The following is a 72,089-nucleotide window of genomic DNA, read 5'->3' as shown; positions in this document are numbered from 1 at the left end:
GGTTTTTCTTTTATTTTTTGGCACAGAATCGAATTTTTTCTTCAAGTGCCCCCTATAAAAGGGGAGGGGGACACTAAAAGCACTGGCAATTAAATCAAATTAACTTAACAACATAAAATGAAATTAAAATTTGGTTGCCGGGCATGACGATGCACTCCAGTCCCTCCGGTGCCCACCTCTCGCGGAAGGCCTCGAGCCTACTGGTGGACACCGCATGCTCCATCTCCAAGGACACCCTGGCGCGGATGTACGCGTGGAAGAGAGGCAGGCAGTCAGGTTGAACGATCCACTCAACCGCCTGCTGCCTGGACCGGCTGATGGCACCCTTGGCCATGCCCACGATCAGTCCGACGAGAAGGCCCTCGAACCTACCCGCTCCCCTTCGCTAAGGTTGCCCAAAGATCAGGAGTGTGGGACTGAAGTGCAGACAGAATTTCAGGAGCAGTCCCTTTAATTAATAAAACAAGGGCTGCAACCTCGTGCATTCCATAAAAACATGGAACACGGACTCTTCCAGACCGCAGAAATTGCTTAAAACATTTATTGCACGGCAATGCTCCGTGCAGCACCCTCCAGGCCAAATCCCCGATAAATACTGAGAGGACTCCCATGTAGAGTGCCCTCCATCGGGGACCCCCGCCTCCTCCGGACGGCAAGATGGTACGTCATGGCGTGTCCGGACGGCAGGCGAGGATGGCAAAGTTGAGAGTGTGCAGGAGCAGCCCGTACAGGAAACCCCTCCGCGCAGAACTGAAAGGCACGGAGGGGATTTCCCCGAGGCGACTCAAGTTGTGAGGCGCCGGCCCCCGAGGGAGGTTCCGGGATTTGGCACCGATGAGGAATTCCGTCCGGATGGGGGTCAGTTCGGACGGGATCCCCCCACATGCTTGAGCCTTCTCGATGCACCTAACGGAGTCGGGGCCCAGAGCTATTTTTAGCGACTCGATGGCATCGGCCGCGTGGCGGACTTTGGCAGAATTCAGGCGCCGCGCCAGCAGGTCTGGCGCCATCCAGCCCGCTCCTCTGCCATCCAGCAGGTCCCTGACCCTGGTCACCTCACCAGGCACAGCACTCTCATCCGACCGCCACCTAAAAACTTGATCGTGGAGGTACGAATTCCCGAGCAGCGGCTCCTGCAGGACGGCCACCACTCCAGCCGGTGGGGAGCTGCGCTTGGTGGAGACTTTGTTCCAGACTCTGATGAGTTCCTTGTAAAAGACAGGCAGCTCCCGAAGGGCGGTCCTGACGCCGCCCACACTCACAAACAGGAGCTGCGTGTCGTAATTGAGGCCGTGCTGCTGGCAGAAGAAATACGTCGCCAGAGCACGCCACCTAGGAGGGGGCTCGACGTAAACGTATCTCTGTAGGCTCTGAGAACGGAAAGTCGCGAGCTGGGTTCTGACGCACACCGACGACTGACCGCCCTCCCCAAGCGGAAGTCTCAAGACATCCGCAGAGAACCAATGCTTCCTGTTGTTCCAGAAGAAGTCCACCAGCTTCTTCTGCATCCTGGCGACAAACGCAGATGGAAGGGTCAAAGTGACCAGCCGGTACCGGAACATGGCGGCCACCAGCAGGTTTATGACTCGCGCTCGGCCCCTGTAGGACAGCAGTCGGAGCAGTCCTGTCCAGCGCCCTAGGCGAGCGACGACCATGGCATCCAGCTCCTGCCAGTTCGCCGGCCAGGCTTCCTCGTCGGGGCTAAGGTAGACTCCCAGATAGAGAAGATGGGTCGTGCTCCAGGCAAAAGGCCTGAGCTCCTCCGGCAGGGAGTCCACCCGCCACTGACCCACCAGGAGTCCGGAACATTTTTCCCAGTTGATTGTGGCGGAGGATGCGGCCGAGTAAATCTCCTGGCACTCACGCATCCTCCGCAGTTCAGCGGGGTCCTCTACCGCGAGGAGCACGTCATCGGCATAAGCCGAGAGGACGAAATCCACGCCCGGCCCTTGCAGAGCCAGTCCCGTCAAACTCGTCTGCAGGAGGCGCAGGAAAGGCTTCACGCAGACGGCGTATAACTGGCCGGACATGGGGCATCCCTGGCGCACCCCTCTCCCAAAGCGAAGGGGCGCCATCAAGGACCCGTTAACCTTAATCAGACACTCCGCGGCGGCGTATAAAAGTCGTATCCAGGCGAAGAAATGCGTCCCGATCCCGAAAGCGCGCAGAGTTCCGAGCAGATAGTCGTGATCCACCCTGTCGAACGCCTTCTCTTGGTCGACGGATAGGAAGGCGACCGACAGACCAGCCTCCTGGGAATAATGGATGAGGTCCCGGACCAGATGGATGTTATCGTGGATTGTCAGGCCCGGGACCGTGTAGGACTTGTCGGGGTGGATCATGTGGTCCAGCACGGCACCAAGGCGAGCAGACATCGCCCTGGCGAAGATCTTGAAGTCCGTGCTGAGGAGGGAGACCGGGTGCCAATTCTAAAGGAGGCGGAGATCACCCTTCTTAGGCAGCAGGACGATGACTGCCCTGCGCCAAGAGAGGGCCATCTCACCGGTCGCCAGACTTTCCCCCAGGACCGGCGCGTAGTCGCCCCCCAGCAAATCCCAGAATGCCCTGTGGAACTCCATGGTCAGCCCGTCCAGCCCCGGGGATTTTTCCATCGAGAGCCGGTCGAGGGCACCGGTCAGCTCTGCCAGGCTCAGTGGAGCTTCTAGATCTTCGGCGCCCTCCGGGCTGACCTTCGGCCGGTCCTCGCACAAAACTCTACGCGCTTCCTCGCTGGACGGCTCCGGAGAGAACAGGGTCCCGTAATATTCACGAGCCCTGTTGTTGACGCTCTCCGGATCCGAGACGAGAGAGCCGTCGTCGGCCAGCAGCGTCAAGAGCTGCTTACAGACACTCTGTCTTTTTTCCAGTGAGTAGAAGAAGGGGGAGCCATGGTCCAGATCCCGCAGGAACCGGATCCGCGACCTCACGTACGCGCCTTGGGACGCGACGAGCTGCAAGTCCTTCAGCGCGGCCTTCTTCGCTTCGTACACCGTCCGTAAGGGCGGGGTCCCCAACGATTTGACCGAGACGGGACTCCAGGTCGAGCACCTCTTTTTCTAGGCGCCCGACCCTGGACGCCCACCTCTTGGTCGACCTCCTCGCATACTCTTGACAGAAGACGTGGACGTGAGCCTTGCCGACGTCCCACCATAGCCTCAAGAAGGGGAAGCCCCCCATGCTTCCTTCTCCAGCCGGCCCAGAAACGACGGAACGAGTCCTGGAACCGCACGTTCTCCAGCAACTGGTTGTTAAAATGCCAGTACGCGGACCTGTCCTCGCGCGGAGCGAAGCGATCTCCGCCCACACCAGCTGGTGGTCCGAACACGCCGGGACGCAGGAAACGTACGCCCGAGACATGTAAAGGCGGTCGACTCTGGATCATCCTACTCCAGGCCTCACCCAAGTAAAGGGGCTGGAGTCAGGATGGAGATTTCGCCAGACGTCTACCAAGTCGAAGGACCCGAACAGGTCCCTCAACTTCTCCATCGCCGTCATGCACAGCGGGGCACCGGAGCGGTCCCTCGCCGCGAGGGTGCAGTTATAATCCCCCCCGAGGAAAATGCAGTCGCCGAAGTCGACGGAGCCAAGAAGAGCGGACACCTCTTCGAAGAAGCGCGTTTGCTGCGGGCCGGGCTGAGGGTCGTACACGTTCACGAGATGGAGCGGCACGTCCCCCAGGCGAACCATTACGTGCAGCAAGCGGCCTGGCACAGGCTCTTCGACCCCCAAGATCTCCGGCTGAAAATGCGGGCCCAGCAAGATGGCCACCCCACTAGAAATGGTGGTGAGGTGGCTCAGGCGGACCTCTCCTTGCCATTCCAAGAGCCACATGGCTTTGTCTCCCGGAACGGTGTGGGTTTCTTGCAGGAAGCACACCGCATATTTCCCCTCCCGCAGGAGCGAAAAATTGTTAAATCTACGGCGTGCCTCTCTGCTGCCGTTGATGTTGAGGCTGCTGTGTTTATCTTCATGACTAGAGCATTGTGCAACCTCTACCTAACCCATTGTGTTGGGGGGAGTGGAGTCGTTTGTTGACCTCCACTCCTTCAGCAGCCCAGCGAGGAGCTTTTTGAGCCGGCACAGCTCAAGGCTATGCGCCTTTGATAAGGGCCCGCCCGCGGCCATGGTTTTAGGGTCAACGCGGACGGAAGTGACGAGTAACACCGGCTCAGACCATCTTTCCAGGGCCAGATGGGCTTCGTCGCGGCGACCCCGGCACTGGACCAAAAAGTCCCGGAGTTCCTTTGAAGGAATGAGGAGGGTCTCAGCGGCGGACGCGAGCAGATCCACTGGATCACTGGCGATGGACTCGAGATCTTCTCACGCGTCCTCCACCTAGTTCCCGTCCCACTCCCGGAGGTTGCCGCTAGCAGCCAGCCCGTCGAGCGCACGAGTTACGGCAAACGGCCCGGCCGCTCCATCCGGCCCTGGCTCTGCCCCGATCCACCCCCAGGATCGTCGGCAGAGGAATCCCCACTGGGCTCTTTTAAAATTGGTGCTGGTTCGGGAAGCGACAGCGGAAGGGGTTCCTCTTCCGCCCCAGGAGCCGGGGAACACGGAGAGACCTGGTTTAGGAAATTCTCCAGGTCCACCAAGTCCCTCAGCTCCAAAGTAGGGGCGAGGGTTGTTGTTCTTCCCCTCCCCGCCGCCACCCACCGGCCCAGAGTGTGGATGTATATTACAATTGACTGCAGTGTCAGCTTCTGCCGAGTCGAGCAAGTCTCGGGGGAAGTTCGGTATTGGCTGGGCGGGCTCAGGTGCGGCCTTTTCGGCCCCGCCCGCCTCAGTCCCCGGGACGCTCGGCGTGGCGGCAATGCATTCCTCCGCTGGCCCCACGCCGCCAACGACAGGCAGATCTTACACACCATTCCCGGGATGCAGCGACTGGGCAGCCTCGACTGCCTCTCCCTCCCCGGGGACAGATTCCTCTCGCCTACAACGCAGCTTGCGGGCGCGGGTGGGGGACGCGGGACACCCGGCGGGCACCACCTCCTCCGCGGAGGGATGTTGTTCCCCCTCCGCCTCATTGGGGCGATGCATCCTGTTGTTCCTGGGGGTGCGCGGAGGCAGGGAGGCCTCCATGTCTGTCGAGGCCTCGCGGTCCGCCCCCCCCCTTTTTCTTTTCTTGCCCGCGCCCGAGCCCCTCTGCGGTATTGGTCAAGGGCTCGTGCACGGGCTCATGGCACCCCGCGCTCGCCGGTGACTGGGTTGGGCTGAGCGCGGTGGTCAAACTTTCTGGCGCACTGATGGGACCCGCCTCTAGATGTCTCGTCTTCTTGCGCGCCTTCTTTTCGATCGGACGCTCTCCCTCCCCCCCGCCGGAGGCCGTGAAAACAAAGGACCCCGACGATGCCCGCTCACCTATGGCTCCCGGCACGCGGAAGCAACTAGTGGGAGGGGTGGCGGTGTCGCCAGCCTTGGCCGCCTTCGGTGGTTTGGCGGCCTTGGAGGCGGGGCAGTTCTTACAAACGTGCCCCACCTCTCTGCAGGCATGGCACCGCACGCCATCCGACGTCCAGAACACGCGGCAGGCAGTCCCCTCGTGCACCACATTAAAATAGCCCTCCGTCGTCTCCTGCTGCGCCAGCCGGACAAAGAGCTGGCGGCGGAAGGAGAACACATGACACAGGCTGCTCTCCGTGAGGCCGAGCAGTATGGGGTTGATCCCCGATCTTACCTCCCCCAGTTGTTGTCGGTGAGGGAGGAGGAGCTCAGTGGGAACAAAGGGCGGGACGTTAGATATGATGACCCTCTGCGCGGTGGCCTCGAGAGGGTCCACCGGCAGGAAACTCCCGCCCACCGTGAGCCCCATTTCAAGGGCCAGGGACACCGCCCGCTCCGACCCCAGGAAGAACACGGCCTTCCCAGACATCTTGGAGGCTGCGACAATGGCTGAGGAGCCGACTACCCCAGCCATCGCCCGCATGCACTCCTCGATGCTCATTGTGGGGTGAATGTTGCACTTGACCCCGTGTTTTCTCGGAATCAATCTGAAAGGTGGCAGGGCAGCAGGAGGCATAGGACGTGCCGTAGATCTCCTGGCACTCACGCATCCTCCGCAGGTCAGTGGGATCCTCTACCGCGAGGAGCACGTCATCGGCGTAAGCCGAGAGGACGACCTCCACGCACGCCCTTGCAGACCCAGTCCCGTCAACCTCGTCCACAGGAGGCGCAGGAAAGGCTCCACGCAGATGGCGTATAACTGGCCGGACAAGGGGCATCCCTGGCGCACCCCTCTCCATAAGCGAAGGGGCGCCGTCAAGGACCCGTTAACCTTAATCAGACACTCCGCGGCGGCATACAAAAGTCGGATCCGGGCGACGAATTGCGTCCCGAACCGGAAAGCGCACAGAGTTCCGAGCAGATAGTCGTGATCCACACTGTCGAACGCATTCTCTTGGTCGAGGGATAGGAAGGCGACTGACAGACCAGCCTCCTGGGAATAATGGATGAGTTCCCAGATCAGATGGATGTTATCGTGGATTGTCCGGCCCGGGACCGTGTAGGACTGGTCGGGGTGGATCATGTGGTCCAGCACGGCACCAAGGCGAGCAGGCATCGTCCTAGCGAAGATTTTGTAGTCCGTGCTAAGGAGGGAGACCGGGCGCCAGTTCTTAAGGAGGCAGAGATCGCCCTTCTTAGGCAGCAGGACGATGACTGCCCTGCGCCAAGAGAGGGGCATCTCCCCGTTCGCCAGACTTTCCCCAGGACCCGCGCCTTGTCGCCCGCCAGTACATCCCAGAACGCCCTGTGGAACTCCACGGTCAGCCCGTCCAGCCCCGGGGATTTTCTCCTCGAGAGCTGGTCGAGGGCGCCGGTTAGCTCAGCCAGGCTTAGCGGAGCTTCCAGATTTTAGGCGCTCTCCGGGCCGACCTACGACAGGTCCTCCCACAAAACTCTACGGGCTTCCTCGCTAGATGGCTCCGGACAGAACAGGGCCCCGTAATATTCACGGGCCCTGTTGTTGACGCCCTCCGGATCCGAGACAAGAGCCGAGGTCGGCCAGCAGCGTCAAGAGCTGCTTACGGACACCCTGTCTTTTTTCCAGCGAGTAGAAGAAGTGGGAGCCGCGGTCCAGATCCCGCAGGAACCGAATCCGCGACCTCACGAACGCGCCTCGGGACCCGACGAGCTGCAGGTCCTTCAGCACAGCCATCTTCGCTTCGTACACCGTCCGTAAGGGCTGGGTCCCCAACGACTTGACCGAGACGGAACTCTAGGTCGAGCACATCTTTTTCTAGGCGCCCGACCCTGGCCGCCCGCCTCTTTGTCGACCCCCTCGCGTACTCTTGTCAGAAGACGCAGACGTAAGCCTTGCCCACGTCCCACCATAGCCTCAAGAAGGGGAAGACCCCCTGCTTCCTTCTCCAGTCGGCCCAGAAACGACGGAACGAGTCCTGGAACCGCACGTCCTCCAGCAGCTGGTTGTTAAAATGCCAGTACGCGGACGCCGTCCTCGCACGGATCGAAGCGAGCTCCGCCCTCACCAGGTGGTGGTCCGAACACGCCGGGACGCAGGAAACGTACGCCCGAGACACAAAAAGGCGGTCGACTCTGGACCATCCTACTCCAGGCCTCACCCAAGTAAAGGCGCTGGAGTCGGGATGGCGATTTTGCCAGACGTCCACCAAGTCGAAGGACCCGACCAGTTCCCTCAACTTCTCCATCGCCGTCATGCACTGCGGGGCACCGGAGCAGTCCCTCGCCTCGAGAGTGCAGTTAAAATCCCCCCCCCGAGGACAATGCAGTCGCCGACGTATACAGAGCCAAGTGCGGACACCTCTTCGAAGAAGCAAATTTGCTGCATGCCGGGCTGAGTCGCGTACACGGCCACGAGATGGAGCGGCACGTCCCGCTGGCGAACCGTTACGTACAGCAAGCGGCCTGGCACGGGCTCCTCCACCCCTAAGATCTCCGGCTGAAAATACGGGGCCAGCAATATAGCCACCCCACGAGAAGTGGTGGTGAGGTGGCTCATGCGGTGCTCACCTTGCCATTCCATGGGCCACGTGGCTTCGTCTCCCGGAACATTGTGGGTTTCTTGCAGGAAGCACACCGCATATTTCCCCTCCCGCAGGAGCGGAAAATTGTTAAATCAAAGGCGTGCCTCTATGCTGCCGTTGATGTTGAGGCTGGCTATGGTTATCTTCATGACAAAAGCATACTGAAACCTCTACCTTGATAAGGGCACGCCCGCGGCCATGGTTTTAGCGGCGGCGTGGACGGATGCGACGAGCAGCCCCGGCTCAGACCATCTTTCCAGGGCCAGACGGGCTCGGTCGCGGCGACCCCGGCACTGGACCAAAAAGTCCATGAGTTCCTTTGCAGGAATAAGGAGGGTCTCAGCGGCGGACGCGAGCAGATCCACCGCCTCACTGGCGATGGACTCGAGATCTTCTCACGCGTCCTCCACCGAGTCCCCGTCCCCCTCTGGGAGGTTGCCACTAGCAGCCAGCCCGTCGACCGCACGAGTTACGGCAAACGGCCCGGCCGCTCCATCCGGCCCTGGCTCCGACACGATACCACCCTCAGGATCGTCGGCAGAGGAGTCCCCACTGGGCTCTTTTAAAATTGGTGCTGGGTCGGGAAGCGACAGCGGAAGGGGTTCCTCCTCTGCCCCAGGAGCCGGGGAACACGGAGAGACCCGGTTTAGGAAATTCTCCTGGTCCTCCAAGTCCCTCAGCTCCAAAGTAAGGGGCGAGGTTTGTTGTTCTTCCCCCTCCTCGCCGCCACCCCCCGGCCCAGCGTGTACAGAATCATTAAAATTCAAAATTTCCGTTTGTGCCGAGTCGAGCAAGTCCCTGGGGAAGTCGGTTATTGGCTGGGCGGGCTCAGGTGCGGCCTTTTCGGCTCCGCCCGCCTCAGTCCCCGGGACGCTCGGCCCGGCGCCAATGCATTCCTCCGCTGGCCCCACGCCGCCAACGACAGGCAGATCTTTCACGCCATCCCTGGGAGGCAGAGGCTGGGCAGCTTCGACTGCCTCACGCTCCCCGGGGACAGATTCCTTGTGCCTACGGCGCAGTATGGGGGCGCCGGTGGTGCACGTGGGACACGCGGCCGGCTTCGACTCCTCCGCGGAGGGAGGTTGTTCCCCCTCAACCTCATTGGAGCGGCGCCTCCTTTTTTTTCCTGGGGGTGCGCGGAGGCAGGTAGACCCCCATGTCTGCCGAGGTTTCCCGCTCCACCCCCCCTTTACCTTTTCCTGCCCGCGCCCGGGCCCCTCTGGTATTGTTCAAGGGCTCGGGCACGGGCTCAGGGCTATCCCCCCGCACGCCGATGACCGGGTTAACCCGAGCGCGCTAAACATGTTGTTTCGCGCACAGATGGGACGCACCTCTCGATGTTTCGTCTTGTTCCGCGCCCTCTTTCGGGTAGGACGCTCTCCCTCCCCCCCGCTGGAGGCCGTGAAAACAAAGGCCTACGACAATGCCCGCGCCCCGAATGCTCCCGGCAAGCGGACGCAACTAGGGGGAGGGGTGGCGGCGGCGCCAGCCTTGGCCGCCTTCGGTGGTTTGGCGGCCTTGGAGGCGGGGCAGTTCTTACGAACATGCCCTACCTCCCTACAGGCATGGCACCGCACGCCGTCCGACGTCCAGAAGACGCGGTACTCAGTCCCCTCGTGCACGACATTAAAATGCCCTTCCGTCGTCTCCTCCCGCGCCAGCCGGACAAAGAGCTGTCGGCGGAAGGAGAACACGTGGCGCAGGCTGTTCTCCCTGAGGCCGAGCGGTATGGGGTTAATCCCCGACCTTACCTCCCGCAGCTGGTGTAGGTGAGGGATGAGTAGCTCAGCGGGAACAAAGGGCGGGACGTTCGATATGATGATCCTCTGCACGGTGGCCTCGAGAGGATCCACCGGCAGGAAGGTCCCGCCCACCGTGAGCCCCTTTTCGAGGGACAGGGACACCGCCCGCTCCGATCCCAGGAAGAACACGGCCTTCCCAGACATCTTGGAGGCTGCGACAATGGCCGAGGGGCCGACTACCCCAGCCATCGCCCGCACGCACTCCTCGATGCTCATTGTGGGGTGAGTGTAGCTCTTGACCCCGTGTTTCTTAGTTATAATTCTGAATGGTGGCAGGGCAGCAGGTGGCGCAGGAGGTGCCGTGGATGTGGATGCCACCTGCGCATAAGTCCTAGCTGGCCCTGACACCGGCATAGATGGGGTCGCAATCATGGGGTCCCTTTAAGGGCCGCACCCACCCCAAAGTCACAGGCCTTAATGGTCTTTAAATGGCCTCGTTTATCGACTGAGCAGAGGAGCTCTTAACGAGGCACACCTCTCCCCTAGTTGACACTTGGGGAGGGGCCTTGCTCGCTCTGCTCAGTTGTCTTAATTGTTTTATATTTTTCCAATCAATTTGGGAGTAATGGCTCTCAGAGAGAGGTGGGAGAAACAGAGAGTAACAGAGAAAGAGAGTGGGGGGTTGGAAGGGGGGAAAATGCGATGGCAGGTCTCCCCTCGCAGGTGTGGGTGGGTGCAATCCCCAGATGGCAAACAAAAAAAGTCTTTGGGGTGGTCTTCGGGTGAGGGGAGAAGATGTCTTCACCTGGTGCAGCTGGAGCCACACAGGCACACACTCCCAACGATGTTCAATAGGGTGATTAAAGCTTCTTCAGCCAGGTAGCTCCAGCTATCCCAGTCTAGGCAATGGGGGAGGGGTGCTTCAATTGTGTGTGGGGCTCAGTTGTAAGCAAGGCCCCCACACACACTTCCACACACACACAACACCCGCGATGTTCCGGCCCCCGACTTGTCTTCTTTCCTCCCCCCACCGATACAACAACGTCTTTTAGGGACTGCACCAATACACCCACCTGTAGAATGGTAGAGTCTCCCTCCTTCCACACTGGATGTTGTTGTTGGTCTTTCCCCCTCTCTCCAAACTCTTTGTAGAAATGTTAAAGTTGTTCAATTTTTCTGCTTTTTCCTCCTCTCCCTCTGGGTGAAAGTTGGTGGTGAAGCCCCTTCCTTCCTTCCTTCTCTTCCTGGACTGATTCACAGGCCCAGCCAGGAGCAACAACAGGAGCTGCTCTCCTCACTGCTCACTCAGCCAACTGAGCAGGATACGCCTCCAAAGCTCCACGATTGGTCGTTGTGCATGAATCCCAAAAAGTTAGTTTGCAGGTGCAGCAGATAATCAGGAAGGCGAATGAAATGTTCGCCTTCATTGCGAGAGTGATGGAGTGATGGAGGTCCTGTTGCAACTGTATAGGGTATTGGTGAGGCCGCACCTGGAGTACTGCGTGCAGTTTTGGTCAACTTACTTAAGGAAGGATATACTGGATTTGGAGGGGATACAGAGACGATTCACTCGGCTTATTCCGCAGATGAGGGGGTTAGTTTATGATGATAGATTGAGTAGACTGGGTCTTTACTCGTTGGAGTTCTGAATGATGAGGGGTGATTTCATAGAAACATTTAAAATAATGAAAGGACTAGACAAGATAGAGGCAGACAGGTTGTTTCCACTGGTACGGGAGTCATTATCGGAGCATTTGAAGGAATAACAAGGGAGCCCAAAGCCTCAAAAACTGGAACTTCTGCCAGAGCGTCGAAGTCATGCTGTAGGTGCCTGGGACAACACATTGCTCAAAGTTGTCCACACGTGAAGGCAGAGTGTTTCTTCTACAGAAAGACTGGGCATCTTGCGAAGGCATGCCGACTGAAGGGTAAACCTGTTTTTAAAACTATGAGTCCAGCGTTCAAAGCTATGAGTAGAAATCTCAAGAGACTACATAGTATGGAAGAACAACAACAGGACGAGGAGATGTTAGAGTTACACATCATCAGGAACAGGATGTTAACGGACAGCGATTCGGAAAGCATCAAAATCCACATAGATGTTGCGGGATTCAAGATACCAATGGAAATTGACACGGGTGGATCCGTGAGTGTAATACCGGATTCACTGTACTGCGACATATTGCGTGATTTCCAACTGGAGAAACCCAAGATAGTCTGCAAGGCTACTCGGGAGAGTAAATTCCTGTGGTCGGTCGTATCACTGTACCGGTGAAATATAAAGATCAATTTCAGAACTTGCCTCTAATAGTAGTGAAAGGAGACAAGTCTGCATTACAAGGAAGAAATTGATTAAGCTCACTGAAGCTGGATTGGAGTCAGCTTTTCTGTGTGGAAGCGAGATTTTCATCAATGGATGAGGTCATCAAGAAGTATCCAAAGTTGTTCTGCGAAACGGGCAGTCCGATCCAAGGCTTCAAGGCCAGTGTCAGGGTACAGAAGGACGCTAGATTGGTTTACTACAAGCCCCGTTCCGTACCATATGCACTCAAGGAGAAAGTTGAGCAAGAACTCAAAAAACTAGAAGGTGTTAACCGTTACACTGTGGAAACATCTCCACTTTCAGCACCAGATTACCAAAATTAAACCCAATGAGATCGCGAGAATAGTTCCACACATGATCAGGGCAAAATATATGATTGACGTTCCACAAAAGAATGAACAAACTTCAGCACCAGGTCAGACGGAAATGTGAAGCGAGCAGGTGGACTGCTGAATCGCACTTTTGAGGAGTTGGTGGTGACAAAACAAATGGGTTCTGCCGAATGATTAAATATAAGAAATGTCTGAAATAGGATTCAAAACCTATCTCGAGAGGAGATAGTGACCTGAGCACAGCACCTTAGACCACTCGGCCATCCTGACTATTCAGTGCTGTTTGTGGCCACCTGCAGGTTGATTTTGAACATTTGTGTCCTGTCACATTAAATAAATGAGGGCAGCAGGCGGATCTCTGCCTGACACCGGGGAAACAGTGAGACAGACCTTGGAGCAAGGGTCTGGTTATTGCTAAACAGCAAATTAAATATTAATTCTGGAAGAATACCATTGAAACGAAATGTGATCCTGACACCCAGAAAGAAGTGTAAAGGCAAAATGTTAAATGCTGCATTCCTTTCTGCAAAATATTCCTTGCACAAACATTTCTCTGAACAAAACGGCACAAAACAAAAATGTTCCTTTCAAAGTCATTAAACTCCCGAATTTCCGCGCCCCACGAATCTCCTGGATCAGATGCCTCTAGTTTTGCCGTATCAATCCATATCCCTTTGCTCCAAGGTCTGTCTCCCTATTTCCCCGGTGACCGGCAGAGATCCCCCTGCTGCCCTCATTTATTTCACTCTCTATGAATCTCTCTCATATTCCAACAGCAGCCATGGTTGTGTGAAGGTTTGTATTCTGTTACTCGTCGCCAATTGTTGTGAAAAGAAGAACTCCACGAGTCTGAGTACTGAGAGCTTATCTTAGTGTGATCTTAGTCTTCTTTATTACAATTCCAGAGTGCCTGAACAACATGGCAGCCAACCTTTTATACTGGCCCTGTACGTATGGGCAGGTGACCATTAGGACTCCAACAGTCGCGCCCTCTGGTGGCAAGTATTACATAGTTACATACATCACATAATTGTTACCGTTAAGAAGTTATAATTCCAATGAATGCCTGAATCGTGCAAAAGGAGCCTGTTTGTAGGACAAGGCTACATATCAGGAAGGAGTGTAGTTAGATGACAAGGGAAATGATAGTCTGATTATAAGTTTGGAGAATAAAAAGAGTAAATGCTGGAATCACTGAGCAGGCCAGGCAGCATCTGTGGAGAGAGAAACAGAGTTAACGTTTCAGGTTAATGACCTTCCATCAGAAGTTGGGTTGTTGTGTTAGGTAATACTATTAAAAGTTTCAATTGTCACGTAGCAGGGGTAAGGAAAAGATATAAAATGTTGCATTTGGAACAGATAGTTTTGAATCCGATTAATGTTTGATCAATTTGAAAAGCGAGCTGGGAACTGTAACGTGTTTGAGTTCTTCGGCTAACATTTGCAAGGTTTGGGTGTAAGTACTGTTGTTAAGTGTATGTTTAATTATTGTCTGCTTAATAAATCTGACATTTAATGTTGCGGACCCTATTCCTGCACTGCACGTATTCCAGCTCTGTTTGCAGCACCGATCCCTTCAATCTGTCGCTTACAGGGACAGTTGGATTCATCGTTTCTTTGTTTGGTGAAATTTCAAAGATTGAAAGCGGCGCACATCAACCTGGTCACCTACTCACTAACCGCTACTCACTGCTTCCGTGAGATGGAAGCCCATTTGCTGTTTCAAGCTTGAATGCAGGTACAAGCAGAACTCAATCATAGAAAGTCCAAGTCCCTGAGATACCTGATTCTTTGCACCGAACTCCTTCGCAAAGAGTTGCGGTTCGTGTGGGGTGATTTGGGCACATCTTTCCCCACACTACAACACTTCAAACATAACTCAACGGCTGTAAAGCGCTTTGGGGCGTCATGAGTTCCTGAAAGGTGTTGCAGAAATGCAAGTCCTTCTTTGCAAAAGTTCGATGCAATTTTAAAATTCATAGCTAAACTGAGGGATCGTCCGAGATTTGAACCCGGGACCAATCGCAGATTTGAAGTAACAACCCCAAAGCGAAAACCACACCCCTAGGCCAACACGCCAACTAATTGACAGATGTGGAGCTCAGGTGTAACCATTATTGAAGCATTTTTAGTGTGTTGCGATTCGTGATCGGAGGAGCACAAAGAAACATCGAAACATAGAACATAGGTGCAGGAGTAGGCCATTCGGCCCTTCTAGCCTGCAGCGCCATTCAATGAGTTCATGGCTGAACATGCAACTTCAGTACCCCATTCCTGCTTTCTCACCATACCCCTTGATTCCCCTAGTAGTAAGGACTTCATCTAACTCCTTTTTGAATATATTTAGTGAATTGGCCTCAACAACTTTCTGTGGTAGAGAATTCCACAGGTTCACCACTCTCTGGGTGAAGAAATTCCTCCTCATCTCAGTCCTAAATGGCTTCCCCCTTATCCTTAGACTGTGTCCCCTGGTTCTGGACTTCCCCAACATTGGGAACATTCTTCCTGCATCTAACCTGTCGAACCCCGTCAGAATTTTAAACGTTTCTATGAGGACCCCTCTCATTCATCTGAACTCCAGTGAATACAAGCCCAGTTGATCCAGTCTTTCTTGATAGGTCAGTCCCGCCATCCCGGGAATCAGTCTGGTGAACCTTCGCTGCACTCCCTCAATAGCAAGAATGTCCTTCCTCAAGTTAGGAGACCAAAACTGTACACAATACTCCAGGTGTGGCCTCACCAAGGCCCTGTACAATTGTAGCAACATCTCCCTGCCCTTGTACTCAAATCCCCTCGCTATGAAGGCCAACATGCCATTTGCTTTCTTAACCGCCTGCTGTACCTGCATGCCAACTTTCAATGACTGATGTACCATGACACCCAGGTCTCGTTGCACCTCTCCTTTTCCTAATCTGTCACCATTCAGATAATAGTCTGTCTCTCTGTTTTTACCACCAAAGTGGATAAACTCACATTTATCCACATTATACTTCATCTGCCATGCATTTGCCCACTCACCTAACCTATCCAAGTCGCTCTGCAGCCTCATAGAATCCTCCTTGCAGCTCACACTGCCACCCAAATTAGTGTCATCCGCAAATTTGGAGATACTACATTTAATCCCCTCGTCTAAATCATTAATGTACAGTGAAAACAGCTGGGGCCCCAGCACAGAAATTGCGGTACCCCACTAGTCACTGCCTGCCATTCTGAAAAGTCCCCATTTACTCCTACTCTTTGCTTCCTGTCTGACAACCAGTTCTCAATCCATGTCAGCACACTACCCCCAATCCCATGTGCTTTAACTTCGCACATTAATCTCTTGTGTGGGACCTTGTCGAAAGCCTTCTGAAAGTCCAAATATACCACATCGACTGGTTCTCCCTTGTCCACTCTACGGGAAACATCCTCAATAAATTCCAGAATATTTGTCAAGCATGATTTCCCTTTCACAAATCCATGCTGACTTGGACCTATCATATTACCCCTTACCAAATGCACTGCGATGACATCCTTAATAATTGATTCCATCATTTTACCCACTACCGATGTCAGGCTGACCGGTCTGTAATTCCCTGTTTTCTCTCTCCCTCCTTTTTTAAAAAGTGGGGTTACATTGGCTACCCTCCACTCCATAGGAACTGATCCAGAGTCAATGGAATGTTGGAAAATGACTGTCAATGCATCCACTATTTCCAAGGCCACCTCCTTAAATCCTCTGGAATGCAGTCCATCAGGCCCTGGGGATTTATCGGCCTTCAATCCCATCAATTTCCCTAACACAATTTCCCGACTAATAAGGATTTCCCTCAGTTCCTCCTCCTTACTAGACCCTCCGACCCCTTTTATATCCGGAAGGTTGTTTGTGTCCTCCTCAGTGAATACCGAACCAAAGTACTTGTTCAATTGGTCCGCCATTTCTTTGTTCCCCGTTTAAACTTCCCCTGATTCTGACTGCAGGGGACCTACGTTTGTCTTTACTAACCTTTTTCTCTTTACATATCTATAGAAACTTTTGCAATCCGTCTTAATGTTCCCTGCAAGCTTCTTCTCGTACTCCATTTTCCCTGCCCTAATCAAACCCTTTGTCCTCCTCTGCTGAGTTCTAAATTTCTCCCAGTCCCCGGGTTCTCTGCTATTTCTGGCCAATTTGTATGCCACTTCCTTGGCTTTCATGCTATCCCTGATTTCCCTTGATAGCCACGGTTGAGCCACCTTCCCTTTTTTATTTTTACGACAGACAGGAATGTACAATTGTTGTAGTTCATCCATGCGGTCTCTAAATGTCTGCCATTGCCCATCCACAGTCAACCCCTTCAGTATCATTCGCCAATCTATCCCAGCCAATTCACGCCTCATACCTTCAAAGTTACCCTTTTTAAGTTCTGGACCATGGTCTCTGAATTAAATGTTTCATTCTCCATCCTCATGCAGAATTCCACCATATTATGGTCACTCTTCCCCAAGGGGCCTCGCACAAAGAGATTGCTAATTAATCCTCTCTCATTACACAACACCCAGTCTAAGATGGCCTCCCCCCTAGTTGGTTCCTCGACATATTGGTCTAAAAAACCATCCCTTATGCACTCCAGGAAATCCTCCTCTACCGTATTGCTTCCAGTTTGGTTAACCCAATCTATGTGCATATTAAAATCACCCATTATAACTGCTGCACCTTTATTGCACGCACCCCTAATTTCATGTTTGTTGCCCTCCCCAACATCACTACTACTGTTTGGAGGTCTGTGCACAACTCCCACTAACGTTTTTTGTCCTTTGGTATTCTGCAGCTCTACCCATATAGATTCCACATCATCCAAGCTAATGTCCTTCCGAACTATTGCCTTAATTCGCTCCTTAACCAGCAATGCTACCCCACCTCCTTTTCCTTTTATTCTATCTTTCCTGAATGTTGAATACCCCTGGATGTTGAGTTCCCAGCCCTGATCATCCTGGAGCCACGTCTCCGTAATCCCAATCACATCATATTTGTTAACAGCTATTTGCACAGTTAATTCATCCACTTTATTGCGGATACTGCTTGCATTAAGACACAAAGCCTTCAGGCTTGTTCTTTTAACACCCTTTGTCCTTTTAGAATTTTGCTGCACAGTGGCCCTTTTTGTTCTTTGCCTTGGGTTTCTCTGCCCTCCACTTTTCCTCATCTCCTTTCTGTCTTTTGCTTTTGCCTCCTTTTTGTTTTCCTCTGTCTCCCTGCATTGGTTCCCAACCCCCTGCCATATCAGTTTAAATCCTCCCCAACAGCAATAGCAAACACTCCCCCTAAGACATTGGTTCCGGTCCTGCCCAGATGCCATGGGACGGAATCAGTGACTTTGCTTTTTCGACCTGTCTTCTGAAGCACCGCACGGTCCCACTCCGACAGTCAATGTGCTGTTGGGACGTTAGTGTATCCAGGCTGCGGGTGGCCCACAGGCGCCTGGCTGCAATGAGCGATTAAATCCAGCGTTCGCCAGAAGCCCGGAGTGCTCAGTCGGTTGAACATGAGAAACTTAATTACAGGGTCGTGGGTTTGCGCCCCATGTTGGGCGATTGCATTTCTTTTAATTTAATATTGCTTTCATCGAGAATCATCATTAATGAACCCACAATCTTCTTTTGCACAATTAAGGAAATGCTAATTTAGGAATTCCACAATTGAATCATTTCTTCTGTGCTCTGCAAGTGAACTCTGATACCATAAACCATTTTACACACTGTGCTTTCGGGGTCTGGGTCAAAATGTTAATTGCTGGTAACATCAACAGGAGACTGAGGAAACAGTGAGACCTACTTTAGAGCAAGTGTCTGGTTATTGTGAAACACCAAAGAAAATAGCAATTCTGGAAGAATAACATCGAAACGAAATGTGAGCTGACACCCAGAAAGAAATGTTAAGGCAGAAGGTTAAATGCTGCATCCCTTTCTGCAAAAAATTCCTTTCACAAATATTTCAATGACCGAAACGACACAAAACAAAAATGTTCCTTTCAAAGTCATTAAACACCCTATTTTCTGCACCCCGCGAATCTCCTGAATCAGATGCCTCTAGTTTTGCCGACTCAATCCATGTCCCTTTGCAATGTTGTGCTCCCACCCACACTATGAAATGTGCCACTAACTTATCGAATCATGGAATGATTACAGCACGGAAGGCCATTCGGCCCATCGAGCCCGTGCCGACTCTCAGCGAGTCACACTCCCCCGACCTTCCCCCGTAGCCCTGCAATTGTTTTTCCTTCAGACACTTATACAACTCCCGTCTGAAAGATAAGATTGAGTCTTCCTCCACCGCCCTTTCAAGCCGTGCATTCCAGATCCTAACCACTCGCTGCTAAATGGCCATCTCCTGTTCCTATGTGTAAAGTCTGGGAAACACGAGATCAATTCCTGCCACACTCACAGCCTTCCTAAATATCGCATCATCATTCTCTTCTCGTAAAACCAGCTCCTGAAGTATGCCAGCTGTGTAGGTTAAAGCTCTGGTTATATTCCTGAGATTACTTGAATCACACCGCGTTTCTGTAGTGTAGCGGTTATCACGTTCGCCTCACACGCGAAAAGTCCCCGGTTCGAGCCCGGGCAGATACATCATTTTGGAGACTATTTTTGGTGTGAAATAAATTGAACTAAAGTCGCCCCACGTTCCTTGTCGCATGAGCACTGAACATTTTAAATCATCTCCTAAATGCAGAGTGTGTAAAGTCAGATGGGTGAGAAAACGTCATCAATGATTTAAAATCCTTGAATGATTAAAGTTCAGTTATTGAAGTTTCCACTGACCCTCAGTAACAATTCTACAAAACAACGCTGTCGGTTAATGAATGGGGAATAAAACAAATAATCTTCACCCACCCCCATCCCCCGACACACAGTTTAATTCGTTGCATGTCATTATTTTAAAGATTTTGAATGAAAGAGTTACTTTCTGAATCCGTTCTCCCTCTGTGAGCGCCGCAACACTCAACGAGCAGGAAACACATTGAAGAGTTTACCACAATTGCTGACATTTCTTAGCTTTTTTCTTGTGTTTTTTCAGCTCTTCGTCCTTTTTAGCTCCTGACTGCGGATATTGCTGTGATTAAACCTGAACACTATGCAATGTCTCACAGCCCCTGCCTTGGTTAATACCTGCAGATCTAAGCCGCATTTTAAACCCACAAACAACTCATTAGTTATTCGCTCTTCCCAGTTCCAGAGCTCAGAGGGTTATTGTTCATCACTGGGATGCAAGCTCTCTCGGACCCGAGCCAAAGCTCTCCGTATACCGAGCACAGGCTGAGGAAAACCCTGGGGGGAGGATATTCTGGTGTGGGGGGCTACAGGACCCTCGGACCCTTTAATAATCTCTCACAGCTCATCTGAAAGCAGCCGAAATGTGCCTTCCCCAGCCGGGAGGCTACATTGTTTATTTATAAAAAGAGAAGCAACTATCCTCATTCAGCAGATATAAGGCAAGATATCATCAAAAGAGGTTTTTGGATATTTTAAGTGAGGTGTTTAATGCTTCAGTCCTTTTTGTGTTTAATTCCCACCCCATCTCTGGCTGTCCCTGCACTGAGCTTACCTCTAGGTAAGGTTGTTCTGAACTTAAAAAGTGGGCACTTACTCCAGCCTAAGTTAGTTTGTGGTAAGTTATCACTGCCTAAACTTGCAAAACAGTCCTGAGTGGCTGTACACACCCCCTTTTGGAAAAAAATACCTTACCTGAAGCCAATCTCGATTAATTCAGTAGAACTGGAGCAAAGTAATATCCGAGAATTGCAATTTCTAACATTCTCCAAACAAAACTAGTTGCTCCAAAAAATTAGGAGCAATTCCACCCGAAACTTGGGCCCTCAGTGTGGGATAGAAGTTGTTTAAGGTGAGCCAACACATTCCGGATCAGCACAGAGGGAGCTCACTGGTCAGCTCCCCTCTGTTGGGGCTGTTGTACCAGAAGTTTCTGTTAGGCAATAAACGCCAATGCTTCGGCGCGAATCCAACGGTGGGCACTCATGCTGGCGTCCTACGACTATACCATAAGGCACAGACCAGGTACAGACAACTGTGCCGACGCGCTCAGCTGGCTAGCCCTGGCGACCACGGAAGGGTCTGACGAACAGGACTGTGAGATAGTCATGGCAATCAATGCCTTTGAGTCCACAGTTTCGCCCATAACAGCTCACCAAATCATAGCCTGGACGGCCAGCGACCCCACGTTATCCTTAGTAAAAAGATGTGTCCTAACCGGTGACTGGGCAGGGGCTCGTGATGCCTGCCCCGAGGAATTAAAACCCGTTCACAGCAGCATGCATGAGCTATCACGACAAGCAGACTGCCTGATGTGGGGCAGCCGAGTAGTCGTGCCTCTGCGAAGCAGAGAGTCATTTGTCCCAGAGCTCCACCGCGAGCACCCGGGGATCATTCTCATGAAGGCCAGAGCCAGCTCCCACGTCTGGTGGCCTGGTATTGACGCGGACTTGGAGCTCTGCATCCGAAGATGCACTATTTGTGCCCAACTCAGCAATGCCCCCAGGGAGGCTCCACTGAGCCCCTGGCCCTGGCCTACCAAACTGTGGTTGCGGGTGCACGTCGACTATGCGGGCCGATTCATGGGCAAAATGTTCCTCGTAGTTGTAGATGCATTTTCAAAGTGGATCGAATGCACCATTTTAAACTCGAGCACAACCTCCACCACTGTGGAGAACCACACGTGAAAGGTCCCCGGTTTGAACCCGTGTAGAAACATTATTTTGGAGACTACTTTTGTCATAAAATAAATTGAACAAAAGTCGCCCCAGGTTCCTTGTCGCATGAGCAGTGAACATTTTAAACCAGTCTCCGAAATCCAGAGTGTGTAAAGTCAGATAGGGGAGAAAATGTCAACAATGATTCAAGCTCCTTAAATGATTAACATAAGAACATAAAAAATAGGAACAGGAGTCGGCCATTCGGCCTCTCGATCCTGCTCTGCCATTTAATAAGATCATGGCTGATCTGACCATGGACTTTGAGTTAAGGGACTCGGGGGCCTGTTCTCTCTCCCCTGAGAAGGTTCACGTTCTACAGTCCAGCCTCTAAAAGGCACCACTCTGTGTACAGTACTTGCCGGGTTTAAGTCCTGAGGATGAGTCATCCGCCGAGAGCCATAGGTCGAGGATATGAATGCTTGGCTCATGGAGATGGCCTTCTGCAGTGTGACTGTGGTATCCGCTGACAGTAGCTTATGAAGTAGGCCCTCGTGGCCGATTCCGATGACAAAGATATCCCGCAGTGCTTCGGTGAGGTGGTCACCAAAATCCCACGGTGCCGCCAGCCTCCTGAGGTCTGCAGGATATTTTGTGATCTCCTGGCCTTCGGGCCGTCGGTGTGTATAAAACTGCTCTCTGGCTGTGAGGATGCTCTCTTTGGGCTTGAGTTTTTCTTGGATCAGTGTTACAAGCTCCTCGTATGCCTTGGTCGTTGTCTTCATTGGTGCCAGCAAGTCCCTGACGAGGCCACAGACGGTGGGCCCACAACTTGTTAGCAGGATAGCTCTGCACTTTTCAGCCAGTGTGACCGGGTTGTCACCTGCCAGGTCGTTTGCTGTGAAGAAGTGGTCGAGCCTCTCCACAAAGGCTTCCCAATCATCACCATCAGCGAACTGCTGCAATGTACCAAGGTTAGCCATTTTCGTGTGAAGGTCCGTAATCTCGTCGCCAATTGTTATACCTTCAGATGCTCTGATGATGACTCCACGAGACAATGTGTCGTGCTTGAACTGTAGTGACCTTAGTCCTTTATTGATAACCACAGAGTGAGGATCACACCTGGTCGACTGCCTTTTATACTAGGCCAGGCACACCTGTACAGGTATGCTACAAGTCTCCCACTGCAGTGCCCTCTGGTGCACACCTTGTAATACTACAAGCAATAACCATGTAGGACACATGACAGGTGTCACTGTGGAAGCTTTTCTCACACTCAAAGTTAGAAACACTACCTTGGGCACCACGAGGTCTAGGTAGCTAACCATTGACATTCAGGTTCATATATAAATATATATAAATATATCGACATGTATCGTAACTGTTCCCCGGTTTTCGAGGGTTAAAGATCCAGCGCACTAACCTGGTTTCAATCCTCGATCAATTCATCGCATAAAAATAATTGAGGTCTGTGAGTCGATTAATAATTGCTGTAATCACCATCAATACCAATACTTTCTATGATAGACCGAGCTTACAGACGATCTGGCTTCTCCTGCCCTTTGCCAGGCACGTGTTTGGGGTTTAATTTTGTAAACTGGGTGAGTTCGCTGATCGCGGGGAGACGGTAGGAGCCTCTGTGGCCCCTCTGTGAGGATGTGGAAGTGAACACGATGGCTGGGTGATTGGTTACATTTCTGTAAAGGGCAGCAGAGGAGAAGGATTGAGAACTTTCAGTGTGGGACAGAAGTTGTTTAAGGTGAGCCAACACATTCCCAGTCAGCATAGAGGGAGCTCACTGGTCATTGTTCTTTTGGATATTGTTCTTCCAGAATTAATATCTCCTTTGCTGTGTCGAAATTACCAAACCCTTGCTCCAAGGCCTGTCTCACTGTTTCCCCGGTGTCAGGCAGAGATACGCCTGTTGCCCTCGTTTATTGCATGTGACAGGACACAAAAGTTCAAAATCAACCTGCAGGTGGCCACCCACAACACTGAATAGTCAGGATGGTCGATCGGTCTAAGGTTCTGTGGTCAGGTCATTGTCTCCTCTGGAGATGTGGGTTCATGTCCTAGTTCTGCCATTTCTTATATTTAAACAATAAGTGGAACCAATTTATTTTGTCACCACAAACTCCTTAAAAGTGCGATTCATCAGTCCACCTGCTCGCTGAACATTTCCGTCTGACCTGGTGCTGAGGTTTGTTCCTTCTTTTGTAGACCATCAATCATATATTTTATCCCGATCTCATTGGGTTTAATTTTGGTAATCTGGTGCTGAAAGTGGAGATGTTTCCGCAGTGTAATGGTTAACACGTTTGCCACACACGCGAAAGCACCTCAGGAAGAAATATTTTCTGGAGCTTTCTCATGCATGTTCAGAGGAGAGTTTGTTCTTCTGTGAAAGGTCAAGAGATCATCAGAACGTAAGAGTTACGAACAGGCGTCATGTATTCGGCCCATTTTCAAGTGTTCAAGATTATTCCGCCCGGTTTCGGACCGTGGACCTTTCGTGTGTGAGGCGAATGTGATAACTTCTACACTATGGAAACACTATGGTCGAATCTATCTTAGGATAAAACCACAGCTCTAACCTACATAGCTAGCCGAGAATTCAGGAACTTGTTTTAAGAGAATAGAATAAGGGTGCTATATTTAGGAATGCTGTAAGTGCCTCATCCACGTTTGTGGAACCTTTTTCACGCCTCGGGAACCTACTGACAACAAGGGCAGACATCGATGACAAGGTCCAACACCGTCTCCAGTGTGCCAGCTCAGCCTTCGCTCACCTGAGGAGGAGAGTGTTTGAAGACCAAGACCTCAAATCTGGCACCAGGCTTATGGTCTGCAGGGCGCTGGTGATAACTGCCCCGCGGTATGACTCCGAGGCATGGACTATATACAGCAGACATCTCAAATCACTGGAGAAATACCACCAGGGCTGTCTCCGCAATATCCTGCAAATTCCCTGGGAGGACAGACGCACCAACATCAGTGTTCTCGCTCAGGCCAACATCCCCAGCATTGAAGCACTGACCACACTCGACACGCTCCGCTGGGCAGGCCACATTGTCCATATGCCCAACATGAGACTCCCTAAGCATGCGCTCAACTCAGAACTCCGACACGGTAAGAGAGCCCGAGGTGGGCAGATGAAACGTTTCGGGCACACCCTCAAAGCCTCCCTGATAAAATGCAGCATCCCCACCGGCACCTGGGAGTCCTTGTTCCTCGGGGTGAGTTACCAGTGCTGCGTGATCCGTGCCGGATCGATCATCTTCAGCCACGTGGTATGTCACAGCACGTTTGCACATTCACTGGAGGTACCCCATCGTTGTGCAGTCTTTGCACAGGTCGTGCTTGAATCGACATTGATGGGCCCAAAGATTACCCCCGCAGCACCAACACGGTGCTAATAGATTCACATTCACCCCCGATGGCGCACTCTGAGTCATCACAGATCTTGCAGCCACAGACGTATAGACCCTGCCATATGCAGTTCGGCCAGCTAGCAACATCATTTTATGCACAGTACTTGACGGTGAGCATCGATGTTGAGAAGGTATCTGTTTGATGTTATCGTCCGTGGCCATGCATACCTGGGCGATCGCGATGGCCCTGCTCAGGTCTCGGGTTTCAGCAGCCAGCAGCTTTCGAATAATGACCTCGTGGCTGATGCCAAGCACGTAAAAGTCCCACAGCATTTGCCCCAACGCAGCTCCAAAATAGCAAGGTCCTGCGAGGTGTCTCAGGTCGGTGACATAATCTGCCAGGTTCTGGTCCCGGAGCGATGGTGCGTGTAAAAACGATATCTGGCCATGAGGATACTCTCCTTCGGCTTGGGGTCGTCCCAAACCAGTGTGCACAACTCTGAATATTCCTTCTCCGTTGGTTTTGTCGGTGTGAGCAGATTCTTGATGAGGCTGTATATTTTAGGCCCACAGACAGTGAGGAGAACCACCCTGTGCTTGGCCATGTTAGTGTATCCTTCCAGCTCATTGGCCACAAACTACTGGTCGAGCTGCTCGACGAAGGGTTCCCAAACATCATCCTCTATGGATCTCTCTAATATTCCAACAGCAGCCATGGTTGCGTGAAAGTTCGAATTCTGTTACTCGTCGCCAATTGTTGTGTGTAGAAGAACTCCCAAGAGGCTGAGTACTGTGAGCTAAACTTAGTGTGACCTTAGTCTTCTTTATTACAACACCAGTGTGCCTGAACAACATGGCAGCCAACCTTTTATACTGGCCGTGCACGTGTGGGCAGGTGGCCATTAGGAGTCCAACAGTCGCGCCCTCTGGTGGCAAGTATTACACAGTTACATACTTCATATAATTGTTATCATTAAGAAGTTATAATTCCAATGAATGACTGAATCATCCGAAAGGAGCCTGGTTTGTAGGACAAGGCTACATATCAGGAAGGAGTGTAGTTAGATGACAAGGGAAGTGATATCCTGATTATAAGTTTGGAGAATAAAAAGAGTAAATGCTGGCAACACTGAGCAGGTCAGGCAGCATCTGTGGAGAGAGAAACAGAGTTAACGTTTCAGGTTAATGAACTTCGATCAGAAGTTGGGCACTTGTGTTAGGTAATACTATTAAAAGTTTAAATTGTCACGTAGCAGGGGTAAGGAAAAGATATAAAATGTGGCATTTGGAACAGATAGTTTAGAATCCGATTAATGTTTGATCAATTTGTACACCGAGCTGGGAACTGTAACGTGTTTGAGTTCTTCGGCTAACATTCGCATTGTTTGGGTGTAAGTACTGTTAAGTGTATGTTTAATTATTGTCTGCTTAATAACTCTGATATTTAATGTTGCGGAACCTATTCCTGCACTGCGCATGTTCCAGCTCTGTTTGGAGCAACGATCCCTTCAATCCTTCGCTTACAGGGACAGTTGGATTCACCGTTTCTTTGTTTGGTGAAATTTCAAAGACTGAAAGCAGCGCACATCAACCTGGTCACCTACACACTAACCGCTGCACGCTGCTCCCGTGAGATGGAAGCCCAGTTACTGTTTCAAGCTTGAACGCAGGTACAAGCAGAACTCATTGATAAAAAGTCCAATTCCCTGAGGCACCGAACTCCTTCGCAAAGAGTTGCGGTTCGTGTGGGGTGATTTGGGCACATCTTTCCCCACATTACAACACTTCAAACACAACTCAACGGCTGTGAAGCGCTTTGGGGCATCATGAGTTCCTGAAACGTGTTGGAGAAATGCAAGTCCTTCTTTGCAAAAGTTCGATGCAACTTCAAAATTCTTGGATAAACTGAGGGTTCGCCCAGAATTTGAACCCGGACCTCTTGCAAATTTCCAGTATCAACCGCAAAGCAACAATCATACCACTAGACCAACGAGCCAACTGTTTAACAAATGTGAAGATAAGGTGTAACCAGTATTGAAACATTTTTAGTGTGTTGCTCTTCTTGATCGGAGGAGCACATGTGACGGAATCAGTGACATCGCTTTTTCGACCTGTCTTCTGAAGCACCGCACGGTCCCACTCCGACAGTCAATGAGCTGTTGGGACGTTAATGTATCCAGGCTGTGGATGGTCACCCCGAGCGCAGCAGAGGGGTTTCTGCATTAGTTCTGGGTGGGGACAGTGTCTATCCCCTTCTCTCTTCCTCTTGTCTATATCCCTGTGCTTTGGCTTCTCTATTTATTCCCCTGTCTCAGTTTCTAGTGTTTAAAAGGGAACAAAAGATGAAATGGGTGTCAATGTGGAACAATTTCAGTCACTCAAAGTTAGACACACTACCGTTCCACCACGAGGTCTCGGTAGGTAGACGTTGATATTCAGGTTCATATATAAATATATATAAATATATCGACATGTATCGTAATTGTTCCCTGGTTGTCGAGGGGTAAGATCTGGCGCACCAACCTGGTTTCAATTCTCGATCAATTCATCGCATTAAAATAATTGAGGTCTGTGAGACGATTATTAATTGCTGTAATCACCATAAATACCAATACTGTCATGTATCTCACACTACTGTACATAACTGTACCTTACCTTGCCATACATGACTGTAACCAGAGATGACCTGTAACCACAAGCTTACCTTACCACCAGGGGTGCATTTGCAGGAGACACTGTATACCTTTCCCAGACAGGTATATAAGGACAGGTCTCAGGCAAGTGCGGCATTCGAGAGCTGTGTAATAAAGGTGCAGGTCCTGAGTGACCTTGACTTCAGTATGTGCCTCGTGTGAGTCTGTACTACAGGGTCAGGACTTTACAGTGGCGACGAGTAATGGGATTACAGAATCCACAGAATGGTGACCAACGGCTCAGGTGAAAAATACAATGCTGGAGATAATTGGGAGGACTTTATAGAAAGGCTCCAGCAAAGCTTTGTAACCAAAGAATGGTTAGGCGACAATAAGGCAGACAAGTGAAGAGCCCATCTCTTGACCAGCTGTGGCTCGAAAACATAGGCTTTAATGAAGGACCTGCTGGCACCCGAGAATCCAGCCAGCAAGTCGTTTGAAGAATTGAGCACACTGGTAAGAGACCACCTGAAGATTGCAAGCAGCCTACACTGTAAGCTACCTCGGACCCGTGCCAAATGTCCCCGTACACCGAGCACAGGCTCAGGAAAACCCCGGGGAAGAGGATATCCCGGTCACTGGACCTTCTAGCAACACTGAAAAAGTTCCCGTTCTGAAACTTTCCAGTGTAATAACTTGCAACTGGAGCATCTAACAGTCAGGATGGGCGAGCGGTATAAGGCATTGCGTTCAGGTCGCAGTCTCCTCTGGAGGCGTGGTTTCAAATTCCACCCCCAACATTCAGTGTTTTTAATTACAAACTCATTTGTTTGGATACCACTCTGAAGTGCTTTGGGACATCCATCGATCTTAATAAAATGACCCCACTTCAATTGCAAACAGTGATATCAAAGTTACTTCCCAAGCCGGGAATCGTTCCCGGGTGGCTGTCACGAAAGAATGGTTTTGTGAAGCATTGAAAGGTGCCCTCTAAATATCTCGCACTGCTCATTTAAAAACATGGTTAAATTTGTATCAGTGCAAAAGAAGGCTGGCTCGAAGGGCCAAATGGCCGACTCCTGCTCCTGGTTCTTGTGTTCTTCTACAGAGAATAGAACAAATGATTAAATGATCAACTCTCCCTCAGTTCGCATTTCTTTCATTGTGCAAAATAATTTATGGGTTAATTAATGATGTTTTCCTGGAAAAGCAACATAAAAAATAAAGGAAATGAAATCGGCCAACTTGGGGCTTGAACTCACAACCCTGAGATTAAGAGTCTCATATTCTCCCCACTGAGCTTGCCAGTACTGCTTAAGTTGCATTTTCGTGTCGCTGATGGCTGCCAGGGGCCAGTTGGCTTCGCACCCTGGGTTTATCTCGAACTTCAAACCAAGAATCTGGTTCTCCTGATTTCCAAGCCCCTTGTATTGCAGAACTTTCATTTCGACGAACATCTCCAGCTCACTGTGTAGGCCTCGTGGCGCAACGGTAGTGTGTCTAACTCTCGATCCGTAGGTAGTGTGTTCAAATCAGGTCGAGATCACTGTTCTTTCAGACACTTTTATTCCAGAATTAATATTTCCTTTGCTGTTTGGCAATAACCACACCCTTGCTCCAAGGTCTCTCTCACTATTTCCCCGGTTTCAGGCACAGATACGCCTGCTGCCCTCATTTATTTCATGTGACAGGTCACAAAAGTTCAACATCAACCTGCAGGTGGCCACACACAGCACTGAATAGTCAGGATGGCCTGACTATTATCCCTACCACAGTGGATAACCTCATATTTCCCACATTATACTCCATCTGACAAATTACTGCCCAGTCACTGAACCTATCGATATCGCTTTGCAGATTGTTTGTGTTCTCCTCACAACTTGCTTTCCCACCGATCTTTGGATAACCTTGGCGACATTACCAACATGCAGAGCACAGAACCAATCATTGACCGACTGACTTTCCCTCAATTAGCATTTATTTCATTGTGCAAAAGAAGATCATCGATTCATCAACGATGTTATCCCATGAAAGCAAAATAAAAGTTAAACGAAAATAATTTGCACAATTGAAAGGAATATTTTTGTTTGGTGCAGTTCCGGTGAGAGAAATGTTGTGAAAGGAACTTTTTGCAGAGAGAGGGATTGAGTATTTCAGCTTGTTGCTGAACACTTCTCTCTGGGCATAGAACTAGTCACCAGTTTCTGTAGTGTAGCGGTTATCACATTTGCCTCACACGCGAAAGTTCCCCGGTTCAAACCCGGGCAGAAACATTATTTCTGAAACAAAAACTGGTTTTAAATGTTCATTGATCATGTGACAATGGCCTCCTTCCGTGCTGTAAACTTCTCTGATTCCATGATGAGCAACGAACATTTTAAACCAGTCTCCTAAAATACAGAGTGTGTATAATCAGAAAGGGAATAAAACTTCCTCAATGATTCAAGTTTCACAAATTATTAAAATTAAATTGTTGAAGTTTCGACTGTCCCTCAATGATCATGTTAGCATTTATTTAATTCTGCTAAACAATGCCATCGGTTAATACCAGCACGTAAAAGCCGCATTTCAAACCCGGGAACAACTCATTCATTATTCACCCTTCCCAGTTCCAGTGCACAGAGGGTTATTTATACTCCATCCCAGAAACTCAAATCCAACTTCTGACATTCCTTATTTCTATTTACCAAGTCATTTGTTTTGACACCACTCTGAAGTGCTTTGGGTCATCTGTGAATTTAATTAAATTACTTCACTTTAATTAAAAACGGTGGTAGCAAAATTACTTCTCTAACTGGGAATCGAACCCCGGCAGCTGTCGTGATCAGAATGTTTATGTGAAGCATTTAAATATGCTCTCTAAAAATCTCGCATTCCTAATTTTCAAATAGGGTTACCATTTGTTTCAGTGTGAAAGAAGGAGATTGAAAATGACAACAAAAACACCAGGCAGCGACTACATTAAGACAAATTCAAACTTTTCACAAAGTTGGTTTTACTAACTAACGGCTGAGCTAAAGTTGGCACTAACCAGTCCCATCAGAATATTAAATGTTTCTATGAGATCGCCGCTCATCCTTCTAAATTTCAATGTGTAAAGGCCCAGTTGATCCAGTTTCTCCTCATATGTCAGTCCGGCTTGCCCCTTATCCTTAGACTGTGTCCCCTGGTTCTGGACTTCCCCAACATCGGGAACATTCTTCCTGCATCTAACTTGTCCCGCCCATCCAAATTTTAAATGTTTCTGTGAGAACCCCTTTCATTCTTCTAAACTCCAATGAATACAGGCCCAGTTGATCCTGTCTCTCCTCATATGTCAGTCCTGCCATCCCGGGAATCAGTCTGGTGAACCTTCGTTGCACTCCCTCAATAGCAAGTACGTCCTTCCTGATTAGGAGACCAAAACTGAACACAATATTCCAGGTGGGGCCTCACCAAGGCCCTGTACAACTGCAGTAATACCTCCCTGCTCCTATACTCAAATCTCCTCGCCATGAATGCCAACATGCCATTTGCCTTCTTCATCGCCTGCTGTACCTGCATGCCAACTTTCAATGACTGATGAACCATGACAACCAGGTCTCGTTGCACCGTCCCTTTTCCTAATCTGCCGCCATTCAGATAATATTCTGCCCGAGTGTATTTGCCCCCAAACTGGATAACCTCACATTTATCCACATTATACTGCATCTGCCATGCATTTGCCCACTCGCCTAACCTGTCCAAGTCACCCTGCAGCCTCTTAGCGTCCCCCTCACAGCTCACACCGCCACCCAGTTTAGTGTCATCTGCAAACTTGGAGATATTACACTGTTACATGTTCATTACATGTTACAATGAACATTATGAATCAGACACCTCAAGTAAAGTGCGTGTAATGGGCAATGATTCAACAATTAACATAAGTACGTAAGGAGCAGGAGTCGGCCAATCGGCCACTATTGCCTGCTCCACCATCCAATAATATCGTGGCTGTTCTGATCCTGCACCCCTGCTCTTTTTATACTCCTCTCGATTTTCTGCAGTGTCGAGTTCTCGCTATCTGTCCTAAGCTTCCCTTTTTCCTTTATCTTACCCTGTGTGTCCCTTGAGGAATTTTTATCCCCGATCTGACTTTACTCACTCTGTGTATTAGGAGACTGGTTTAAAATGTTAATTGCTCATCATGGAATCAGAGAAATTTACAGCACGGAAGGAGGCCATTCGGCCCATCGTGTCCGTGCCAGCCGACAAAAAGCTCCCCAGCCCAGTCCCACTTTCCAGCTCTCGTTCCGTAGCCCTGTAGTTACGGCACTTCAGGTGCACATCCAAGTACTTTTTAAATGTACTGAGTGTTTCTGACTCGATCACCCTTTCAGGCAGTGAGTTCCAGTGATTTCCCCTCAATCCCCTCTAAATCTTCGATCAATTACTTTAAATCTGTGCCCCCTGGTTGTTGACCCCTCTTCTAAGGGAAACAGGTCCTTCCTGTCCACTTTATCCAGGCCCTTCATAATTTTATACACCTCAATCCTCTCCCCTCAGCATCTTCTGTTCCAAGGAAAACAAACCAGCCTATCCAATCTCTGCTCAGAGCTAAAATTCTCCAGTCCCGGCAACATCCTCATAAACCTATTCTGTACCCTCTCCAGTGCAATCACGTCCTTGCTGTAATATGATGACCAGAACTGCATGCAGTACTCTAGCTGTGGCCTAACAGTTCAAGAATAACCTCCCTGCTCTTGTATTCCAAGCCTCTTTATAATCGATCTGGACAGCAGACTGTCCTGTCGAGAGGTGATCGTGGGAGGCTGAGCCTTAGTTGAATCGGAGAGGAGGAAGTTCTCTGCTGATCAACATGCAGTCACCCACAATTCCTCATTCTTTAGGCGGGACTGTGTTACTGAAAGTTGGGGTGGATTAGTGAAAGAGTGCATGTCATTGCTGGCTTGCAACAAAAGCTATTTACCCAACGTGGGGCTCAAACCCCCAACCCTGAGATTAAGAGTTTATGTTTGATCAATTGAGCTGGCTGGTCTTGGCAAAGATATGGATCCTTGTTGTATCTCAAATGTTGTGGGTGGATTAATTATTGAAATAATCGTTGAGTATCTCACAGACTTTAATTATTTTTGCCAACTTGTCATCGGGAACATTCTTCCTGCATCCTCGTGAACATTGTCTGAACTGCCTACAATGTAAGTATATCCCTCCTTAAATAAGGAGACCAAAACAGTTAGCATTTCTTTCATTGTGCAAAAGAAGATTAATTCCCGTGAAAGCAACATAAAAGTGGTTAGCAGGTTTTGCAGAGCTTGCAGCTCATTCGCAAGCTCGTTCGAGATGCCCCATTGTTCCACAGCTCTTGCAAACATACCCTTTGAAGCGGCATGAATAGGCTGAATGGAAGCCTGCACAACACCAACAAGGTGTGAATTGCCTTGCACTCATCCTTTGTTGGGGACTCTGAGTCAGCTGGGTCACCTGAGGCCTGCTGGCAGTTGCAGACTCGTGGGTTCTGCCCTGTACAATTCTGCTGAATGGGACTCCTCCTGTTCCTGTGCAACAGTCTCGAGGGGCTGAATCGGCCTCCTCCTGTACCTGTGAGTAAGGTCTGGGAAACAAAGGGAGGTGACATGAGAAAACATAAACTAAATGGTATTGTCTTAAAAGGCAATCAGAAGGATTGATTGATTTACACACAGAAATATTTGAAGCTGGGTAGATAAGTTGCGAAGTTGTTTAAAAAGAATACAGGGCCCTTGGCTTTATATATAGTGAAATAGAGGACACCAGCGAGGAAGTTATACCAAACATTTTCAATCCCGTTTAGGCCTCAGTTGGAGAACAGTTTTCAGTTCTGAGCACCACAATTTAGGAAGGATATCAAGGCATTGGAGAGAAAGTCACAAATATATAAGAAGCATTTTCTGTTGTTGTTGAAGACACAAACACAGGCATTCATCGAGAATCAACCTGCAGGTGACTATACATCGATTAAAGAGAGCCAGAGAGACTGACAGAATCGGGAAACACCGGCAAATAGACAAGAGATATTGACAAGGACTGAAAGCACTTTGCGATCATAACATTGACGGCCCAGCTGTGGTTAATGACACGGCTTTTGATGATTGATCTCCGTACACACCTTGAAATACAGGAGAACCTGTTTCGTCGTTTGAAGCTCGAGATCAACCCACGGGGCGATGCCAACAGGCGCCTGGCAGCAATCAGCGACTGGAAGATGCAACTTAAGCAGGCCCGACTAGCTGCGTCGGTAGAGTATAAGACTCTTAATCTACAGGTCGTGGGTTAGAGCCCCATGTTAGGTGAACTATTTTTCTTAAACTTTTATGGTGCTTTCACAGGAAAACATCATTAATGAACCCATAATCTTCTTTTGCACAATGAAAGAAATGCGAACTGAGGGAGAGTTGATCATTTGATCATTTATTCTGTATAAGAACACAAGAACCAGGGGCAGGAGTCGGCCATTTGGCCCTTCGAGCCTGCCTTCTTTCGCACTGAAACAAATTATAACCGTGTTTTTAAATGAGCAGTGCGAGATATTTAGAGGGCACATTTCAATGCTGCAGTTACGAGTTATTACTCTGGAAAGTTTCAACAGGGCACTTGTTCAGTGTTACTGGAAGGCCCAGTGACCGGGCTATCCTCTACCCTCGGGTTTTCCTGAACATGTGATCGGTGCACGGGGAGCTTTGGTCCGGGTTGGAGGTAGCTTGCATCATGTGACAATGTACCCCGGACTGGTCTTGTTCCATTTTATCGCACATTAGTTTTTGGTTCAAAAATAATATCAGAAGTGGGACCTAAACCCACATCTCCAGAGGAGACAGTGACCTGAATACAAAACTGCAGACCGCTCGGCCATCCTGACTATTCAGTGCTCTGTGTGGCCACCTGCAGGTTGATTTTGAACATTTGTGTCCGGTCACATGAAATAAATGAATGCAGCAGGCGTATCTCTGCCTGACACCGGGGAATCAGTGAGACAGACATTGCATTGTGTTCAGGTTTACTCACAGCAATATCCGCAGTCAGCAGCTGAAAAGGACGAAGAGCTGAAAAAACACAAGAAAAAAGCTAAGAAATGTCAGCAATTGTGGTAAAGTGTTTAATGTGTTTCCTGCTCGTTTAGTGATGCGGTGCTCACAGAGGGAGCACGGATTCAGAAAGTAACTCTTTCATTCAAAATCTTTAAAATAATGACATGCAACGATTTAAAGTGTGTGTCGGGGAATGGGGATGGGTGAAGATTATTTGTTTTATTCCCCATTCATTAACTGACAGCGTTGCTTTGTAGAATTATTACTGAGGGACAGTGGAAACTTCATCAACTGAACTTTAGTTATTTAAGGATTTTGAATCATTGATGAAATTTTCTCCCTTATCTGACTTTGCACACTCTGTATTTCGGAGACGGGTTTAAGATGTTCAGTGCTCATGCGACAAGGAACCTGGGGCGACTTTTGTTCAATTTATTTCACAGCAAGAATAGTCTCCAAAATTATATTCCCACCTGGGCTCGAACTGGGGACCTTTCACGTGTGAGAGAAAAGTGATAACCGCTACACTACAGTAACACTGTGGTTAAAGCAATCTTAGGAATATCACCAGAGCTTTAACCTACACAGCTGGCTGATACTTCAGGAGCTGGTTTTACGAGAAGAGAATGGCGGTGCTATTTTTAGGAAGGCTGTGATTGTGGCAGGAATTGATCTCGTGTTTCCCAGACTTTACACATAGGAACAGGAGCTGGCCATTTAGCAGCGAGTGGTTAGGATCTGGAATGCACGGCTTGAAAGGGCGGTGGAGGAAGACTCAATCTTATCTTTCAGACAGGAGTTGGATAAGTGTCTGAAGGTAAAACAATTGCAGGTCTACGGGGAAAGGGCGGCGGAGTGGGACTCGCTGAGAGTCGGCACGGGCTCGATCGGCCGAATGGCCTTCCGTGCTGTAACCATTCCATGATTCGATAAGATTGTGGCACATTTAATAGTGTGGGTGGGAGCACAACATTGCAAAGGGACATGGATTGAGTCGGCAAAAATAAAGGCATCTGATTCAGTTGATTCGCGGGGCGTGGAAATTTGGGAGTTCAATGACTTTGAAAGGAACATTTTTGTTTTGTGCCGATTCGGTCAGAGGTTTTCCATGAAAGCAACATTAAATGAAAAGAAATGCAATCGCCCAACGTGGGGCTCGAACCCACGACGCTGAGATTAAGACTCTTATGCTCCACCGACTGAGCTAGCCAGGCTTGCCGCCAACAGCGATTTGCATCGCTCATTGCAGCCAGGCGCCTGTTGGCTCCGCCCCAGACGTTTAAACTTGCAGTTGAAGAACTGCCAGGGTCTTCTTGAATGGTGGACCAGGCTCGAGGGGCCGAATGGCCAACTCCGGCCCCTAATCCTTACGTGTTTATGCGGAGCTCCTTCAGGGTAAACGAGTCAAAGGAGGACAGCGGAAACGTTACAAGGACACCCTCAAACCTCCCTGGTAAAGTGCGACATCATCACTGACACCTGGGAGACCCTGGCCGCAGACACGCCCGAGGTGGAGAAAGTCGATCTGGGAGGGCATTAAGCTCTTTGACTCTCGACGCAAGGAGCATGAAGTGACCAAGCGCAGGCAGCGCAAGGAGCACGCGGCAAACCAGTCCCACCGACCCCTTCCCTCGACGTATTTCTGTCCCACCTGTAACAGCGTCTGTGGCTCTCGTATCGAGCTGTTCAGCCATCAAAGGACTCACTGTGGGAGTGGAAGCAAGTCCTCTTCGATCCCGAGGGACTGCCTCTGATGGTGTCTATGATTTACATGTGAGGCGAACGTGTTAACCGCTACACTGCAGATACATCTCCACTTTCAGCACCAGATTACCAGAATTAAACCCAATGGGATCGGGAGAAAAGTTCCTCATATGCTCAATGTTAATTGATCAATGTTCAAAATATTTACGCCCGGTTGCGAAGAGCGGGAACTTTTCACCTGTTAAGCAAATGTGATAACCACGACACTACGGAAAATCTGCTATTGACACACAGCGAGGAACATAACCAGTGCTTTAATCTACACAGCTGGCCGATACTTCAGGAGCTGCTTTTACGAGAATAGAATAATGGTGCTATATTTAGGAAGGCTTTGAGTGTGGTAGGAATTGATCTCGTGTTTCCCAGACTTTACACATCGGAACAGGAGCTGTACATTTAGCAGCGAGTGGTTAGGATCAGGAATGCACGGCTTGAGACTTTCTGGCCTCAGGTAAGAAGGTGGTGCTCAGGAATAAGGTGAAAGGTTGAATCTTCTGCACTGACTCTCTTTAACAAACTCCAGCACCAGGTCAGACGGAAATGTTAAGCGAGCAGCTGAACTGCTGAATCCCACTTTGAAGGAGTTGGCCGTGGTGTCAAACAAATGTGTTCCGTTTAATGATAATAATTGTAGAATTGGAATTCAAGCTGAACACACGTGCAGAGGAGACAGTGACCTGAACACAGCACCTTCGACCGCCCGGCCATCCTGACTATTCAGTGCTGTGTGTGGCCACCTGCAGGTTGATTTTGAACTTTTGTGTCCTGTCACATGATATAAATGAGGGCAGCAGGCGTATCTCTGCCTGACACCGGGGAAACAGTGAGACAGACATTGGAGCATGGGTCTGGTTATTGCCAAACAGCAAAGGAAATATTAATTCTGGAAGAACAATATCCAAAAGAGCAATACCCCTACATGATTTGAACACACAACCTTCTGATCTGCAGTCAATCACACTACCGTTGCACCACGAGGACTACACAGTAAGCTGGAGATGTTCGTCTATATGAAGGTTCTGCAATACCAAGGGTTTTAAAATCCCCGCCCATTCCCACCAGTTATCATAAGCAGCGTTCAGCTGACAGTCACCGGATAGTTTGCTCGAAAACTTTTCTCTTGCTTTCACGGGAAACCATCATTAATTAACCCCTCAGCTTCTTTACACAATCAAACAAATGCTAACTCATGGACAATCTATACTTCAAACATTTGGCCTGTGCTTTGGGGAGCGGGCAGGGAAGTGGACCTGAGTCCATTATCAGATCAGCCATGATTGTATCAAATGGTGGAGCAGGCTCGAGGGGCCGTATGGCCCACGCCTGCTCCTATTTCTAATGATCTTATGTTCTTATGCATGTTAACCATTTTACGCACTGTATTTTAGCTTTCTGGTTGAAAGTGTTCATTTCCGATGACACCACAAATCTGGGGCAACTTTTATCAAATTTATCTGCACCGATTATTCCTACCGTGCACACAAAATACAATCCGTAGTGAAGATAAAATCCCACCGTGTGTATTTTCAGATTCAAAGCAGTAGCATTTCAAATAAAGTAAAATAATTTTACACTGAAAAGATTTGCAAGTGTTACTTGTATTTGTGTCTTTAATTAAATTTTGTGGCGTCTGACTCCCGTTCATGCCACTGCTGAATAAGAAAGTAGGGTTTGACATTGACCAGACTGCACTGCCCCAGATATTTGTCAGCTCATCCTTTATATTCAGTGGTTTCTCGCCCTTTGATGGGCTGCAGTGTAGCGGATATCACGTTGGCCTCACACGCAAAAGGTCCCCGGTGGATCCGTTTTCTCTCACTCAAAGTTATCTATTTATCGGTGAAATAAAGAGCAATTAATGAATAAGGGAGCACTTTTGCCAGGAGAATAAATAGCAAATAAAAACAGCAAATGCTGGAAATCTCAGCAGGTCAGGCGGCATTTGCAGGGAGACTAAACTTGCTTCTGATTGTTCATCCACAGCAAGTTTGAACATAATGTTTCTGCCTGGGATTGAACCAGGGACCTTTCGCGTGTAAAGCAAACGTGATAACCACTACACTACAGAAACCTCGTGTACAACTGTCCCCACAGCGAGGAGCTGACCAGTGAGCTCCCTCTGTGCTGATCGGGAATGTGTTGGCTCACCTGAAACAACTTCTGTCCCACACTGAAAGTTCTCAATCCTTCTCCTCCGCTGCCCTTTACAGAAATGTCAGGGATCACCCAGCCACCGTGTTCACTTCCACATCCTCACAGTGGGGCCACAGAGGCTTCTACTGTCTCCCCGCGATCAGCGAACTCACCCAGTTTACAAAATTAAACACCAAACACGTTCCCGGCAAAGTGCAGGAGAAGCCATATAGTCTGTAAGCTCGGTCTATCACAGAAAGTATTGGTATTCATGGTGATTACAGCAATTATTAATCAGTTACGATGCATGTCAATATATTTATATATATTTATATATGAACCTTAATGTCAATGGCTACCAACCGAGACCTCGTGGTGCCCACGGTAGTGCGTCTAACTTTGAGTGAGAGAAACGGTTCCACAGTGACACCTGTCATGTGTTCTACATGTTTACTCCTTGTAGAAACATAGAAACATAGAAAATCGGTACAGGAGCAGACCATTCAGCCCTTCTTGCCTGCACCGCCATTCAATGAGTTCATGTCTGAACATGAAACTTCAGTACCCCCTTCCTGCTATACTATTACAAGGTGTGCCACCAGAGGGCACTGCAGTGGGAGACTTGTAGCTTACCTGCACAGGTGTGCCTGGCCTAGTATAAAAGGCAGGCCACCAGGTGTGATCCTCACTCTGTGGTTATCAATAAAGGACTCAGGTCACTACAGTTAAAGAACGACACATTGTCTCGTGGAATCATTATCAGAGCATTTGAAGGTATAATAAGGGAGCCCAAATCCTCAGAAACTGGAAATTCTACCAGAGCGTCGAAGTCATGCTGTAGGTTCCTGGGACAACAGATTGCTCAAAGTTGTCCACACGTGAAGGCAGAATGTTTCTTCGACAGAAAGACTGGGCATCTTGCGAAGGCATGCTGACTGAAGGTTAAACCTGTTTTTAAAGCTATGAGTCCAGCGTTCAAAGCTATGAGTAGAAATCCCAAGAGACTACATAGTATGGAAGACCAGCAACAGGACGAGGAGATTTTAGAGTTACACATCATCAGGAGCACGAGTTTAACGGACAGTGATTCGGAAAGCATCAAAATCCACATAGATGTTGCTGGATTCAAGATACCAATGGAAATTGACACGGGTGCATCCGTGAGTTTTATACCGGAGTCACTGTACCGCGACAAATTGCTTGCTTTCCAACTGGAGAAACCCAAGATAGAGCTGCGAGGCTACTCGGGAGAGTAAATTCCTGTGGTAGGTCATATCACTGCACCGATCGGTGAAATATAAGATCAATTTCAGAACTTGCCTCGAATAGTAGTGAAAAGAGACAAGTCTGCCTTACAAGGAAGAAATTGATTAAGTTCACTGAAGCTGGATTGTAGTCAGATTTTCTGTGTGGAAGCGAGATTTTCATCAACGGATGAGGTTATCAAGAAATATCCAAAGGTGTTCTGCGAAACGGACAGTCCGATCCAAGGCTTCAAGGCGAGTGTCAGGGTACAGAAGGACGCTAGATTAGTTTACTACAAGCTCCGTTCTGTACCATATGCACTCAAGGAGAAAGTTGAGCATGAACTCAAAAAACTAGAAGGTGTTAACCGTTACACTGCGGAAACATCTCCACTTTCAGCACCAGATTACCAAAATTAAACCCAATGAGATCGGGAGAAAAGTTCCTCACATGCTCAGGGCAAAATAAATAATTGTCGTTCTACAAAAGATTGAACAAATTTCCGCACCAGGTCAGACGGAAATGTTAAGCGAGCAGGTGGACTGCTGAATCGCACTTTGAAGGAGTTGGTGGTGACAAAACAAATGGGTTCTGCCTCATGATTCAATACAAGAAATGTCTGCAATAGGATTCGAACACTATCTATAGTGACCTGAGCACATCATCTTAGACAACTCGGCCATCATTACTATTCAGTGCTGTGTATGGCCACCTGCAGGTTGATTTTGAACTTGAAATAAATCAGGTCAGCAGGCGGATCTCTGCCTGACACCGGGGAAAGAGTGAAACAGACCTTGGAGAAAGGGTCTGGGTTATTGTCAAACAGCAAATGAAATATTAATTCTGGAAGAATAACATTGAAAAGAAATGTGATCCTGACACCCAGAAACAAGTGCTAAGGCAAAAGGTTAAATGCTGCATCCCTTCCTGCAAAAAAATCCTTTCACAAACATTTCTCTGAAAAAAACGGCACAAAAAAAATTGTTCCTTTCAAAGTCATTAAACTCCCGAATTTCCACGCCCCGCGACTCTCCTGAATCAGATGCCTCAAGTTTTGCCTAATCCATCCATATCCCTTTGCTCCAAGGTCTGTCTCCCTGTTTCCCCGGTGTCAGGCAGAGATCCGCCTGCTGCCTTCATTTATTTCACTCTCTATGAATCTCTCTGATATTCCAACAGCAGCCATGGTTGTGTGAAGGTTTGTATTCTGTTAATGGATGCCAATTGTTGTGAAAAGTAGAACACCAGGAGGCTGAGTACTGTGAGCTAAACTTAGTCTGATTTTAGTCTTCTTTATTACAACTCCAGAGTGCCTGAACAACATGGCAGCCAACCTTTGAAACTGGCCCTGCAGGTGTGGGCAAGTGACCATTAGGACTCCAACAGTCACGCCCTCTGGTGGCAAGTATTACATAGTTACATACTTCACATAATTGTTATCGTTAAGAAGTTATAATTCCAATGAATGCCTGAATCATCAGAAAGGAGCCTGGTTTGTAGGACAAAGCTACATATCAGGAAGGAGCGTAGTTAGATGACAAGGGAAGTGATACTCTGATGATAAATTTGGAGAATAAAAAGAGTAAATACTGGAAACACTGAGCAGGCCAGGCAGCATCTGTGGAGACAGAAACAGAGTTAACGTTTCAGGTTAATGAACTTCCATCAGAAGTTGGGCAGTTGTGTTAGGTAATACTATTAAAAGTTTCAATTGTCACGAAGCAGGGGTAAGGGAAAGCTATAAAATGTGGCATTTGGAACAGATAGTTTAGAATCCGATTAATGTTTGATCAATTTGTACACCGAGCTGGGAACTGTAACGTGTTTGAGTTCTTCGGCTAACATTCGCAAGGTTTGGGTGTAAGTACTGTTAAGTGTATGTTTAATTATTGTCTGCTTAATAACTCTGACATTTAATGCTGCGGACCCTATTCCTGCACTGCGTGTGTTCCAGCTCTGTTTGGAGCACCGATCCCTTCAATCAGTCGTTGAAAGGGACAGTTGGATTCACCGGATCTTTGTTTGGTGAAATTTCAAAGATTGAAAGCGGCGCACATCAACCTGGTCACCTACTCACTAACCGCTACACGCTGCTCCCGTGAGATGGAAGCCCAGTTACTGTTACAAGCTTGAACGCAGGTACAAGCAAAACTCATTATTAGAAAGTCCAAGTCCCTGAGGCACCTGAGTATTTGCACCAAACTCCTTCGCAAAAAGTTGCGGTTCTTGTGGGGTGATTTGGGCACATCTTTCCCCACACTACAACACTCAAAACATAACTCAACGGCTGCAAAACGCTTTGGGGCGTCATGAGTTCCTGAAAGGTGTTGTAGAAATTCAAGTCCTTCTTTGCAAAAGTTGGATGCAATTTGAAAATTATTGGGTAAACTGAAGGCTCGTCTGGGATTTGAACCCGGGACCTCTCTCAAATTTCAAACAACAATCCCGAAGCGAAAGTCATACCTCTAGACCAACGAGCCAACTGCTCGATACTCGTGGAGATAAGGTCTAACCATTATTGAAATATTTTTAGTGTGTTGCTGTTCTTGATCGGAGGAGCACATGAGATGGAATCAGTGACTTTGCTTTATTGACCTGTCTTCTGAAGCACTGCACGGTCCAACTCCGACAGTCAATGAGCTGTTGGGACGTTAGTGTATCCAGGCTGTGGGTGGTCACCCCGAGCACAGCAGAGGGGTTTCTGCATTAGTTCTGTGTGGGGACAGTATCTTTCCCCTTCTCTCTTCCTCTTGTCTATAACGCTGTGTTTTGGTTTCTCTATTTATTCCCCTGTCTCAGTTTCTAGTGTTTAAAAGGGAACAAAAGATGAAATGGGTGTCACTGTGGAACAATTTCTCTAACTCAAAGTTGGACACACTACCGTGGGCAGCACGAGGTCGATGTAGGTAGCCGTTGATATTGAGGGTCATATATAAATATATATAAATATATCGACATGTATCGTAACTGTTCCCTGGTGGGCGAGCGGTTAAGACCCGGCGAACTGACCTGGTTTCAATCCTCGATCAATTCATCGCATAAAAATAATTGAGGTCTGTGAGACGATTAATAATTGCTGTAACCACCATGAATACCAATACTTTCTGTGATAGCCCGAGCTTACAGACTATCTGACTTCTCCTGCCCTTTGCCGGGCACGTATTCCGGGTTTAATTTTGTAAACTGGGTGAGTTCACTGATCGCGGATAGAAAGGTGGGAACTTCTGTGGCCCCACTGTGAGGATGTGGAAGTGAACACGGTGGCTGGGTGATCCCTGACATTTCTGTAAAGGGCAGCGGAGGAGAAGGATTGTAAACTTTCAGTGTCGGACAGAATATGTTTTAGGTGAGCCAACACACAATGCCGATCAGCACAGTGGGAGCTCACTGGTCACCTGCCCACTGTTGGGGTTATTGTACCAGAGGTTTCTGTAGTTTAGTGATTATCACGTTTGCTTTACACGGGAAAGGTCCCTGGTTCAATCCTGAGTTTAGTCTCCTGGCAAATGCCGCCTGCCCTGCTGAGATTTCCAGGATTTGCTGTTTATTCTCCTGGTGAAAGGGCTCCTTTATTCCTTAATTGCTCTTTCTTTCACTTTAATTAATAGGTAACTTTGACTGAGAGAAAACGGATCCATCGGGGACCTTTTACGTGTGAGGCCAACGTGATATCCGCTGCACTGCAGCCCACCAAAGGGTGAGAAACCACTGAATATGAAGGATGAGCTGGTCAACATCAAACCCTCCTTTCTTATTCAGCAGTGGCTTGAACGGGAGTCAGACGCCACAAAGTTTAATAAAAGACACAAATACAAGTAACATTTGCAAATCTTTTCACTGTAAAATTCTTTCACTTTATTTGAAATCCGACAGCATTGAATCGGGAAATACGCACGGTGGGATTTTATCTTCACGACTGATATTATTTTGTGTGCACGATAGGACAAACCGGTGCTGCTAAATTTGATAAAAGTTGCCCCAGATCCCTGAAGACTTTGAACCAGAAAGCTAAAATTCAGTGAGTAAAATGGGATATGGTTTTCGAGTTGAGATGCAAAGCACAGGCCAAATGATTGAAGTATGGCGTGTCCCTGAGTTAGCATTTGTTTGATTGTGCAAAAGTAGGTGAGGGGATAATTAATGATGGTTTCCAGTGAAAGCAAGAGAAAAGTTTTCGAACAAACCATACGGTGACTGTCCGGTGAGCGCTGTTTGTGATACCTGGTGGGAATGGGCGGGGATTTTAAAGCCCCTTGTATTGCAGAACCTTCATATAGACGAAAATCTCCAGCTCATTGTGTAGGTCTCATGGTGCAACGGTAGTGTGTCTGGCTCCTGATCAGAAGGTTGCGTGTTCAAATCACTTTAGGGTCATTGTTTTTTTGGGTATTTTTCTTCCAGAAGTAATATTTCATTTGCTGCTTGACAATAACCAGACCCTTGCTGCAATGTCTGTCTCACTGTTTCCCCGGTGTCAGGCAGAGATACGCCTGCTGCCCTTATTTATTTCATGTGACAGGACACAAAAGTTCAAAATCAACCTGCAGGTGGCCACACACAGGGCTGCATAGTCAGGATGGCCGAGCGCTCTAAGGTGCTGCGTTCAAATTGCAGTTTTCTCTGAAGATGTGGGTTCGAATCCCACTTGTGAATTTTCTTATCTTTCAGCGGAAACCATTTATTTTGTCATCACCAACTCCTTAAAAGTGCAATTCAGCAGTCCTCCTGCTCGCTTAACATTTCCGTCTGACCTCGTGCTGAAATTTGTTCATTCTTTTGTAGACCATCATTCAGGTATTTTGCCCTGAGCATGTGAGGAACTTTTATCCCGATCTCATTGGGTTTAATTTTGGTAATCTGGTGCTGAAAGTGGAGATGTTTCCGCAGTGTAACTGTTAACACGTTCGCCTCACACGCGAAAGCACCTCGGACGGAAATATTTTCTGGAGCTTTCTTATGCATGTTCAGAGGAGAGTTTGTTCTCCTGTGAAAGGTCAAGAGACAATAAGAACGTAAGAATTAGGAGCAGGAGTCAGCCATTCGGCCCATTTTCAAGTTTTCAAGATCTTTCCGCCCGGTTTCGGACCGGGGACCTTTCGTGTGTGAGGCGGATGTGATAACTTCTACACAATGGAAACACTATGATATAATCTATCTCAGGATAAAACCACAGCTGTAACCTACACAGCTAGCCGAAAATTAAGGAACTTGTTTTAAGAGAATAGAATGAGGGTGCTGTATTTAAGAAGGCTGTAAGTGTGGCCTTCGACAGCGTGGATCATTTTCCACGCCTCGGAAACCTACTATCAGCAAGGGCAGACATCGAAGACGAGGTCAAACACCGCCTCCAGTGTGCCAGCACAGCCTTCGATCACCTGAGGAGGAGACTGTTTGAAGACCAGGATCTCAAATCTGGCACCAAGCTTATGGTGTGCAGGGCGGTGGTGATAACTGTCCCGCGGTATGGATCCGAGACATGGACTATATACAGCAGACATCTCAAATCATTGGAGAAATATCACCAGAGCAGTCTCCGCAAGATACTGCAAATCCCCTGGGAGGACAGACGCACCAACATCAGTGTTCTCGATCAGGCCAACATCCCCAGCATTGAAGCACTGACCACACTCGACACGCTCCGTTGGGCGGGCCACATTGTCCACATGCCCAACACGAGACTCCCTAAGCAAACGCTCTACTCAGAACTCCGACACGGTAAGCGAGCCCCAGGTGGGCAGAGGAAACGTTTCGGGCACACCCTCAAAGCCTCCCTGATAAAATGCAACATCCCCACTTGCACCAGGGAGTCCTTGTTCCTCGGGTTGAGTTGCCTGTGCTGCATGATCCGTGCCGGATCGATCATCCTCTGCCACGTGGTATGTCACAGCACGTTTGCACATTCACTGGAGGTACCCCATCGTTGTGCAGCCTTTGCACACGTAGTGCTTGAATCGACATTGATGGGCCCGAGGATTATCCCCGCAGCACCAACGCGGTGTTAATAGATTCACATTCACCCCCGATGGCGCACTCTGAGTCATAGAAACATAGAAACATAGAAAATAGGTGCAGGAGTAGGCCATTCGGCCCTTCTAGCCTGCACCGCCATTCAAAGAGTTCATGGCTGAACATTCAACTTCAGTACCCCATTCCTGCTTTCTCGCCATACCCCTTGATCCCCCCAGTAGTAAGGACCTCAACTAACTCCTTTTTGAATATATTTAGTGAATTGGCCTCAACAACTTTCTGCGGTTGAGAATTCCACAGGTTCACCACTCTCTGGGTGAAGACATTCGTCCGCATCTCGGTCCTAAATGGCTTACCCCTTATATTTAGACTGTGACCTCTGGTTCTGTACTTCCCCAACATTGCGAACATTCTTCCTGCATCTAACATGTCTAACCCCGTCAGAATTGTATATGTTTCTATGAGGTCACCTCTCATTCTTCTGAACTCCAGTGAATACAAGCCCAGTTGATCCAATCTTTCTTGATAGGTCAGTCCCGCCATCCCGGGAATCAGTCTGGTGAACCTTCGCTGCACTCCCTCAATAGCAAGAATGTCCTTCCTCAGGTTAGGAGACCAAAACTGTACACAATACTCCAGGTGTGGCCTCACCAATGCCCTGTACAACTGTAGCAACACCTCCCTGCCCCTGTACTCAAATCCCCTTGCTATGAAGGCCAACATGCCATTTGATTTCTTAACCGCCTGCTGCACTTGCATGCCAACCTTCAATGACTGATGTACCATGGCACCCAGGTCTCTTTGCACCTCCCCTTTTCCTAATCTGTCACCATTCAGATAATAGTCTGTCTCTCTGTTTTTACCACCAAAGTGGATAACCTCACATTTATCCACATTGTACTTCATCTGCCATGCATTTGCCCACTCACCTAACCTATCCAAGTCGTTCTGCAGCCTCACAGCATCCTCCTCGCAGCTCACACTGCCACCCAACTTAGTGTCATCCGCAAATTTTGAGATACTACATTTAATCCCCTCATCTAAATCATTAATGTACAGTGTAAACAGCTGGGGCCCCAGCAGAGAACCTTGCGGTACCCCACTCGTCACTGCCTGCCATTCTGAAAAGTACCCATTTACTCCTACACTTTGCTTCCTGTCTGACAACCAGTTCTCAATCCATGTCAGTACACTACCCACAATCGCATGTGCTCTAACTTTGCACATCAATCTCTTGTGTGGGACCTTGTCGAACGCCTTCGGAAAGTCCAAATATACCACATCAACTGGTTCTCCCTTATCCACTCTACTGGAAACATCCTCAAAAAATTCAAGAAGATTTGTCAAGCATGATTTCCCTTTCACAAGTCCATGCTGACTTGGACCTATCATGTCACCTTTTTTCCAAATGCACTGCTATGACATCCTTAATAATTGATTCCATCATTTTACCCACTACCGATGTCAGGCTGACCTGTCTATAATTCCCTGTTTTCTCTGTCCATCCTTTTTAAAAAAGTGGGGTTACATTGGCTACCCTCCACTCCATAGGAACTGATCCAGAGTCAATGTAATGTTGGCAAATGACTGTCAACGCATCCACTATTTCCAAGGCCACCTCCTTAAGTACTCTGGGATGCAGTCCATCAGGCCCTGGGGATTTATCGGCCTTCAATCCCATCAATTTCCCCAACACAATTTCCCGACAAATAAGGATTTCCCTCAGTTCCTCCTCCTTACCAGACCCCCCGACCTCTTTTATAACCGGAAGGTTGTTCGTGTCCTCCTTCGTGAATACCGAACCAAAGTACTTGTTCAATTGGTCCGCCATTTCTTTGTTCCCCGTTATGACTTCCCCTGATTCTGACTGCAGAGGACCTACGTTTGTCTTTGCAGATCTTGCAGCCACAGACGTATAGACCCTGCCATATGCAGTTCGGCCTGCTAGCGACATCATTTTATGCACAGTACTTGCCGGTGAGCTTCGATGTTGAGACGATATCTGTTTGGTGTTACCGTCCATGGCCATGCATGCCTGGGCGATCGCGATGGCCCTGCTCAGATCTCGGGTTTCAGCAGCCAGCAGCTTTCGAAGAATGACCTCGTGGCTGATGCCCAGCACGTAAAACTCCCGCAGCATTTGCCCCAACGCAGCTCCAAAATAGCAAGGTCCCGCGAGGTGTCTCAGGTCGGTGACATAATCCGCCAGGTCCTGGTTCCCCGAGCGATGGTGCGTGTAAAAACGATATCTGGCCATGAGGATACTCTCCTTCGGCTTTAGGAAGTCCCAAACCAGTGTGCACAACTCTGAATATTCCTTCTCCTTTGGTTTTGTCGGTGTGAGCAGATTCTTGATGAGGCTGTATATTTTAGGCCCACAGTTGGTGAGGAGAACCGTCCTGTGCTCGGCCAAGTTAGTGTCTCCTTCCAGCTCGTTGGCCACAAAGTACAGGTCGAGCTGCTCGACGAAGGCTTCCCAATCATCATCCTCTTTGGATCTCTCTAATATTCCAACAGCAGCCATTGTTGCGTGAAAATTCGAATTCTGTTACTCGTCGCCAATAGTTATGCATAGAAGACTTCCCTGAGGCTGAGTACTGTCAGCTAAACTTAGTGTGACCTTAGTCTTCTTTATTATATCTGCAGTGTGCCTGAAATACATGGCATCCAAACATTTATACTGGCCCTGTTCGTGTGGGCAGGTGACCATTAGGACTCAAACAGTCGCGCGCTCTGGTGGCAAGTATTACATCGTTACATACTTCACATAATTGTTATCATTAAGAAGTTTTAATTCCAATGAATGCCTGAATCATCCGAAAGGAGCCTGGTTTGTAGGACAAGGCTACATATCAGGAAGGAGTGTAGTTAGATGACAAGCGAAGTGATATTCTGATTATAAGTTTGGAGAATAAAAAGAGTAAATGCTGGAAACACTGAGCAGGTCAGGCAGCATCTGTGGAGAGAGAAACAGAGTTAACGTTTCCGGTTAGTGACCTTCCATCAGAAGTTGGACAATTGTGTTCGGTAATACTATTAAAAGTTTAAATTGTCACGTAGCAGGGGTAAGGAAAAGATATAAAATGTGGCATTTGGAACAGATAGTTTAGAATCCGATTAATGTTTGATCAATTTGTACACCGAGCTGGGAACTGTAACGTGTTTGAGTTCTTCGGCTATCATTCGCATGGTTTGGTTGTAAGTGCTGTTAAGTGTATGTTTAATTATTGTCTGCTTAATAACTTTGACATTTAATGTTGCGGACCCTTTTCCTGCACTGTGCGTGTTCCAGCTCTGTTTGGAGCAGCGATCCCTTCAATCCGTCGCTTACAGGGAAAGTTGGATTCACCGTTTCTTTGTTTGGTGAAATTTCAAAGATTGAAAACGGCGCACATCAACCTGGTCACCTACTCACTTACCGCTAGACACTGCTCCCGTGAGATGGAAGCCCAGTTACTGTTTCAAGCTTGAACGCAGGTACAAGCAAAACTCATTCACAGAAAGTCCAAGTCCCTGAGGCACCTGATTATTTGCACCGAACTCCTTCGCAAAGAGTTGCGGTTCGTGTGGGTTTATTTGGGCACATCTTTCCCCACAATACAACACTTCAACACTTCAAACATAACTCAACGGCTAAAAAGCGCTTTGGGGCGTCATGAGTTCCTAAAAAGTGTTGAAGAAATGCAAGACCTTCTTTGCAAAAGTTCGAAGCAATTCCAAACTTCTTGGGGAAATTGAGGGCTAGTCCAGGATTTGAACCCGGGACCTCACGCAAATTTCAAGTAACAACCCCGGAATAGGAATCATACCCCTACACCAACGAGCCAACTGTTTAGCAAATCTGAAGATAAGGTGTAACCATTATTGGAGCATTTTTAGTGTGTTGCTCTTCTTGATTGGAGGAGCACATGAGATGGAATCAGTGACTTTGCTTTTTCGAGCTGTCCTCTGAAGCACCGCACAGTCCCACTCCGACAGTCAATGAGCTGTTGGGACGTTAGTGTATCCAGGCTGTGGGTGGTCACCCCGAGCGAAGCAGAGGGGTTTCTGCATTCGTTCTGGGTGGGGATAGTACTTTTCCCCTTCTCTCTTCCTCTTGTCTATATCCCTGTGATTTGGTTTCACTATTTATTCCCCTGTCTCAGTTTCTAGTGTTTAAAAGTGAACAAAAGTTGAGATGGGTGTCACTGTGGAACAATTTCTCTCACTCAAAGTTCGACAAACTACCGTTCCACCACGAGGTCTAGGTAGGTAGCCGTTGATATTCAGGTTCGTATATAAATATATATAAATATATCGACATGCATCGTAACTGTTCCCTGGTGGTCGAGGGGTTAAGATATGGCGCACTAACCTGGTTTCAATCCTCGATTAATTCATCGCATAAAAATAATTGAGGTCTGTGAGACGATTAATAATTGCTCTAATCACCATGAATACCAATACTGTCATGTATCTCACACTACTGTACATAACTGTACCTTACCATGCCATACATGACTATAGCCAGAGATGACCTGTAACCACAAACTTACCTTACCACCAGGGGTGCATTTGCAGGAGACACTGGATACCTTTCCCAGACAGGTATATAAGGACAGGTCTCAGGCAAGTGTGGCATTCGAGCGCTGTGTAATCAAGGTGCAAGTCCAGAGTGACCTTGACTTCAGCATGTGCCTCGTGTGAGTCTGTATTCCAGGGTCAGGACTTTACAGTGGCGACGAGTTACGGGATGTCAGAATTCACAGAATGGCGACCAACGGCTGAGATGAAAAATACAATGCTGGATATAATTGGGAGCACTTTATAGAATGGCTCCAGCAAAGCTTTGTAACCAAAGACTGGTTAGGCGACAATAAGGCAGACAAGAGAAGAGCCCAGTTCTTGACCAGCTGTGGCTCAAAAACATACGCTTTAATGAAGGACCTGCTGGCACACGAGAAACCAGCAAGCAAGTCGTTTGAAGAATTGATCACACTGGAAAGAGACCACCTGAAGCCAGCAAGCAGCCTACACATGTAAGCTACCTCGGACCCTTGCCAAAAGGTCCCCGTACACCGAGCACAGGCTCAGGAAAACCCCGGGGGAGAGGATATTCCGGTCACTGGGCCTTCCAGCAACACTGAACAAGTGGCCGGTCTGAAACTTTCCAGTGTAACTGGAGCATCCAACAATCAGGATGTCCGAGTGGTCTAAGGCGCTGCGTTCAGTTCGCAGTCTCCTCTGGAGGTGTGTGTTCAAATCCCACTCCTGACATTCAGTATTTTCAATTCTAACTCATTTGTTTGGACACCACTCTGAAGTGCTTTGGGACATCCATCGAACTTAATAAAATGACGCCACATCAATTAAAACAGTGATATCAAAGTTACTTCCCAAGCCGGGAATCGATCCCGAGTGGCTGTAACGAAAGGAATGGTTTTGTGAAACATTGAAAGGTGCCCTCTAAATATCTCGCACTGCTCATTTAAAAACACGGTTAAATTTGTTTCAGTGCAAAAGAAGGCTGGCTCAAATGGCCGACTCCTCTCCTGGTTCTTGTATTTTTCTCCAGAGCACAGAACAAATGATTAAATGATCAACTCTCCCTCAGTTCGCATTTCTTTCATTGTGCAAAATAATTTATGGGTTAATTAATGATGTTTTCCTGTAAAAGCAACATAAAAATTTAAGGAAATTAAATCGGCCAACTTGGGGCTTGAACTCACAACACTGAGATTAAGAGTCTCATACTCTCCCGACTGAGCTAGCCAGTACTGCTTAAGTTGCATCTTCGTGTCGCTGATGGCTGCCAGGGGCCAGTTCGCTCCCCACCCTGGGTTTATCTCGAACTTCAAACCTCGAAACTGGTTCTCCTGATTTCCAAGCACCTTGTATTGCAGAATTTTCATTTCGACGAACATCTCCAACTCACTGTGTAGGCCTCGTGGCGCAACGTTAGTGTGTGTAACTCTAGATCCGTAGGTTGTGTGTTCAAATCAAGTCGAGATCACTTTCTTTCCGACATTTTTATTCCAGAATTAATATTTCCTTTGCTGTTTGGCAATAACCAGACCCTTGCTCCAAGGTCTGTCTCACTATTTCCCCGGTGTCAGGCAGAGATACGCCTGCTGCCCTCATTTATTTCATGTGACAGGACACAAAAGTTCAAAATCAACCTGCAGGTGTCCACACACAGCACTGAATAGTCAGGATGGCCTGATTGTTATCCCTACCACAGTGGATAACCTCATATTTCCCACATTATACTCCATCTGACAAATTACTGCCCAGCCACTGAACCTATCGATATCGCTTTGCAGATTGTTTGTGTCCTCCTCACAACTTGCTTTCCCACCGATCTTTGGATCACCTTGGCGACATTACCAATATGCAGAGTACAGAACCAATCATTGACCGACTGACTTTCCCTCAGTTAGCATTTCTTTCATTGTGCAAAAGAAGATCATCGATTCATTAACGATGTTATCCCATGAAATCAAAATAAAAGTTAAACGAAAATAATTTGCACACTTGAAAGGAATATTTTTGTTTGGTGCATTTCCGGTGGGAGAAATGTTGTGAAAGGAACTTTTTGCAGAAAGAGGGATTGAGTATTTCAGCTTGTTGCTGATCATTTCTCTCTGGGCATAGCCTTAGGCGCTAGTTTCTGTAGTGTAGCGGTCATCACATTCGCCTAACACACGAAAGGTTCCCGATTCAAGCCCGGGAGGAAACATTATTTCTGAAACAAAAACTGGTTTTAAATGTTCATTGTTCATGTGACAATGGCCTCCTTCCATGCTGTAAACTTCTCTGATTCTATGGTGAGCAATGAACATTTAAAACCAGTCTCCTAAAATACAGAGTGTGTAAAATCAGAAAAGGAATAAAACTTCCTCAATGATTCTAGTTTCACAAATTATTAAAATTATGTTGTTCAAGTTTCGACTGTCCCTCAGTGATCATGTTAGCATTTATTTCATTCTGCTAAACAATGCTATCGGTTAATACCAGCAGATGCAAGCCGCATTTCAAACCCGGAAACAACTTATTCATTATTCACCCTTCCCAGCTCCAGTGCACAGAGGGTTATTCATCCTCCATCCCAGAAACTCAAATCCAACTTCTGACATTCCTTATTTCTAATTACCAACTCATTTGTTTTGACACCACTCTGAAGTGCTTTGGGTCATCTCTGTAATTTAATTAAACTACTTCACTTTAATTAAAAACGGTGGTAGCAAAATTACTTCTCTAACTGGGAATCGAACCCCGGTAGCTGTCGTGATCAGAATGTTTTTGTGAAGCATTTAAATATGCTCTCTAAAAATCTCGCATTCCTAATTTACAAATAGGGTTACCATTTGTTTCAGTGTGAAAGAAGGAGATTGAAAATGAAAACAAAAACACCAGGCAGCGACTACATTAAGACAAATTCAAACTTTTCACAAAGTTGGTTTACGAAGTAAACGGCTGAGCTAAAGTTGGCACTCACCAGTCCCATCCAAATTTTAAATGTTTCTATGAGATCCCCTTTCATCCTTCGAAACTCCAGTGAATACAGGCCTAGTTGATCGAGTCTCTCCTCATATGTCAGTCCTGCCATCCCGGGAATCAGTCTGGTGAACCTTCGTTGCACTCCCTCAATAGTAAGAACGTCCTTCCTCAGATTAGGATACCAAAAATGAACACAATATTCCAGGTGGGGCCTCACAAAGGCCCTGTACAACTGCAGTAAAACCTCCCTACTCCTATACTCAAATCCCCTCGCTATGAATGCCACCTTACCATTTGCCTTCTTCATCGCCTGCTGTACCTGCATGCCAACTTTCAATGACTGATGAACCATGACAACCAGGTCTCGTTGCACCGCCCCTTTTCCTAATCTGCCGCCATTCAGATAATATTCTGCCCTCGTGTTTTTGCCCCCAAACTGGATAACCTCACATTTATCCACATTATACTGCATTGCCATGCATTTGCTCACTCGCCTAACCTGTCCAATCACCCTGCAGCCTCTTAGCGTCCCCCTCACAGCTCAGACCGCCACCCAGTTTAGTGTCATCTGCCAACTTGGAGATATTACACTGTTACATGTTCATTACATGTTCCAATGAACATTCTGAATCAGACACCTCAGGTAAAGTGCGTGCAATGGGCAATGATTCAACAATTAACATAAGTACGTAAGGAGCAGGAGTCGGCCATTCGGCTCCTCGAGCCTGCTCCACCATCCAATAATATCGTGGCTGTTCTGATCCAGCACCCCTGTTCTTTTTATACTCCTCTCGAGTTTCTGCAGTGTCGAGTTCTCGCTATCTGTCCTAAGCTTCCTTATTCCTTTATCTTACCCTGTGTGTCCCTTGAGGGATTTTTATCCCCTATCTGACTTTACTCACTCTGTGTTTTAGGAGACTGGTTTAAAATGTTAATTGCTCATCATGGAATCAGAGAAATTTACAGCACGGAAGGTTACCATTCGGCTCATCGTGTCCATGCCAGCCGACAAACAGCTCCCCAGCCCAGTCCCACTTTCAAACTCTCGGTCCGTAGCCCTGTAGGTTACGGCTCTTCAGGTGCACATCCAAGTACTTTTTAAAAGTGCTGAGTGTTTCTGCCTCGATCACCCTTTCAGGCAGTGAGTTCCAGTGATTTCCCCTCGAATCCCCTCTAAACCTTCGACTAATTACTTTAAACCTGTGCCCAGTGGTTGTTGACCCCTTTTCTAAGGGAAACAGGTCCTTCCTGTCCACTCTATCCAGGCCCTTCATAATGTTATACACCTCAATCAGGTCTCCCCTCAGCATCCTCTGTTCCAAGGAAAACAAACCCAGCCTATCCAATCTCTGCTCAGAGCTAAAATTCTCCAGTCCGGGAACATCCTCATTAACTTCCTCTGTATCCTCTCAAGTGCAATCACGCCCTTGCTGTAATGTGGTGACCAGAACTGCATGCAGTACTCTAGCTGTGGCCTAACAATTCAAGAATAACCTCCCTGCTCTTGTATTCCAAGCCTCTGTATAATCGATCTGGACAGCAGCCTGTACTGTCGAGAGGTGATCGTGGGAGGCTGAGCTTTAGTGGAATCGGAGAGGAGGAAGTTCTCTGCTGATCAACATGCAGTCACCCACAATTCCTCATTCTTTTGGCGGGGCTGTGTTACTGTCAGTTGGGGTGGATTAGTGAAAGAGTCCATGTCATTACTGGCTTGCAACAAAAGCTATTTACCCAACGTGGGGCTCAAACCCCCAATCCTGAGATTAAGTGTTTTAGGTTTGACCAATTGAGCTAGCTGGGCTTGGCAAAGCTGTGGATCCTTGTTGTATCTCAAATGTTGTGGTTGGATTAATGATTGAAATAATGATTGAGTATCTCACAGTATTGAATTATTTTTGCCAACTTGTCATCGGGAACATTCTTCCTGCATCCTCGTGAACCTTGTCTGAACTGCCTACAATGTAAGTATATCCCTCCTTAAATATGGAGACCAAAACTGTGAGCATTTCTTTCATGGTGCAAAAGAAGATTAATTCCCGTGAAAGCAACATAAAAGTTTAAGGAAATTAATGCACCCGACATGGGGCTCGAACCCACGACCCTGAGAATAAGAACCTCATGTTCTACCGACTGAGCTAGCCGGGCTTCTCGACATCACGCCGGGCTTCTCGTTATCACTCCGGTCAATCCCCTTCAGTTAGTGGTCAATGATGATTCGAGGCTGTTGATGGCGGGGTATTCGCCGATGGTCATGCCGTTGATAGCCGGGCCTGCTGAAGTTGCATATTCCTGTCGCTGATTGCTGCCAGGCGCCGGTTGGCTCCGCCCCGTGGATTTATCTCGAACTTCAAACCACGAAACAGGTTCTCCTGAATTCCAAGGTGTGTACGGAGATCAACCATCAAAAGCTCTGTCATTAACCACAGAGGGTCCGGCAATTTTCTGATCGCAATGCGCTTTCAGTCCTTGACCTTAAAATTGCAGACGTGTAAATTGGGGAGTTTAATGATTTTGAAAGGAACATTGTTGTTTGGTGCAGTTTCGGTCAGAGAAATGTTTGTGAAAGGAACGTTTTGCAGATAGAGGGATTGAGCGCCTGTTGGCGGAAACATTTTTGAAATGAAAACTTGTGGACGATAAAATGGAACAAGAGCAGTCCGGGGTACATTGTCACATGATGCAAGCTAACTCGGACCCGGACCAAAGCTCCCCGTACATCGAGCACAGGCTCAGGAAAACCCCGGGTAGAGGATATCCCAGTCACTGGGCCTTCCAGCAACACTGAACAAGTGCCCGGTCTGAAACTTTCCAGAGTAATAACTTGTAACTAGAGCATCCAACAGTCTCTTGGGATCCCTTGGAACTTCAGGTGATGCGCTCCCTGGTAGTGGAACATGGGAGTGCATGATTTACAGAGACACAACATCACTCCCCCGCCAAAGTCAAAGTGAAAACTATTTACAAGGTGAGGCGGTCGGGACCCTTTCTTTCCCTGGTGGACCGCCTCGGTACAAATGTCTGTTCTGGTGTGTTGGCTGTGCCCTCGCTGGGCTGGCGTGTTGTTGGCCCTGCAGGGCTGCTGGTTGAGTCTGGCCTTGCTGGGCTGTTGGGTGTGATGAATCGATTTCCTGGTCCGTGGTGGTGTCGTTGATCCTTTGTGTGTTTGTTGCGGGTTCGAAAAAGGTGGTGTCTGCTGTGGGTTGTTCAGGGCTAGCTGTGAACCACATCCTCGTTTGGTCCAGGTGCTTTCTGCAAATTTGTCCATTGTCTAGTTTGACGACAAACACCGTACTCCCTTCTTTAGCGATCACCGTGCCTGCCATCCACTTTGGACCATGTCCATAGTTTAGCACATACACAGGGTCATTCAGATCAATTTCCCGTGACACAGTGGCGCGACCATCATTTACATTTTGTTGCTGACGCCTGCTCTCTATCTGATCATGCAAGTTGGGGTGGACCAGCGAGAGTCTGCTTTTAAGTGTCCTTTTCATGAGTAGCTCAGCCGGGGGCACCCCTGTGAGCGAGTGGGGTCTCGTGCTATAGCTGAGCAGTACTCGGGACAGGCGGGTTAGGAGGGAACATTCTGTGACTCGTTTGAGGCTCTGTTTGGTTGTTTGTGCTGCCCGCTCTGCCTGCCAATTGGAGGCTGGTTTAAACGGGGTCGAGGTGATATGTTTGATCCCATTGCGGGTCATGAATTCTTTAAATTTGGCACTGGTGAAACATGGCCCGTTGGCACTGACCAGTATTTCACGCATGCCGTGGGTGGCAAACATGGCCCTCAGGCTTTCAATGGTGGCGGTGGCGGTGCTTCCCGACATTATTTCACATTCAATCCATTTTGAAAAATCATCCACAACCACCAGGAACATTTTACCAAGAAATGGGCCTGCATAGTTGACATGGATCCTCGACACTGGTCTGGAGGCCAGGACCACAAACTTGTTGGTGCCTCTCTGGGCGCGTTGCTCAACTGAGCACATACACTGCATTGCCGTACACAGGACTCTAAGTCAGAGTCGATATCGGGCCAGCACATATGGTATCTCGCTATCGCTTTCATCATTACTGTACCCGGGTGTGTGCTGTGCAGATCCGAGATGAACGTCTCCCTGCCCTTTTTTGGCAGCACTACGCGGTTACCCCACAACAGGCAGTCTGCCTGACTGGACAGCTCGTCCTTTCGCCGCTGGAACGGCTTGATTGGCTCTTGTATTTCAACGGGAATGCTGGCCCAGCTCCCATGCAATACACAGTTTTTTACAAGCGACAGCAGAGGATCTTGGCTGGTCCAAGACCTAATCTGGCGGGCCTTAACAGGTGAGTTAACATTTTCAAACGCTTCCATGACCATCAACAAGTCAGCGGGCTGCGCCCCCATCAACAAGTTTGCAGGCTGCGCCATGTCTACCCCTGTGGTGGGCAATGGTAGCCGACAGAGCATCCGCACCTTTCTCAGTGCCTGGCCTGTGGTGGATTGTCTAGTTATACGCTGAGAACGTGAGTGCCCACCTTTGTATGCGGGCTGAGGCATTAGTATTTATCCCCTTGTTTTCAGCGAAAAGGGATGTGAGGGGCATGTGATCGGTTTCCAGCTCAAATTTGAGGCCAAACAGAAACTGATGCATTTTCTTTACCCCGAATACACACGCTAATGCCTCTTTCTCAATCATGCTGTAGGCCCTCTCGGCCTTAGACAAGCTCCTGGAAGCATAGGCTACAGGTTACAACTTCCCCGCAATGTTAGCTTGTTGTAATACACACTCGACTCCGTACGACGACACGTCACATGCTAGCACTATCTTTTACACGGGTTATACAATGCAAGCAGCTTGATGGAGCATAAAAGGATGCTGGCTTTGTCAAAAGCAAATACTTGTTTTTTTTCCCCATACCCAGTTCTCACCTTTGTGCAATAACACATGTAGAGGCTCTAAAAGGTGATTAACCCCGGTAGGAAGTTACCAAAATAGTTGAGGAGTCCAAGGAACGACCGCAGCTCCGTGACGTTCTGTGGCCTGGGCGCGTTCATGATAGCCTCTTTATTGGCGTCTGTGGGCCGAATGCCGTCCGCCGTGATCTTTCTCCCCAAAATCTCCACTTCTGTTGCCACGAAGACGCATTTCGACCTCTTCAGCCGCAGCCCTACGCGATCCAGTCGCTGGAGGACCTCCTCCAGGTTTTGTATGTGTTCGGCGGTGTCCAGACCCATAACCAATATGTCATCCTTAAAGACCATCATGTGTGGTACCGACTTGAGGAGGCTCTCCATGTTTCTCTGTAAGATTGCTGCAGCCGACCAAATTCAAAACGGGCATTTTGTTGTCGCTGAACAGTCCCTTTAGCGTGTTGATGCAGGTGAGGCCCTTCAAAGACTCCTCCAGCTCCTGCGTCCGAAGTCAGGTCAAGCTTGGCGAACGCCTTGCCTCCTGCCAGCGCGCCAAATAGGTCGTCTGACTTAGGTAGCGGGTATTGGTCCTGTAGCGAGAAACGATTAATAGTTACTTTATAATCGCCGCAAACGCTGACCGTGCCTTCACTTTTGAGTACTGGAACAATCGGTCTGGCCCACTCGCTGAATTCCACTGGGGAGATGATGCCCTGGTGTTGCAGCCTGTCCAGCTCGATTTCCACTCTCTCCTCATCATGTGAGGTACTGCTCGCACGTTGTGGTGAATGGATCGTGCCTCTGGGACCAAGTGGTTCCGCACCTTCGCCCCGGAAAAGTTTCCAATGCCTGGCTCAGAAAGGGAAGGAAATTTGTTCAGAACCTGGGTACATAAGGCCTCATCGACATGTGATAGCGTTCGGATGGTATCCCAGTTCCAGCGGATTTTCCTCTCCAGCTCCTTCCAAGCAGTGTGGGGCCATCGCCCGGGACAATCCAGAGTGGCAGTTCGTGCCCCGTGCCCTCGTAGGTGACCTTGACCATGGCGCTGCCCAGGAGAGTGATAAGCTGTTTGGTGTACATTCTCAGTTTCGTGTAGATGGGGCTTCGGGCTGGTCTGAATGCCTTGTTGCACCACAGTCTCTCAAAAATCTGTTTTACTCAGGATGGATTGGCTAGCGCCAGTGTCCAGTTACATGGTTAGGGGTAAGCCATTCAATTTCACATTCAGCGTTATAGGTGGACATTTCGTCGAAAATGTGTGCACCCCGTGTACTTCAGCATCTGCCTCCTCTCTCTGAGGCTCGAAATTGCTTTGATCCACCATGGACCGATATTCCTCTGCCACGTGGTGGTTCGCAGCTTTTGCAGAGCTTGCAGCTCATTCGCAAGCTCGTTGGAGATGCCCCATTGTTCCACAGCTCTTGCAACCATACCCTTTGAAGCGGCATGAATAGGCTGAATGGAAGCTTGCACAACGCCAACAAGTTGTGAATTGCCTTGCATTCATCCTTTGTTGGGGACTCTGAGTCATCTGGGTCACCTTTGGCCTGCTGGCAGTTGCAGACTCGTGTGTTCTGCCCTGTACATTTCTGCTCACAAACGCAGTTCCAGTTAATTTATGAACATTGCTAGCACTTGTGTGCTGAGAGATTTGTTTTGTGTTATCACTGGTGGACATAAATACCTGTGTTATCGCAATGGCCTTACTGAGGGTCGGTGTCTCTACAGCTAAAGGTTTTCGTAGGATGGTCTCGTGGCCAATGCCCAGTATGAAATAGTCTCTGAGCATTTGCTCCAGGTCGCGATTAAAGTCACATTATCCTGCAAGTCGCCTTAGCTCCGCGATGTAACTCGCCACTTCCTGACCTTCAGATCGCTGGCACGTGTAGAACCGATACCTCGCCATAGCACGCTCTCCCTCGTGTTAAGATGCTCCCGAACCAGTGTACACAGCTCCTTATACGATTTATCTGTGGGTTTCACCGGAGCCAGAAGATTCTTCATGAGACTGTATGTCTGAGCCTCACAGGCTGTGAGGAGGACAACTCTCCTTTTTGCAGCACTTCCTTCTCCGTCCAGCTCGTTGGCTACAATGTACTGGTTTAGACATTCGACATAGGCTTCCCAGTTCTCACCGAGAACTTCTCCAGGATGCCCAGTTTGCTGCAAGTTTGTGCTGGATTCATATACTCGTCGCCAGTTATTGTGTTCCTAACACAGATGATGCTGCACATGGGAGGTTAAAGTAACAGTGACCTCATTCTTTCATAAGACACTCCAGAGTGAGGAACTGGCCTTAGGGGCCGGCTTATATACACTGCTCCAAATGGTGCTGGGATCCCTTGGGACTTCAGGGGATGAGCTCCCTGGTGGCGGAACATGGGAGTGCATGCTTTACAGATACACAACTCATACGTTGCCTCAACTTTGATTTCTGCCATCATCCCTTGTGTCTAACCTTCGCCGCACCTCCGCCACGATATCTCACCGTTCCTCCACCACGATCTCTCACAGTTCCTCCACCACGATCTCTCACCGTTGCTCCAGCACGATCTCTCACCGTTCCTGCACCACGATCTCTCACCGTTCCTCCGCCACGATCTCTCACAGTTCCTCCAACACGATCTCTCACAGTTCCTCCACCACGATCTCTCGTCACTCCTCCCCCACGACCTCTCACCGTTCCATCACCACAATCTCTCCTCTCACCGTTCCTCCACTACGAACTATCACCGCTCCTCCACCACGATCTCTCGTCACTCCTCCGCCACGATCTCTCACCGTTCCTCCACCACGATCTCTCGCCGTTCCTCGACCAGGACCTCTCACCGTTCCTCCACCACGATCTCTCACCGCTCCTCCACCATGATCTCTCACTGTACCTCCATACTGACCTTCCCGCTCCTCCGCTGTACCTGGGTCCCGCCGATGTTCCTGACCACGCACCAAACGGCGACCTGGGTTTTGATGACGTGCAGCAGAGCAGGTCTCCAGCCGTCCTGGTTAACCCTTGCCTCTGGACCAAGGCCTCCCTCTGTCAATCCCGTGTGGTGGCTGGTGTGCAATGGTCAAACCACGTTAAAACAATCCACCCACAGGCATCTTCCACCCTTTGATTGGAGTTCAGGACTGGAACATCGGGTCCTTCATTTAAACACCTGTGAACCAATGTGGAATTAAGCCTTCCTCGGTCCAGAACCCGCCTATGATGATGATGATGATGATGTGTGGGACCTTACCAAATGCCTGCTGGAAACCATCAGATTACATCTAGTAAGACCCGTCGCTTGATTCAGTTTTCACTGACCTTGCCTTAGGAAGGCTATATTGGCTTTGGAGGGAGCACTGTGTCGGTTTCCCAGAATGATACCTGGATTCCAAGGTTTAAATTAAGATATGAGATTACACCCACTGGAAATTAGAGGGTGGGGCAGTGATTTGATCAGAATTTTCAAGATAATAAGGGAACAGATAAAGTAGATAGAGAAAAATGATTCCCGCTGGTTGGGGATCCCAGACTAGTGGCCATAGTCTAAATATTAGAGCCAGATGTTTCAGGATTGAAATTCGGAAGCATTCCAACACACACAGGGTGGGAGAGGTTTGGAACTCCCTTCTGCAAAGGGAAGTTGGTGCTGGGTCATTGTTCATTTTACATCGCATTTTGACCAAAGGTATTAAGGAATATGGGCCAAAGGCGGATATATGGAGTTTGCTCACAGATCAGCCATGATCTCATTGAATGGTGGAACCGGCTCGAGGGGCTGAATGGGCCTCGTCCTGTTCCTGTGTAACAGGCTTGAGGGGCTGAATGGCCTCCTCCTGTTCGTGTGCAACAGGCTCGAGGGGCTGAATGGGCCTCCTCCTGTTCCTGTGTATCAGTCTCGAGGGGCTGAATGGGCATCCTCCTGTTCCTGTGCAACAGGCTCGAGGGGCTGAATGGGCCTACTCCTGTTCCTGTGTAACAGGCTCAAGGGGTTGAATGGGCCTCCTCCTGTTCCTGTGCAACAGGCTCGAGGGACTGAATGGGCCTACGCTTGTTCATGTGTAACAGGCTCAAGGGGCTGAATGGGCCTACTCCTGTTCCTGTGTAACAGGCTCAAGGGGCTGAATGGACCTACTCCTCTTCCTGTGCAACAGGCTCGTGGGGCTGAGTGGGCCTACTCCTGTTCCTGTGTAACAGGCTTGAGAGGCTGAATGGGCCTACTCCTCTTCCTGTGTAACAGGCTCGAGGGGCTGGATGGACCTCCTCCTGTTCCTGTGTAACAGGCTCAAGGGGCTTAATGGGCCTCCTCCTGTACCTGTGTGCAAGGTCTGGGAAACAAAGGGAGGTGATATGAGAAAACATAAACTAAATGGTATTGTGTTAAAAGGGAAGCAGAAGGATTGAGTGATTTACACACAGAAATCTTTGAAGCTTGGTAGATAAGTTGCTAAGTTGTTCAAAAAGAATACAAGGCCCGTGGCTTGAAATGTAGTGAAATAGAGGACACCAGCGAGGAAGTTATACCAGACCTTTTCATTCCCGGTTTAGAACTCAGTTGGAGAACTGTTTACAGTTCTGAGCACCACAATTTAGGAAGGATATCAAGGCATTGGAGAGAACGTCACAAATATATAAGAAACATTTTCTATTGGTGTTGAAGACACAAACACAGGCATTCATCGAGAATCAACCTGCAGGTGACCACACACAGATTAAAGAGCCAGAGAGACCGACAGAATCGGGAAACACCGGCAAATAGACAAGAGATATTGACAAGGACTGAAAGCACTTTGCGATCTGAAAATTGACGGCCCAGCTGTGGTTAATGACATGGCTTTTGATGATTGATCTCCGTACAAGCCTTGAAATTCAGGAGAACCGGTTTCGTGGTTTGAAGCTCGAGATAAACCGACGGGGCGATGCAAACTGGCGCCTGGCAGCAATCAGCGACAGGAAGATGCAATTTAAGCAGGCCCGGCTAGCTCAGTCGGTAGAGTATAAGACTCTTAATCTCCGGGTCGTGGGATAGAGCCCCAGGTTGGGTGAATTATTTTCCTTAAACTTTTATGGTGCTTTCCCAGGAAAACATCATTAATGAACCCATAATCTTCATTTGCACAGTGAAAGAAATGCGAAATGAGGGAGAATTGATCATGTAATCATTTATTCTGTGCTCTGTATAAGAACACAAGAACCAGGAGCATGAGTCGGCCATTTGGCCATTCGAGCCTGCCTTCTTTTGCACTGAAACAAATTATAACCGTGTTTTTAAATGAGCAGTGCGAGATATTTTGAGGGCGCATTTCAATTCTTCACAAAACCATTCCTTTCGCTGCAGCCAACCAGGATCGGTTCCCAGTTTGATAAGTTACTTTGATATCATTGTTTGCAATTGAAGTGGCGTCATTTTATGAAGATCGATGGATGCCCCAAAGCACTTCAGAGTGGTGTCAAACAAATGAGTTTGCAATTAAAAACACTGAATATCAGGAGTGGGATTTGAACCCACACTTACAGAGAAGACTGTGATCTCAACACAGCACCTTAGACCGCTTGGCCATCCTGACTGTTAAAAGTTTCAGTTACAAGTTATTACTCTGGAAAGATTCAGACCGGGCATTTGTTCTGTGTGACTGGAAGGCCCAGTGACCGGGATATCCTCTCCCCCGGGGTTTTCCTGAGCCTGTGCTCGGTGTCCGGGGAGCTTTGGTGCGGGTTCGAGGTCGCTTGCATCATGTGACAATGCACTTCGGACTGCTCTTGTTCCATTTTATCGCACATTAGTTTTTGGTTCAAAAATAATATCAGAAGTGGGACATGAACCCACATCTCCAGAGGAGACAGTGACCTGAACACAGAACGGCCATGCTGACTATTCAGTGCTAGGTGTGGCCACGTGCAAGGTGATTTTGAACTTTTGTGTCCTGTCACATGAAATAAATGAGGGCAGCAGGCGTATCGCTGCCTGACACCGGGGAAACAGTGAGACAGACATTGCATTGTGTTCAGGTTTAATCACAGCAATATCTGCTGTCAGGAGCTGAAAAGGAGGAAGAGCTGAAAAAACACAAGAAAAAAGCTGAGAAATGTCAGCAATTGTGGTAACCTCTTCAATGTGTTTCCTGCTCGTTTCGTGGTGCGGTGCTCACAGAGGGAGCCCGGATTCAGAAAGTAACTCTTTCATTCAAAATCTTTATAATAATGACATGCAACTAATTAAACTGTGTGTCGGGGGATGGGGATGGGTGAAGATTATTTGTTTTATTCCCCAATCATTAACCGACAGCGTTGTTTTGTAGAATTGCTACTGAGGGACAGTGGAAACTTCAATAACTGAACTTTAATTATTTAAGGATTTTGAATCATTGATGAAGTTTTCTCCCCTATCTGACTTTACACACTCTGTATTTTGGAGACTGGTTTAAAATGTTCAGTGCTCATGCGACAAGGAACCTGGGGCGACTTTTATTCAATTTATTTCACAGCAAAAATAGTCTCCAAAATAACGTTGCCACCCGTGCTCGAACCAGAGACTTTTCGTATGTAAAGCAAACGTGATAACCACTACACTACAGTGAAAGCAATCTTACGTATATAACCAGAGCTTTAACCTGCAGAGCTGGCCGATACTTCAGGAGCTGGTTTTACGAGAATAGAATGACGGTGCTATATTTCGGTAGGCTCTGAGTTTGGCAGGAATTGATCTCGTGTTTCCCAGACTTGACACATCGGAACAGGAGCTGGCCATTTAGCAGCGAGTGGTTAGGATCTGGAATGCACGGCTTGAAAGGGCGGTGGAGTCACACTCAATCTTATCTTTCAGACGGGAGTTGGATAAGGGTGTGAAGGAAAAACAATTGCAGGTCTACGGGGAAAGGGCGGGGGAGTGGGACTCGCTGAGAGTCGGCACGGGCTCGATTGGCCGAATGGCATTCCGTGCTGTAACCATTCCATGATTCGATAAGTTAGTGGCACATTTCATAGTGTGGGTGGGAGCACAACATTGCAAAGCGACATGGATTGAGTCGGCAAAACTAGAGGCATTTGATTCAGGAGATTCGGGGGCGCAGAAATTTCGGAGTTCAATGAATTTGAAAGGAACATTTTTGTTTTGTGCCGTTTCGGTCAGAGGTTTTCCATGAAAGCAACATTAAATGAAAAGAAATACAATCGCCCAACGTGGGGCTCTAACCCACGACCCTGAGTTTAAGAGTCTGATGCTCTACCGACTGTGCTAACCAGGCTTCTGTCCAACACAGGCTTTGATCACTCATTGCAGCCAGGCGCCTGTTGGCTCCGCCCCAGATGTTTAAACTTGCTGTTAAAGAACTGCCAGGGTCTTCTTGAATGGTGAACCAGGTTCGAGGGTACGAATAGCCAACTCCGGCCCCGAATCCTTACGTGTTTATGATTAGCTCCTTCAGGGTAAACGAGCCAAAGGAGTACAGCGGAAACGTTACAAGGACACCCTCAGTCTCCCTGGTAAAGTGCGACATCACCACTGACACCTGGGAGACCCTGGCCACAGACCGCGCGAGGTGGAGAAAGTCCATCCGGGACGGCGTTGAGCTCTTTGAGTCTCGACGCAAGTAGCATGAAGAGACCAGGCACAGGCAGCGGAAGGAGCACGCGGCAAACCAGTCCCACCGACCCCTTCCCTCGACGTATGTCTGTCCCACCTGTAACAGGGTCTGTGGCTCTCCTATCGGACTGTTCAGCCATCAAAGGACTCACTTTGGGATGGAAGCAAGTCCTCCTCGATCCCGAGAGACTGCCTCTGATGGTGTCTATGATTTGCGGTACACTGCGGAAACATCTCCACTTTCAGCACCAGATTATCAGAATTAAACCCAATGGCATCGGCACAAAAGTTCCTCATCTGCTCATAGCAAAATATTTCATATGACAATAGAATTTGTATGAATTAATTAATGATGTTTAAATCAATGCTTCTTTTATTTTACATAGGAGATGCATAAAGATGTGTAAAATAGAAGAACTATTTTTTTATAAGGTTTTGAATTAAAAGTACAATTTCCCTGACCGCGAATCGAACCCGGGCGGCGGCGGTGAGAGCTCTAAATCCTAACTACTAGACCATCAGGAAACCCGGTTTGGACGGAGATGCAGTGGTTGTGTCGAGGTTCACATCGAGCACCTCCGTAACACCGGACTCTGTGCTCTCCGGGCTGTTACCAGAGACACACACATCACCTGCGCCTGGAGGACTATCAACTCAATCAAAGTGACCACTACGTGATTTGAACCCCTAACCTTCGGATTTGGAGTCGGACACACTAGCGTTGCTCTTTCAGACCTACACAGTGAGCTGGAGATGTTCGTCCATATGAAGGTTCTGTAATACAAGGGGCTTGAAAATCTCCGCCCATTCCCACCAGGTATCACAAGCAGCGCTCACCTGACAGGCACCGTATGGTTTCTACTTAAACTTATCTTTTGCTTTCACGGGAAACCATCATAAATTAACCCCTCACCTTCTTTTGCACAATCAAACAAATGCTAACTCAGGAACAGTCCATACTTCAAGCATTTGTCTTGTGCTTTGCATCTTAACTCGAAAACCATATCCCATTTTACTCACTGTATTGTAGCTTTCTGGTTCAAAATCTTCATTGCCGATGACACCACTAATCTGGGGCAACTTTTTTCAAATTTAACAGCACCGGTTATTCCTACCGTGCACGCAAAATACAATCAGTAGAGAAGATAAAATCCCACCGTGCGTATTTTCAGTTTCAACGCAGTAGCATTTCAAATAAAGTGAAAGAATTTTACACTGAAAAGATTTGCAAGTGTTGCTTGTATTTGTGTCTTTAATTAAACTTTGTGGCGTCTGACTCCCATTCATGCAACTGCTGAATAAGAAAGGAGGGTTTACATTGACCAGACTGCACTGCCCCTGATATTTGTGAGCTCATCCTTTATATTCAGTGGTTTCTCTCCCTTTGATGGGCTGCAGTGTAGCGGATATCACATTGGCCTCACATCGAGTACTGTTGAGGGGGATGACTCATCAGGGGAGGGCAGCAGCAGCCAAGTTCATGGCACCATGGTTGGCTCTGCTGCACAGATGGTCAGGAAAAAGAGTGGGACAGCGATAGTGATAGGGGATTCGATTGTAAGGGGAATAGATAGGCGTTTCTGCGGCCGCAACCGAGACTCCAGGATGGTATGTTGCCTCCCTGGTGCAAGGGTCAAGGATATCTCGGAGTGGGTGCAGGACATTCTGAAAAGGGAGGGTGAACAGCCAGTTGTAGTGGTGCACATTGGTACCAAAGATTTAGATAAAAAAAAAGGGATGAGGTCCTACGAGATGAATTTAAAGAGCTAGAAGCTAAATTAAAAAGTAGGACCTAAAAAGTAGTAATCTCGGGATTGCTACCAATGCCACGTGCTAGTCAGAGGAGGAATCGCAAGATAGCTCAGTTGAATACGTGGCTTGAGCAGTGGTGCTGCAGGGTGGGATTCAAATACCTGGGGCATTGGAACCGGTTCTGGGGGAGGTGGGACCAGTACAAACCAGACGGTCTGCACCTGGGCAGGTCCGGAACCAAAGTCCTAGGGGGGAGTGTTTGCTAGTGCTGTTGGGGAGGAGTTAAACTAATATGGCAGGGGGATGGGAACCAATGCAGGGAGACAGAGGGAAACAAAATGGAGACTGATACAAAAGACAGAAAGGAGATGAGTAAAAGTGGAGGACAGAGAAACCCAAGGCAAAAACCAAAAAGGGCCACTGTACATCAACATTCTAAAGGGTCAAAGTGTAATAAAAAGGCAAGCCTGAAAGCTCGGTGCCTCAATGCGAGGAGTATTCGGAACGCAGGAGAGTGCTCTGAGCTAGTTAGAGTGGGTAGGAGCGCAGATAAACAGGACCCCAAGAAAGAATGCAAAAGGCAGGAGGCAACAGAGCAGAGTAGCACTGGGGTAAGTGTAAACCACAAGGTAATAGGAAGGGACAATATGTATGAATATAAAGGGGCTGCAGGAGGGGTCAAAACTAAAAATCATGGATTAAAAACTAGTAGTAAATACTTTACCTAAATGCACGCAACATTCAAAATAAAGTAAATGAGTTGAGGGCACAAATCATAACAAATAGGTATGATTTGGTGGCCATTGCAGAAACGTGGTTGCAGGATGGCGAAGACTGGGAATTAAACATACAGGAGTAGCTGACAATTCGGAAAGATAGACAAGAAGGGAAAGGAGGTGGGGTAGCTCTGTTAATAAAGGATGATATCAGGGCAGTTGTGAGAGATGATATTGGCTCTAATGAACAAAATGTTGAATCATTGTGGGTGGAGATTAGAGACAGTAAGGAGAAAAAGTCACTGGTGGGCGTAGTTTATCAGCGCCGAATTAATAACTTGACGGTGGGGCGGGCAATAATCAAGGGAATAATGGAGGCATGTGAAAAAGGAACGGCAGTAATCATGGGGGATTTTAACCTACATATTGATTGGTCAATTCAAATCGCACGGGGTAGCCTGGAGGAGGAATTCATAGAATGCATACAGGATTGTTTCTGAGAACAATATGTTACAGAACCTACAATGGAGCAAGCTATCTTAGATCTGGTCTGTGCAATGAGACAGGAATAATAATCGATCTCCTAGTAAAACATCCTCTCGGAATGAGTGATCACAGTTTGGTTGAATTTGAAATATAGATTGAGGGTGAGGAAGTAATGTCTCAAACGAGCATACAATGCGAAAACAAAGGGGACTACAGTGGGATGAGGGCAGAGTTGGCTAAAGTAGACTGGGAACACAGACTAAACGGTGGCACAATTGAGGTACAGCAGAGGACTTTGAATGAGCTCTTTCATCGTGCAGAACAAAAATATATTCCAGTGAAAAAGAAGGGCAGTAAGAGAAGGGATAACGTGCCGTGGAGAACCAAGGAAATAAAGGAGAGTATCAAATTAAAAACCAATGCGTATACGGTGGCCAAGGTTAGTGGGAAACACGAAGATTGGGAAAATGTTAAACGATAGCAAACAATGATTAAGAAAGCAATGAAGAAAGGATAGATAGATTACGAAATTAATCTTGCGCAAAACATAAAAACAGATAGTAAAAGCTTTTACCGATATATAAAATGGCAAAGAGTGACTAAAGTAAATGTTGGTCCCTCAGAAGATGAGAAGGGGGATTTAATAATGGGAAATGTGGAAATGGCTGAGATCTTAAACAATTATTTTGCTTCGGTCTTCACAGTGGAAGACACAAAAACCATGCCAGATATTGCTGGTCACAGGAATGTGGGAAGGGAGGACCTTGAGACAATCATTATCACTCGGCGGGTAGTGCTGGACAGGCTAATGGGACTCAAGGTGGACAAGTTCCGTGGTCCTGATGAAATGCATCCCAGGGTATTAAAAGATGTGGCGGAAGTTATAGCAGATGCATGAGTTATAAACTTCCAAAATTCTCTGGACTCTGGGGAGGTACCAGCGGATTGGAAAGCAGCTAATGTAACGCCTCTGTTTAAAAAAGGGGGCAGACAAAAGGCAGGTAACAATAGGCCGGTTAGTTTAAATCTGTCGTGGGGAAAATGTTTGAAACTATCAGTAAGGAAGAAATAGCGGGACATCGAGATAGGCTTCGTGCAATCAAGCAGACACAGCATGGATTCATGAAGGGGAGATCATGTTTAACTAATTTACTGGAATTCTTTGAGGATATAACGAGCATGGTGGATAGAGGTGTACCGATGGATGTGGTGTATTTATATTTCCAAAAGGTTTTCGATAAGGTACCACACAAAAGGTTACGTCCGATGAAAGAGGTACGCGGAGTCAGAGGATATGTATTAGCATGGATCGAGATTTGGCTGGCGAACAGAAAGCAGACAGTCGGGATAAATTGGTACTTTTCAGGTTATAAATCGGTGGTTAGTGGTGTGCCACAGGGATCGGTGCTAGGACCACAACTGTATGCAATATACATCGATGACCTGGAAGAGGGGACAGAGTGTAGTGTAAAAGAATTTGCAGATGACACAAAGATTAGTGGGAAAGCGGGTTGTGTAGAGGACACAGAGAGGCTGCAAAGAGATTTGGATAGGTTAAGCGAATGGGCTAACGTTTGGCAGATGGAATACAATGTCGGAAAGTGTGAGGTCATCCACCTTGGGAAAAAAAAACAGTAAAAGGGAATATTATTTGAATAGGGAGAAATTACAACATGCTGCGGTGCCGAGGGACCTGGGGGTTCTTGTGCATGAATCCCCAAAAGTTAGCTTGCAGGTGCAGCAGGTAATCAGGAAAGTGAATGGAATGTTCGCCTTCATTGCGAGAGGGATGGAGTACATAAGTAGGGAGGTACTGCTGCAACTGTATAGGGTATTGGTGAGGCCGCACCTGGAGTACTGCGTGCAGTATTGGTCACCTTACTTAAGGAAGGATATACTGGCTTTGGAGGGGTTACAGAGACGATTCACTCGGCTGATTCCGCAGATGAGGGGGTTATCTTATGATGATAGATTGAGGAGACTTGGTATTTACTCGGTGGAGTTCAGAAGGATGAGGGGTGATCTCATAGAAGCATTTAAAATAATGAAAGGGATAGACAAGATAGAGGCAGAGAGGTTGGTTCCACTGGTAGGGGAGACTAGAACTAGGAGGCACAGCCTCAAAAAACGGGGAGCCAATTTAATACCGAGTTGAGAAGGATTTTCTTCTCCCAGTGGTTTGTGAATCTGTGGAATTATCTGCAAAAGGAAGCAGTTACGGCGAGCTCATTGAATGTATTCTAGTCAAAGATAGATAGATGTTTAACCACTACTGGAATTAAGTGTTACGGAACGGGCGGGTAAGTGGAGCTGAGTCCACGGCCAGATCAGCCATGATCTTTTTGAATGGCGGAGCATGCTCGAGGGGGAAGATGGACTACTCCTGTTCCTAATTCTTATGTTTCTTATGTTTCTTATGGAGTAGGCGTCGACTACAACCAAAATCATTTTGGAAAGGACCTGCGTAGTCCCCTTGGTGGGCCAGGACCAGGGGCTAAGGTGGGCTTCCCTGGGCGCATTACCCAGTTGGGCAAACGTGTTGCACCTGCGAACACAAAGTTCCAGATCTGCGTCTATCCCTGGACACCAAATGTGTGACTTGGCAATTGTCTTCCTCATGACAATGCCCGGGTGCTCATTGTGGATTTCGCTAATGAACACCTCTCTGCACATTTGGTTTCTACGCAGTTTCCCCACAGTAGGCAATCGGCCTGAATCGAGAGTTCATCCCTGCGCCTGTGAAATAGTTTAACTTCCTCAGGACATGCCCTGTACGTGGCTGCCCAGTCCCCATTCAGGACACATTTCTTGATGAGAGACAATAGCGGGTCTCTATTTGTACAGACTTTAATCTGACGGGCTGTCACGGGTGAGCCTTCACTTCTGAAAGCTTCAACAGCCATGACCATCTCAGAACCATGCTCGGTTGCCCCCTCAGTGGTGGCGAGTGGGAGCCTGCTGAGTGCATCGGTGCAGTTTTCGGTGCCCGGTCTGTGCCGAATTGTCTAGTCATAGGCGGCTTACGTTAGTGCCCACCTCTGTATGCGGGCCGATGCGTTTGCATTTATGGCCTTGTTGTCGGCCAAAAGGGACGTTAGGGGTTTGTGAACTGTCTCCAGCTCAAATTTCCTGCCAAACAGGTATTGGTGCATTTTCTTTACTGCATATACACATGCGAGCGCCTCCTTTTCTACCATCCCGTAGCCCCTTTCTGCCTGTGAGAGACTTCTGGAGGCCTAAGCTACCGGCTGTAACTGACCCTTGGCATTGACATGCTGCAACACACATCCGACACCATCGGACGACGCATCGTTGCACAAGTTTCTTACATGGGTCATATAGCGTTAACAGAGTGTTGGAACATAACAAATTGCGTGCTCTATTAAAAGTTCTTTCCTGGCTGTCCCCCTGACACATTCGCGACCTTTGCGAAGGAGCACGTGTAGCGGCTCTAGCAGTTTGCTCAATTTGGGAAGAAAGTTACCAAAATAGTTCAGGAGCCCCAGGAACGAATGCAGCTCCGTCGCGTTACGGGGTCTGGGTGCTCTCTGGATCGCTTCCGTTTTGGAAGCAGTAGGGCTGATCCCGTCTGCTGCGACCCTCCTCCCCAGGAATTATACCTCTGGAGCTATGAAGATGCACTTCGCCTTTTTCAGTCACAGCCCTATCCGGTCCAGTCTGCGTAGCACCTCCTCCAGGTTGTGGAGGTGTTCTTCAGTATCGTAACCCGTGATGAGGATGTCGTCCTGAAAAACCACCGTCCCTGGAATCTACTTGAGGAGGCTTTCCATATTTCATTGTAAGATCGCAGCAACCTAGCGAATCCCGAACGGACATCTGTTGTACTCAAACAATCCCTTGTGTGTCGTGATGGTGGTCAGCTTCTTCGACTCACTCGCCAGCTCCTGGGTCATGTAAGCTGAGGTCAGGTCTAATTTTGAAAAAAGTTTGCCACCGGATAGCGTC

At 48.3% G+C, this 72,089-nt stretch overlaps 5 non-coding genes across 5 annotated transcripts; 2 read left to right on the top strand and 3 right to left on the bottom strand.

Moving 5' to 3' along the window:
* The first annotated feature begins 18,918 nt into the window (after positions 1-18,918).
* Positions 18,919-18,991, top strand: trnav-cac (transfer RNA valine (anticodon CAC)). Its single transcript has one exon. It is a non-coding gene; the product is annotated as a tRNA-Val (tRNA).
* A 10,282-nt stretch (positions 18,992-29,273) lies between these two features.
* Positions 29,274-29,346, top strand: trnav-cac (transfer RNA valine (anticodon CAC)). Its single transcript has one exon. It is a non-coding gene; the product is annotated as a tRNA-Val (tRNA).
* A 5,914-nt stretch (positions 29,347-35,260) lies between these two features.
* trnak-cuu (transfer RNA lysine (anticodon CUU)) lies at positions 35,261-35,333 on the bottom strand. The gene has a single exon. It is a non-coding gene; the product is annotated as a tRNA-Lys (tRNA).
* A 2,548-nt stretch (positions 35,334-37,881) lies between these two features.
* trnav-uac (transfer RNA valine (anticodon UAC)) lies at positions 37,882-37,954 on the bottom strand. Its single transcript has one exon. It is a non-coding gene; the product is annotated as a tRNA-Val (tRNA).
* Positions 37,955-54,779: 16,825 nt separating this feature from the next.
* On the bottom strand, positions 54,780-54,852 carry trnak-cuu (transfer RNA lysine (anticodon CUU)). Its single transcript has one exon. It is a non-coding gene; the product is annotated as a tRNA-Lys (tRNA).
* Between the last annotated feature and the right edge of the window lie 17,237 nt (positions 54,853-72,089).

The sequence above is a fragment of the Pristiophorus japonicus genome, unplaced genomic scaffold (assembly GCF_044704955.1).
Source record: "Pristiophorus japonicus isolate sPriJap1 unplaced genomic scaffold, sPriJap1.hap1 HAP1_SCAFFOLD_45, whole genome shotgun sequence".
NCBI classification, from domain to species: Eukaryota; Metazoa; Chordata; class Chondrichthyes; family Pristiophoridae; genus Pristiophorus; species Pristiophorus japonicus.
The sequence above is the reverse complement of the archived record's forward strand: the minus strand, read 5'-3'. Positions and strand labels throughout refer to the sequence as shown.